Source organism: Pavona decussata, unplaced genomic scaffold (assembly GCF_977016875.1).
Source record: "Pavona decussata unplaced genomic scaffold, jaPavDecu1.1 SCAFFOLD_71, whole genome shotgun sequence".
Taxonomy (NCBI): Eukaryota; Metazoa; Cnidaria; class Anthozoa; order Scleractinia; family Agariciidae; genus Pavona; species Pavona decussata.
The window spans coordinates 1,658-72,686 of NW_028145490.1; the positions used below are offsets into that span (position 1 = coordinate 1,658).

At 38.7% G+C, this 71,029-nt stretch overlaps 6 protein-coding genes across 6 annotated transcripts in view; 3 read left to right on the plus strand and 3 right to left on the minus strand.

Annotated features, from left to right (window-relative positions):
* The first annotated feature begins 542 nt into the window (after positions 1–542).
* LOC146477123 (uncharacterized) lies at positions 543–2,825 on the plus strand. The gene is made up of 2 exons (XM_085113551.1): positions 543–778; positions 2,164–2,825. The coding sequence occupies exons 1-2, from the start codon at positions 658–660 to the stop codon at positions 2,655–2,657; spliced, it is 615 nt and encodes a 204-aa protein (XP_084969677.1). The 5' UTR covers positions 543–657; the 3' UTR covers positions 2,658–2,825.
* A 495-nt stretch (positions 2,826–3,320) lies between these two features.
* On the minus strand, positions 3,321–19,332 carry LOC146477124 (type-1 angiotensin II receptor-associated protein-like). The gene is made up of 8 exons (XM_085113552.1): positions 19,030–19,332; positions 18,770–18,804; positions 15,788–15,899; positions 12,504–12,582; positions 11,435–11,468; positions 7,006–7,033; positions 6,175–6,244; positions 3,321–5,278 (listed from the first exon to the last, which is right to left on the minus strand). The coding sequence occupies exons 1-8, from the start codon at positions 19,072–19,074 to the stop codon at positions 5,193–5,195; spliced, it is 489 nt and encodes a 162-aa protein (XP_084969678.1). The 5' UTR covers positions 19,075–19,332; the 3' UTR covers positions 3,321–5,192.
* Positions 19,333–19,409: 77 nt separating this feature from the next.
* Positions 19,410–39,198, plus strand: LOC146477125 (tetratricopeptide repeat protein 36 homolog). Its single transcript, XM_085113554.1, has 3 exons — positions 19,410–19,704; positions 22,794–24,589; positions 38,046–39,198. Exons 1-2 carry the CDS (start codon positions 19,425–19,427, stop codon positions 23,057–23,059), a joined length of 546 nt encoding a protein of 181 aa, XP_084969680.1. The 5' UTR covers positions 19,410–19,424; the 3' UTR covers positions 23,060–24,589; positions 38,046–39,198.
* A 2,020-nt stretch (positions 39,199–41,218) lies between these two features.
* On the plus strand, positions 41,219–46,814 carry LOC146477126 (galactose-3-O-sulfotransferase 2-like). The gene is made up of 4 exons (XM_085113556.1): positions 41,219–41,525; positions 42,913–43,161; positions 43,758–44,202; positions 45,192–46,814. The coding sequence occupies exons 1-4, from the start codon at positions 41,362–41,364 to the stop codon at positions 45,930–45,932; spliced, it is 1,599 nt and encodes a 532-aa protein (XP_084969682.1). The 5' UTR covers positions 41,219–41,361; the 3' UTR covers positions 45,933–46,814.
* Positions 46,815–46,889: 75 nt separating this feature from the next.
* Positions 46,890–62,786, minus strand: LOC146477127 (uncharacterized). Its single transcript, XM_085113555.1, has 5 exons — positions 62,713–62,786; positions 60,216–60,271; positions 57,080–57,360; positions 52,245–52,485; positions 46,890–51,174 (listed from the first exon to the last, which is right to left on the minus strand). Exons 2-5 carry the CDS (start codon positions 60,259–60,261, stop codon positions 48,971–48,973), a joined length of 2,772 nt encoding a protein of 923 aa, XP_084969681.1. The 5' UTR covers positions 60,262–60,271; positions 62,713–62,786; the 3' UTR covers positions 46,890–48,970.
* Positions 62,787–64,030: 1,244 nt separating this feature from the next.
* The window catches only part of LOC146477128 (uncharacterized), an 8,261-nt gene continuing 1,262 nt past the window's right edge, over positions 64,031–71,029 (minus strand). Inside the window, exons 2-8 of the mRNA XM_085113490.1 lie at positions 69,959–70,266; positions 69,182–69,316; positions 67,990–68,112; positions 67,288–67,490; positions 66,797–66,925; positions 66,264–66,419; positions 64,031–64,851 (exon numbers count right to left, since the gene is read on the minus strand). Of these exons, the coding sequence (XP_084969616.1) occupies positions 64,669–64,851; positions 66,264–66,419; positions 66,797–66,925; positions 67,288–67,490; positions 67,990–68,112; positions 69,182–69,316; positions 69,959–70,266 (1,237 nt within the window). The 3' untranslated portion in view covers positions 64,031–64,668. The remainder of the gene's footprint in view (positions 64,852–66,263; positions 66,420–66,796; positions 66,926–67,287; positions 67,491–67,989; positions 68,113–69,181; positions 69,317–69,958; positions 70,267–71,029) is intronic.

Genomic DNA, 71,029 nt, shown 5'->3' on the forward strand with positions numbered 1-71,029 from the left:
CTCTGCCAAGTGCATTACCTACTGTACAAATTACTATCAACGACTCACTCTGGAAAGCTGGTTTACTAACTTAGAACAAACGCCACTCAACCGTTGCCTACAACTACCTGCACCATACAAACGACTTATTGACAACAACAACGAAACAAACAAACAATAGACATTTTACTAACAATAGACCCACGGACTTTTTGACTAACAAAAGACGGATCGAAACGCACCAATCACTTTTTACAGTCTTCACAGCCAATAACATCACGGCTTACTGACAAACGACCAATAACATCTGGACTTCGTTGACCAATCAGGTTAACAGCCAGAGACGTATATACCACCTACTGACGTTCCACAATTCACTTGACTCTGAAGATGACTTCCGCTCAGGTTGTCGAAACGTCAGTCAAAGTCACCACAAACAGTCCTTCTCAGGACTACACTCACCCGGATGATCATAATTTACGTACTTATGAAATAAAATGATGGGATTGAAACACATGGGGTGAAGTACATGAAATGTTGCATCCATGTTAGCATGCCGCGCCTCAGAGAAGAAGTCTGGGCACGACCGGCCGGTGCCGCGCCCTAAACACTGGTCGTGGAAACCTGAGTCCGAGTGATGTTTTCCAACATGGCGGCCTAGTCGACAAGTGGGACAGAATGTTTTATCAAAGGCAGTTTTTCTCGAAAATAGCAGCATGGCAACAACGGTTATTGCACAGTTGCAGCAGCAGAGTGACCTGCAAAGTTTCAGGGGAAGGTGCAGTGTCTTTTTACTCAGGTAGTACTTTGTTTTCGTTGTATAAATTCTATCATAAAACTGATGTTAATGGTTTGCCATGGCCATCCAACACGGTAGTATCGAAAACGAAGACCGAAGCACCCCAGAACTCGAAAACGAAACACCCAAGGTCGAAAACGAAACACTCTAGGTCGAAAACGAAGCACTCTAGGTCGAAAACGAAGCACCCTAAAACTCGAAAACGAAGCACTTAGTTCGAAAACGAAGCACTCAGTTTTTAAGGCCGAATTAGGATTTTGTTTTGTTTTTTTTCAGGGTCAAAATGTAGTCACGAATCAAGCACGATAACGGATAGAGTGGTTGGCAAAACTATTCAACTGCGAGGCGGTTGAAATGAATTTCCGCAGCCCTGACTGAATTAAAAGAAACACTTCAAAGTGGCATTTCCTGTTTTCCACGTGAACAAAGCATGTCACGCCTTACCTTTTGTTGATCTTTTTCTTCTGTAAAAGCTTCTCAGTTCTTTAACAACAATCTATCTATCTAATCAACATAAATTTGGTTTTTTGCCTCTGTTGAAATGATTGTTATTGATTGAAAATAGGGTGCTTCGTTTTCGACCTTGGGTGCTTCGTTTTCAAGTTTCGGGTTGCTTCGTGCTTTGGTCATCGTTTTCAAGAGCTTCATTTTCGATACCACCCATCCAGCATACTGCTAGGATTGGAATGTCAAACATGTGGTACATGAAATAAATGTGATGGTCCATGAACCTAGTTTAATAGCCTTAGCTCCCACGAGTCTCCTGTAGCTCAGTGGTAGAGCATCCAAACTAGTAATCGGAAGGTCTTAGGTTCGACTCCTGATAGGAGCACTTGGATTTCTTTTTTCCAAGTATGCCTGTGTCACTTTCTAGAATAATACATCATTCTCACCCAGAATATTATTGAACCTATTGTGATTAAACCGAAAAATTTCCCAAAAGAACACAATTCCCCTTAGTCTGAGTAAACTGTTTTCCATTCATTCTGTTGTCAGAGGTAGAATGAATGAAAAACCATTCTGTTCATTCTGTCAAAGGTATTGGTTCCAAGAGAACATGAATACTGTCTATACTGTGTATTCCTATTATGGAATTCTGTCCAGAATATTGTGACATAGCTATAGGATTGTTGTCTAAACACTACTTTGTTACCCCATGTTTCGGAAAGATTTCTATGCAGCTCCATACATGTACCACTGTCATACCAACCCTCATCCAGAAACGGCGAGTCACAAAATGTATACATAATTAATGTATACAGCTGTGCGGAAAATAAGAGATACCAGGAGCAGTTTCACATTTGAAGAAAGAGTCATCACATAGCTCTTGCATAAAACCTTTCATAAAATTGTGTTTTCACAACTTTTTATTCCTTTGTTTTCAGATCTAAGACTAGGAGTATCAGGTAAACTTGTGAACAGGACAGCAGCAAACCCCATCAGTCAATTTTTAACGCCCTTCACAAATCCCTTGCTTCAAAAATCCATTCCGCTCTTGCTTAGTAGAAGTGGTGTTTGTAGCACTTCAACACAATATGGCATTCCAAGAATCAAAGTAAGATTACCAGAAATTAGTATTCCTGAGCAGAGAATTCAAGAGTTGATTTTTCCATTTCACTTGCCAAGTAATGTCAACACCGTTATTGGCGGTCAAGACTTTCATGAACTGACAGTTGGCGATGATATGAGCGATACTCCAACTGTGGCATTCAGCAGCATCCTAAAGAAACGTCACAAAAAGATGAACAAACACAAGTACCAGAAGAGAAGAAAGCGGGACGTGTTCAAACGTAGACATTTAGAAAATCTCAAACTACGAAAGAAGAGAACCAAAGAAAGAAAGGAACAGATGAGACAGGAGAGAGAGGCTCATGGTTAATTAACACTTCAAGATGAGTCCAAAAAACATAACAAAATGGACAGGCAAAAACGTACAATTTGATTTTTCACTAGTGAGATTTCTTCCAGCCAGTACTGTGGTTTGTACATGTACTATGGCCACTTGGCAAACGTTTTAATTAAAAAAAATTAACGCCATTTTAAGGGACTGTCCAGTTTTTATGTGGTATGCTTGGTCAGTGGAATTTGGGAGGGGAGGTTCATGAAAAAAGAATCAATGCTTTGTTGAATTTGTTATTTTGCAATATTATTAATACTGTGATTGAAGGAAACTCCTTTTGCTTCCCTTTTTGTCTGTTTCCCATTTTTTTTTTCGCAAGCAGTCATCGGATATAAAAGAGGAGTTGAAGGGGTGTGCAGAAGAAGGCCCTAAGGGACTTTTGATGTAAGGTCAAATTCTCCTTTTATTTCACAAGCAAAAAAAAAATTTGGAAGGAGAATCCAGCAGTTTATCAGAAGTCACTTAGGGCTTTTTTCCAGGCACCCCTTCAGTTGGTGCTTTTGGGTAAGACGAGAATGGAAATTACTACCTCTCGCCAATATCTTTGAAGTTTGTAATGTATATATATATATGAACAAGTAAAGAGCTAATTCTTTGAATTTTAAAATTTTAATCTTTTGAGTAACAAAAAAAAAAAAATGATCACAATAAACAAAGGACTTTATTTCTCAAATGATATCTAGTCTGTGAGCCAAAATAGAGCTCATTTAGAGCAATTCAAAGGCCAATTAAATCATGTATTTACATCCCTCTTGCACTAAACCATTCCATTATGTATATTAGTGGATCCCTGAAAACCCAGAACTACAGGAAAATCCCTAAAAATCAACCAATCGCAACAGAGCTTGGTCGACTTCCCTTTCTGTGACTCTGTTTACCTTACACATCTACTAAAACAACAAATTGACGGATCACTCAAGCTTGCTGGAAATCCATGGGATGGACTCAATTAACTGACAACAAGAACTGAATGAGGTCTTGTTTGTAAAACAAGACTTTATTGTCCAAATGAGTCATTTGTAGTTACCACACTTGTTTTATTGCATTCTTGGAGAACCTTGGGGAGATACTTGGAGCAAGGTAAAAAGTCAAAATGGGTGGGAAATTTGGTGAAGAAAGGCTGGGAATTTATTTCCCACCCATTTCAACTTTTTTGTTGCCGTCACTACCTACCTGTGGATCTCCTGATGGCTTTATAATTTGATAGAATGGAATCCATACTTGTGTTTTTAGAATGAGTCTCAATTTGACAAACAAGGAAAACTAGACTTGTGTTGTTGAAAGGAGTGTTGCATTTCTAATTGCAGCTGTAGATACCAGTATCACAGCAAAATCTGATTTTCCATTTCAAAGTAGAACTAGTAATAATCTAAGAGTAGGGAGTGTGTTAGATGATCTCGATTCCAGGCTCTCTCTCCTTTGCCAAGTTGGCGATGTCACCTGCCCCTGCAAAATCTGTGGGGCATGCCAGATATGCGTCCCAAGATCCATTCATTCAATGTTGTCCCATACAATCTCGACTCCAATCTGTATTAGGGGTGCATTCTTTCTTCGTCGAATGCAATAAGTTTGCAATTGACGTTAACTGACCAATTTCACGACTCAAGTGGAAATTTTACTGATAATCTTTTGTTTATTACTAAATTATTTGAAAACAGATCAAATTAAAACAAGTCTTTGAAGACTTTTGGACCATGGTATTTGCATAGTACTGAAACAACTTGAAAGGCTATAGTAAGACAGAAACATTTGTCACAATTGATAAACTGGTTAACAAACTTATATAGCAACAGTGTTTTTATTTGTTGTATCAAAAAATTCTTACTAAAACGTGTACTTCTCAAACAATACTTGTTGCACTCAACACTACAAAGTTAAGGGGGCTTTGAAATTTATGACAGATGTATTAATTCTTGGAGACATCAAAACCAAACGATTAATTTACCATCACAATTTCTGATTTTTTCTTTGTCCTGAACACACTAAAATAATGTAACAGAAATAATCTTATAAAGTGGCACGTTTTAATTCTTCATTTGTGCATTAAAAAAAATATCACTAATGATCACAAGCTATAAATAACTTAATTTAATCCAGCCTTTTTTCAAAAATATTTGGAATATTTTCACATGTGCTACATATAGCTTGTGCATTTAAATCAGTGTACACTGAATTAAGAATACTACATCCTGTGAACCTTCCAGTTTGATCTGACCTATATAAGGCGTATAGACTGATATGTGCCGCAAGTTTAAGTCCTATATATGCTTCTATACTTAATAGATTCGACATTACAAAAAGCACAGTCCTTGAAAAGACAGCATGGTGATGCAGTCTTCGTATTCTTACACTGAATTACGAGGTATTGCCGGGAGTTCACCAGAATCAAATACTGGAGCAATCACAAATGGCTTGCCTATGTTTCTACAATTACTGTTATTAAAATATACTAAATTTCACATTTAAAAAGTTTCAGTTCTTTGTGAGAGTACACTGATGTGATCTTGTTCACTCTTATGACTGGCCAGGTGCCGGTTGTGGTGCATAACCTTGCGAAGGATGAGAGCTTGTCGTTCCTTCTATAGTCACATAAGGTGTACCTAGAATAGAACCTTATTTAAATTAAGCCTTGTTTTCTATATTTCAAAATAAGATTAAAAATTTGTAAATTTCTATAGAGCATAATTTTCATGACGAGATGATCAAAATATGTACTTTACCGTATCAGTCTGGTTACCTTGTTATAGGAAATTAAAACTTCATGAAATTAACAGAAATTTTAAAAGGTTGCATTAATTTTTGTAAACGTTAATATCTGCAACCATTATTTCCATTATTTTCGCCTCAAATTCTCGATATACTCCAGAAAGGAAAAAGCATTACTTCATCAGGGTAGAGATCCGCCGGTATCATGGACACTGTGAAGAAACCTCAAAGTGGACAGATTCGTTTGCTCATTTGTTTAGGGACAATTCTACAAACTTTGTTTGCATTTCGGATTGTTACCACTGCACCATGCATGCCACACTATCCCTGCTTCCCTATCATAATGTTAGCAACCTCTGAGTACGTTATATAGCCTCATCCACTGCTCACATTGGACAAATTTCTTGTTCAAAGTTACCTAAACAGTTGCAAATGATGGTGCCTCTGCGTGATTCACTTTCCATAATTACACCTCCAAATGCTATTTTTTTTTCACAGTCATAAATTTACGTTGGTGCTATAATATTTTTTACACATAAGTGAAACTTAATGGGCTGCATCCCCATTCTCAAATTTAAATGCTAAAGGGAAGAGCAATATTATTTAGAGTCAACAAATTATAACTATTAGTACCACTACAATATAACAATTTTGTAGACCTCAAATGCATCATTGGCTTGTATTAAGTCAGTCAGCAGCATAACCACTCATTGGTTTGCCAGCATTAAATAGAAGTCACATGTTCTTATTGTTGTAAGCATTGGCTATTTTGCAGGTGTCGGCTCATTACCTGTCCAGCTATAACCTTGTTCTCCTCCTCTGGTGCGATGATTTTGAAATATTAGCAGACATGACAGAGGCTGGAAAGGCAGTGAAAGCAAACGTATATCACTAATATGGTCTTGTTTTAAAGTAATGAACATTGCCGCTTGCCATGGTTAGCATTAGTTGTATGACAAATCAAGTGGACTTGTATTACATCTTTGAAATTTGGTATGAAATATGAGCTGATATCTGTATGCTAAATATATTAGGAATCACATATCAGTTGAGATTACTTAATTTTCAAGCTAAGAGTCTCATACCTCTAGAAAAATAAAGTAAATCTATTATATCTGAGCTATATTACTAGGACACAGCTACGTTGATTTGGGTGTGACAGGAGGGATGCCCGCATTGAAGCAGACATAACATTGTAAATTTTCACCTGTTGCACCTGAGTACATGGATCAGCCACATAGTGCCTAGGCCCAAAGTGGGCCTGAGTGTCTATGCGGGTGCAGAGGCTTCATGTAGAGCACACCCAGAAAATGTTTACAACTAAACCCTCAGAAGTGCACTTTCCTGCACTCTGCATGGAGCAAGGTTTATAAATAAATTTCAATTTGCTTAATTTAATTTGTTCCATGAGGATGCTTATTAAACTATCATAATTGTATGGACTAGCCATCACCACTATGGGTGTTGAAATTGACCACTAATGACAGCACTGGAAAAAAGGATTAAGTATGACTGCAACTGCATGGCTTAGTTGAAAAACATAAATTATACAAAACATGAGCAACTTACACAGAAAACTGGCAACATTTACAGGGTTTTTGACAATATTTATAAGACTTACCTTCAAAATCAAACTCAAAATAGCCATTCTGGTAGAATAAGTCAAATGTCAAGGAAATTAGCTCATATAATTATAATAAGGCCTATGGGAGCAGAGAACTTTTCTCTCTTGAAATGGTTAAATTTACATATTATTCAAACCCTTTGAATGGCCATGTTGTACACCCTTTATGTATGTACAAAAGTCCCTCATGTTGAATATTGATAGTTTTCATTTAAATTTGTTCTTGTGGTGCCTTGATGCAAAGATTTGTTGAATGGCAGGGTTAGTGAAGTTTGAGTCCCTTTCTTTCTTCTTCTACTCTATTTATTTTTTTTTCTCATAACTCTTCTTAATATCCTTTTGTGAAGCTATGCAAATTTTCTTTCCACCTATAGTCATAAACATTTCTGTTTCGGTTGATCAAGTTCTATTGTTGGGTTAACTTCTAATTTTCATATCTTTCCCCTCTTGAAATATCATCATCATCATCATATATCCTTTTCGTGCCTCGTGGCACATAGGGCCTTCACAGAGCTTCTCCACTCCTCTCTATTGGTTGCTGCGGTCCGCACCTCCTCCCACGATCTCCAACCTGCTTCTTGCCTTTCTTTCTCTACTGTCCGTCTCCAGGTGGTTTTTGGTCTTCCCCTTCTCCTTTTACCTTCTGGTGCCCAGCTCATGGCAACATTGCAATCATCATTGCGATCTTTCCTAAGAATATGGCCAATCATTTTCCATCTTCGAGACATCACTTCCACACTCAGTGGCTTCATGCTTGCTCTTTCCAGTAGCTCTTTGGTACTGACATGGTCTTGCCATCGGATTCAGAAGATCTTACGTAGGCATCTATTATGGAACACATTCACTGCTTTATCATCTCCTTTGTTCATCTTCCATGTCTCAGATCCATAGAGTAACACTGGCACTACCAGTGTTTTATACAGCCTCAGTTTTGTTTTCCTCGAGATGTTATTAGAGATCCAGATCTTCTTTAGTTTGTTAAAGGCACCTCTGGCTTTCGATAACCTGTTCTTCAAGTCCTTCATACCGCCTCCCTCTTTACAAACTTTCGCCCCCAAGTACACAAACTCTTCGACATCTTCAATATCCTGCCCATTTATTATGATGTTTTCTTGGTTCCTTGCATTGATCCTCATCGTTTTTGTCTTTTCTCCGTTGATTTTGAGTCCCACCCGTCTGGCCTCTTCGTCCAGCCTTGTCGTTTTATCCTGAATCTGCTGCTTGGTAGATGAAAGCAGAGCTATATCGTCCGCAAAGTCCAAGTCGTCCAGTTTTGAAGTAAACTTCCACCTAATACCGTTTTCACCACTGCCAACCGTTCTTCGCATTACCCAATCCATAACAATCAAGAACAAGAATCCCGACATATTGCATCCTTGTTTTACCCCAGTTTTTATGTCAAACCACTCACATGTTTCCCCCTGATCTTCTACAGCACACTTGAAGTCGTCATAAAATACTCTTACCATTTTCACGATCTTCTCCGGGATTCCATACTTAGCCATTATTACCCACAGGCTTTCTCGGGGGATAGAATCAAAAGCCTTCTCAAAGTCTACGAAGTTCAGGTACAGGGTTGCCTGCCATTCGCTGACCTGCTCAATAATGTTCCGCAGGATGAAGATCTGGTCTGTTGTACCCCTCCCCTTTCTATTACCTGCCTGTTCCTTTCTCAGCCTTCTATCCACTCCATTTCTCACTCGCTCTATGATGATTCTACCAAGTACCTTCCCCACAACGGACAGTAAGGTTATTCCTCTCGAATTTTTGCATTCTTTGAGATTCCCTTTCTTCGGCAACTTGATAATTAGCCCTTTCTTCCAGGGTTGGGGGATCTTCTCAAACGTCCATACTTTTCCCAACAACTGATGGATTTTTGTTGCTGAAAACTCTATGTTTGCTTTCAATAGTTCGGCCGTGATAGAGTCAGTTCCTGGCGCTTTCCCATTCTTCAATCTTTTTATAGCTTGTTTGACTTCACCTAAAGTTGGTTCACTGATTGAGATCTCTTCAATGACGTCATTTAGTTCTAATTCGTATACCTCATCACTTAAGACTGGGTTTTCTGGTTGGTCTCTATTGAGTACTTCTTTAAAGTGCTCCGTCCATCGTGCCTGTACTTCGCCTTTTTTATTGAGAAGGTTTCCATTTTTGTCAAACACTGCTGTGCTTTGCTTAGGTTTTTCATTGCATAATATCTTGGTGAGCCCGTATAGTGTCTTCATGTGTTGGTTTCCTGCAGCCTCCTCCGCCTCACAAGTGATCTTCTCCATCCATTTCTTTCTGTCTGTCTTTATGCTTCTCTTCACTTCCCTGTTCTTTTCTGCATACTTGGCCCTAAGCTGCTTCTTAACCCTTTCTGACCGTGTTCCCAGGATCTTCCTATTAATTTCCTCTCTTTGGTCTATGAGGCTCCATGACTCCTCACTTATCCACGGCTTCTTCTTCTTCCGAGGTCTACCTAAGACTGATTCCGCCACCTCTGTATATGCCTTCTTCATCACCTCAAAGTCTTGTTCCACTTCTTCGCTTTCTTCAACTGCTGTTTCCTCGTTCTCCAGGACTTGGTACCTATTTTGCAAGGCAACGTTAAACCGCCGTAACACCTCTTCATTCCTCAACCTTGCTGTATCGTACTTGACTCTACATCTTTTCTTCCCTGCTGTTTGTTTACTCAATCTCAACTTGACTACTGTACATACAAGATGGTGGTCGCTTCCGATATCTGCAGACCTGTATACTCTCGTATCTTTCACCGAATTCCTAAATCGCCTGCTGATTAGTACATGGTCTATCTGGTTCATGGTATTCCCATCGGGGGAAACCCACGTTACTTTGTGGATGGCCTTATGAGGAAACAATGTCCCTGTTATAACTAGTTCATTCATATCACACATATCGCAAAGCCTTTCTCCATTATCATTTCTTTGCCCCAGCCCATGTTTACCCATCACACTTTCATACGCCCAGTTGTCGTTTCCAACCTTAGCATTCATGTCCCCCGTGACAATTAACATATCATGCTCATTGACACTGTCTAGCACATCCTGTAGCCTCCCATAGAACTCATCTTTTATCTGCTCATCTGTATCTTCAGTGGGTGCATATACATGTATGATCGTAAGTTTTATGTATTTGGAATAAAATCTGGCTTGAATAACCCTTTCGCTGATCGGAGTCCATTCCATCAGAGATTGTGCTGCATGTTTTGACATCAGTATGCCGACTCCCTCTCTATGGTTGTCATCATCTCTTCCGGAGTAAATGATGGTTTCACCCTCTGCAAGTCGCATTGTTCCTTGTCCTGTCCAGTGTGTTTCACTGATGCCCATTACGTCTATACCTCTCTTTGTCATTTCTCTCGCCGCCTGTGCAATGTTGCCACTCCTGTAAAGCGTCCTTACGTTCCAGTTGCCTATCTTCATGGTGTATTTAGGGTGTATCAGTGGCTTGATCAGCCCGGAGGCGTCCTGCTGGCTTTGGCTCCCGTGCGTCATTAACTCTCTCCGATGAGGTACTGCCACAGTTCCCCTTTGAAATAGTGAATTCACTCTGCTTCTGGTTTCTGTAATAATTGTTTTTTTACGGAAGAGGGTTATCAGCCCTCTGCCCAACCCCCAACCTGGAGGGCCAGTGGGATCACTCTTTGTCTGGCCCCTACCCTTTGACCTGTTTGGCATGGGTGTCCCTGCCAGGAGTACGAGACTCCAGCCAACATAGCTCTAGGGGTCACTGGAGCACGCAAGCCGCCTCACCACGACAAGGTGGCGATCCCAATCAAGGCAGCCTCTTGAAATATAAGGGAGCATAATACTGGAAACTGGCACAGTAGATGTGACTGCACATGCCTTGCACCAGTATGATCCCTGGTTTGATTTCAAAACTTGAAATCTTATGTATTGACTGTTCCGTTTGTGTTTGGTTCTTGTCCTTACTTAAACTCCAAGTAGTTTTTCTCGAGTGACTCTTCTATTAACTCTCGGATATCTGGATAGTATTGCAATTGGCTAAGTCTCCTTTGTGGGGATGGGGAGCGTTGCGTCACTCCGGCCCGAGCAGCTGCGAAGGAGACAGCTAATTAGCACACCCGGCTAAACATACCAAATTTGACTCTTTGAAAATAAAAATAGAGCAAATGTGAATTATTTTGTGGTAATTAATGAATGTCTCTATCTTATAAACTACTGAGATTTATTTTTGTGTTTTCTGGCAGGAAGTGGAGGGAGGGTCCGGGCCAGTGGGGGTGGTTAGGGGAGGCCCCAGTATTGTACAAGGACTCCACTTAGACAGGCAACAAGAAAAATGATTAGAGCTAGATTATTTGGAGGAGCACCTCAGCAAAAAGGCATATCTATTAGGGCAAACAATAATTTTGAGCTAATCTTATCAAGGTTATGAAGGTTATAAATTATTTTGAAAAGGATACCCAGCACAAAACCTGTAGTGAGACTTTCCATAATCTTGGAAAAAGATAAAGAGATGAGACCATGATTAGGTGCATGATCGATGATCAAACAATCACTCGACTCTTCTTCTGAAGACATTTTCAACCATGTTTAAGCGGATGAGTATATATTAACAGTGACTGTCATTTATCCTTCTGTGAATGAAATCCAAAGATACACTGTAAGACTGCACGAGAAGTGCTTTCCATGACACAGTTAATGTGCAGGGTGGTTCTAACTTTTGAGTCTGTGGATGAAATCCTTATGTGTGACAATTCAAATGAAAGCTACTGAGCAGTACTTTCCTGTGGTGCTGTTTATTGTGCTGTACAAGATAATTCTAACTTTTGAGTCTGTGGATGAAATTCTAAAGTGTGACAATTCAAATGAAAGCTACTGAGCAGTACTTTCCTGTGGTGCTGTTTATTGTGCTGTACAAGATGGTTCTAACTTTTGAGTCTGTGGATGAAATTCTAAAGTGTGACAATTCAAGTGAAAGCTACTGAGCAGTACTTTCTAGTGGTGCTGTTTATTATGCTGTAAAAGGTGGTTCTAACTTTTGAGCCTGTACTACGTATGAAAAAAAAAATATCCTAAAGTGTGACCATTTAAATGAAAGCTACTGAGCAGTATTTCTAGTGGTGCTGTTTATTATGCTGTACAAGTTGGTTTTAACTTTTGAGTCTGTGGATGAAATCCTAAAGTGTGACCATTCAAGTGAAAGCCACTGAGCAGTACTTTCCTGTGGTGCTGTTTATCATGCTGTAAAAGGTGGTTCTAACTTTTGAGTCTGTGGATGAAATCCTAAAGTGTGACCATTCAAGTGAAAGCCACTGAGCAGTACTTTCCAATGGTGCTGTTTATTATGCTGTCCAATATGGTTCTAACTTTTGAGACTGTTAAAGTGCTGTCTGAGGTCAGCCAGCAAATTAAGCTTCAGTTACTGGTGATCTTTTCTTGGCTCATTCAAAACAACAATAATTATTATTAACAAATATAAACTGATTATATATTAAATGGTTAAGAAAAGCAGCAATCTTTCATACTTACGGCTTGCATTGTCAGGGTTATAATAGATGGCTATCACTATGATGTCATGAAGAATTGTAAACAGCATTCCAACTAAAAACTAAAAAAGACAAAACAAAAAGGTTAAATTTAATGATGGAGAACCCAGTTTTATAATTTGATATATGTTGTAAAATTAATGCAAGCTTTTTATGATCAATGAATAAATTAAATAATTTTAAAATGGATTTCTAAGTAATATATGACTATCTGATGAACAGAACACATTAGGATGATGCCTCATCATCCTTTTGCTACAGCGTAACTGTGCTTATGTTCTGCGTATCTTGGTGCACACTAAAACAAAATCATTTTTGTGCAGTTTATAACTATGCAGGAAAAGCAGATCTTGATTAATGTACAAAGGTGGCTGGTATCTAAAAAGAAAATTAGGGGTATAACGACACATTTTTCAGCTGAGATAATTAAGTTTCAATTTGGGAAAAAAGGCCATACATTGCTTTGTGAAGCTTTTAATAATTATTGCTGCTTATTATCTCTAAAAAATGCATGGTTACCCCTAATTTTCTTTTTGGATTCCAAGAGCCCTTGCTAAGATCTGCTTTAGCAGTATCATGGAAGATCGATGGGAGATATCATGATTTTTGGCCAAAATTCACTAAATTTAAACTTTCAACACTGTGTTATTATTAATTTCTCGATCGCTAATTTAAAGAAATATTAATAGTGATTCTAAGACGAAAGGTTGAACCAAAATATGGTACAACCGGCGATTTTTAGTGCGTTACGTGCCAGACGTTTTCAAATTTGAACCCCTCTCTATCTTGGTCATCTGCCGGCAAAAATATCCGTGGATAGTTTCTTTGCATTGTGATAGTCCTTTAATGAAATTTTGTTATATAATTATATCTTGGCTGCTATCAACCGAATAGCGTCTTTCCGATTTTCAATGTGTTACTAAAAATAGCGTGATACTGTCCCTTTAATTATAATTGCTGCATTGATATAGTCATAAGACAAATGTTCTGCACAAAAATACCCCAGTCTGTATAATGGGAGGCAAGTACTGTCCTCAAGTTAAAATTTTAGCCAAATATATATTTTTTATTAATTTCCACAACTTATTAAATTAATGGTCTATCAAATAACATATTTTATTTAATGGAGCTGCAAACTTACAAATTGTGCAGTTCCAGAAAAATAACCCACAATACCCACTCCATGGAAGGTCATTGGAAATTCCTAGGGGGAGGGGGATCTAAAAAGTCAAAATTTTAGAAACAAAATATGAAGCTAAACTGGAATTTCCCTGGGGGATGGGGGATGCAAAAGAAAAACCTTCCGTGGGGGAAGTATGGTTATTTTCTGGAACTGCACAATTTTGAATAAAGGTGCTCCGCTTATGCTGTTGAGTCACGAACAATCCATTCAATCCTGACGGACTCTGTGGGCCATGAAGTTTAAGACAGCTTATAAGCATCTGTTTGTGTTGACTATTGTTGGGTTCTTTAATGCCAATCTGGGAATTGTATGGTTTTACTTCTTGATATGTTTGACCGGAGGTGGAAGTCTGAGAGGACAAGGCCAACATTTGATCGATTATACTGCCTCACACTCTTGTGATTCAGCTTTAGAAAATGCTGGGAATCAAAGAAAAGATTACTGGATTTCTCTGCTTCTAGTTCATTTATTTATAATTTCAATTATTTTTTATATTTTTGCATTCACTTGGTGTTTTCCAATTCATGAATTGTCTAGCAGTTCGAATCCCTGCAGTGTTTTGGTATATCTTTTAATAGTGACTGTTAATAAAACAGTTGATTAGAAGCCATTGTGTGTAGTGTGATAGAAGAATTTGGCTAGCTTGTTTATACTTTGTGCTCGCTAATCTGTTGAGTCAATAAGTTCCAGAAATAAGTGTAGATCTTCAACCTAACTTTGGAAAGAACAAGTCAAATGTACTTGCACTTTAGTGTCATTTGCATAAAGGCACTGGAATATTTTCATTGTGAAAGAAGCAGTCCAAACTGAAATAGTGGCTAGTTCTATATTTATGCAAGGATCTTCTCATTAAGGTAGTTTTCTTTAGTTTTGAAATCACTTTTTTATTTCTTGCAATATTTATTCTGGTGCAAATATCTGGTGGTAATTAAGATCTTTGTTGTGTTTTAAAAACAAAATATGCCAGGAATCATGCTGTTTGTATATGTTTAACACCTCTGTGTTGGTCAAAAGGTAGCATGTTGTTCGCTTTCACTTTGTTACAGCCTTTGTTTAAAACCTAAAATGGTTATGAGAATTTTTTGTTTAGAAAAAAAAAAGCACCAAAATATTTTGGTGATTCAAAACAATCCTCTAGCTTTTGTACTTGATCATGATCATGTCGACTGCTCAAGCACTCTGTTTCACAAACAATAGAATTTTGACAAATTTCCTCGCACCTAATGCGCACGCTCATCGCCTATTTTCCTTAAATATATATACTTTACAGAGGGACCTGCAATGAGTATTTCATCATAATTAATATGTTGGAGTTTTGGGAACTAACCCACCTTACTGTTTTACAGTTCAACTAATAGTATATAGTTTTTACATGTGAAAACTACAAACTGAACACTAGAAATTATGTCTGGAATGTTCATTGTGGTGTGATAGAGAACCAATCAGATATGAGATAAACGATTAACCAGTCAAACTGTAACAACTAAATAATATCATTTTGACTTGTGGTTTGCGGTTTCTGCCTGCAATTGGATATTACATCTCATTAGCTTGTCACAGAGCAATAACTAAACATTTCAGAAATAATTCTTAGTTGCTCTTAACAGTAACTTGCACTGTGTAAAAAGGGTAAGGATATGGTCCCCAATCCTTTCAAATCTGTGTTAAATTTGCTGTTTTCTGCTTGTATTCCTTTCAAAATCCTGGAAGACTATAAACTATAAGGTAGACATGCAGTATATTTTTGTCACTATATATGGGTGTTTTCAAATCATTTTTGCTGCTCTTAGGTATAATTTCACAGTTGAACCCTTGTTTACCTACAGCTCTACTTTGAATCTCAACATGTCAAACTTTGACATGTGACATGACCTACACTTAAGATGAGCTAGGTCAATGCAGACATAATAATCATTTTAATGGGCTTATATATTAATTTTATTGTATTGGTTGTCTTGGAAACACCCACATTTAATTTTTTTTAAAATTTGAAACTGTCAATTTTTAATGTTCAGTAGTTCAAGATCTAAATACAATAATTTAGAAAAGGTTTGCCCCATTAAACTTGTAACTAATTTACATACCAGCTGTGATGCATCTTGATTTTCTGTTGATGCTATTGCCCAAACTCCAACAGCCAGTACCAATAAGTTACAGAAAAGATATGAATACGGCAGCCATTGTACCTGATCACCCCTTCAAATGAAAAGGGAGAACATTTTTGATTACAGGTTTCTTGATTAGGGTGTTTTATTTCTCTGCTGAAATTAGAAATCTGTAAATTAATAATAAATTTGTAAAGTGTCTTTTTTATACGATATTTGGATGATGCCATGCAGTACACCTCTTCAGATGATGGGTCTACTGTATCTGTTTTGCTATCTCCTGAGTTCTATCCCAATGACAATCTTTTGAAGATAGTCAACGATCTTTGAGATCTGCATAAGGAGAGGGTCCCTTAAGAATCTCCTTGAAAGATCTTACAGGATCCTGCAAAAAAGGATCTTGCATGCTCTTTTAATCCTATACAATTCTGGATAGTATCCTTTAAGAATCCTTACTATAAGATTTTACAGGACCCTACAAAATCATAAAAGGATCTTATAGGATTTTAAGAGAATTCTGTGCAGAATCTCACCAATGAATGAAATCAATAATTTGGCAAGCAATTTGAGTGACAGGGACCCCGTGCTTGCCAAATTTTTTTCAGCGGAACCCCTAAAGGTACCAAACTCTTCTTTTGTGTTCATGGCTCAAAGTCATTGCAACAAATTTAAAGTACCAGTAGTCATGTTTCCCTTTACTATACAGTTGAACCTCCCATCGGCAACCACCCAAAATATTAAGCATGTAAGTGGCTGCTTATGGAGGTGGTCGATCACTAGTTCTGAGAGGTATTCAGACCACAACGGGCTTATTTTTGACTCATTAGCCTATGTCAGTTTCAGGGACACAAACATGTATTAAATAATTGGAGGGATAATAACCCAAACTTCAATACAATATTGGTTTAGTAGTCACAAAAACATCTTTTCAACTTTTTAGTTGAGATGTCAAGGATCACGTAAACTGTCCGTATTACAAAGGTGCATGTACAGAGAGCGTCTTGGTTATGTGGTTTCATGTAAGCTACATATGTCTGATATCTAGCCGCTAGTGGCAAATAACAAGAACTGGTAAGATAGAAGAAAAGGTTCTCGCAGTTATATACAGTTATATTCAGTTATATTCAGTTATATTCAGTTATATTCAGGATGAATTTTTTTCAGGTTTTTCGCAACAGTCTGGTTGTGTATATAACTGCGAGAACCTTTTCTTCTAATCTTTCATCCGCAGCGCATATACATGTTACATATGTATTTCACATTTAAGAACTGGCAAGTTCTAAATTGATGGCCTTAAATCTTGGAACTCTTTAATGGTGGTAGTCGGTTCAAGCATTTTAAGCTGAATATCACCATACCAGCTAGAAAGCTACAGGAGCATTTAACAAACTAACTAAGATCTGGAGAAGTGGACAACTGAGCAAAAACACTAAGATCAGAATATTCAAATCGAATGTCGTAGCAGTGTTACTCTACGGATGTGAAACATGGAGAATGACAAAGAGGGACGAAAGAAAGCTGGACACATTCCTACACAAGTGCTTACGTAGACTACTTAAGATCTATTCGCCAATGAAGGTGACAAATGAAGAGGTTAGACGGCGAGCAAAAACCTGCTCCATCAGTGAGCAGATTAGGAGACGGAGGTGGCGGTGGCTAGGGCATGTCCTGCGCATGAGCAGCGATCAGAACCTGCGCATTGCCCTAACTTGGACACCGGAGGGGAAGAGGAAAAGAGGGCGGCCGAAAGAGACCTGGAGAAGGACCTTGGAAGGAGAGAGGCAGAAGATGGGTTTTGACACTTGGGGAGAGGCTGTCATCGCTGCGAGAGACAGGGTGGGATGGAGAAAACAAGTCAACGGCCCTATTCTCCCAGAGGAGATAAGGAACTAAGTCAAGTAAGTCATCACCATACCACAACGCAACATTCCAGTGCACTTGACACAGAGATTGAAGATGCCACTTGGGTTGTACTTTACTGGTACAAGTACAGTCATACATTCACAGATTAGGTTGTATGTTTTTGCATTAACTAACTGGCGCCCACTGTGAGATCAGAATCACAAGTCAAGTGGCCCCTTTTAGGGGGATAAAAACAATAAACACATTTCAAACCACCAGTCCAAAAAGTGGTTATTGTCGATTGGGGGAGGTGGCTGCCTATAAAAGTTCCAACTATAGTGATTTGACTGGTATAATTTTGGTATTTTGGGAAAGTGGTCGCTTACAAGAGGTGGTTGCACAGGGAAATTTGACTGTATTTCTTTTTAAGCTTATAAACCTTAAAAGGCACCAAAATAACCCTAGTGGAGGTCATTTCAAATTTAACTACACTTATTAGTACCAAATCAGAAATTTTAACCCCTAAAAAGTATGACAACAACCCTATCATTTTTATATTTAGGAGTATCCCGTAGCACTCCAACCTCAACCTCAACCTTCCCATCCATATGTAACAGTGCTTCCATGTTGTCTAGGTACACATAATTTGCACCCATCTATGTTAAGCTGCAGGGGAGGGAGGGGGGGGGGGGCAGGCATAGGTGGGGCATGTGAACTTACCTGAGATTTTCTGCTCAAATGCTCCTCTACAGGCCATTTTTGGATGGTAAAAAGAGTTATAAAATGTCATTCAAAATACGTTACAATTAGCCCTCTAAAACGTACAAGTAAAGTACCCATTACAGAGACAGAAAACTGTCACCAATTCCTCGCATATGCCCAGCCACCCACCAATACCCTCTTCCACCTCTGATAGGTGCATTCTTAACAACATTATAATAGCTCACGAGCTCCAGTGTCACCATTTCACGTTTGAACGGTGAACAGTGTTTCAAGTCATTTTCTCTGTGCATAAGAATTTATTTCAATTCGGGTGATGATATTACAAAGTCACATGATTATCACTTACGTGGGTGTAAGCTTACTAATGGCTTACTACACCAAAAATAATTTACTTACCAAATCGTGAGAACGAAATGGACAGATACCACAATCTAAAAGTCAGCAAAAGATAAAGTCTGATTAAAACCAGATCATTTATACATCAACGAATAGCTGATCTATTTGTAAAATACCAATTAATAACTTAAGTTCTTATGTACACGAAAAACGTGTTTTAATTAAGCTCGTTGCAGGATCGGGCGGAACAATAATCATAATCGATTGTGAGGCAAAAACTGAAAAAGAACGGAGAAATATCTAAAACAGCATAATACTACCTTAAGTGAAACAGCTGGTATACTGACTCTGATATTTCCTTCCATAGCAGCTATAAACAGCACAGATATTAATTTAATACGACCTCACGGACACAAAACTCTTCCACGATCAGCGAGCCTAGCTTACTTCATGAATACTATCCGGAAGTGACCCTCAAAATACTCTACGAGCGCTTGCGGGCGAGAGTTGTTTTTCGGTTTCTTTTTTGTTGCAGAGGGATAAAAAGGCTTACTGAATATGAAAAATTGCATTAAAAGATTTAATCAATGGTGCTGGAAGCTCAGTATCAAATCAGGCTTGTCTTGGCAAAGGAGGTTAAATATTAATTCGGGAAACGAGATCAAGGAGTCAGTGAAGTAGTTTCCAGTCCTTCCGGTTTGGCACGCTTAACAAAATGGCTGCCAGCGAGAAGGACCAGGCAGTGCTCGAGAGTATTTTCAATCCTTTGTTACCCCTGGGAGATATCCCTCAAAAACCAACTCAAACTGAAAATGATGTCAATGAAGAAAGTACGAAGGATTCTAAGAGAGCGAAAGATTTAGAGGCGTTGGGTGTTGAGAGGGCAGAACAGGGTGATCTAGATGGTGCGCTGGAGTGTTTTAATGAAGCTTGCGAAATATGTTCATCGCGTTCGTCGTGTTTTAATAACAGAGCTCAGCTGTGGAGATTGAAAGGTACTATTATTTGAACTTCTATGCTGAGTTTCTATTTTACTGATCACACTTTTGATTTAAAAGAAGACAACTATGCCTTTAGACCATTTTCAAGTTGAGGTCATTTTACTAATATCAGCAGTATCCGATACATCGTTCAGTTTTTCTTGTTTCTTCGCACAAATTAGGGCTGATGTTATTTAACCCTTTGACTTCTGGCTTTATATTGATTTTCTTTCATGTGTAGAATTGCCTCTAACAACTTCCGTTTGTGATATGAGTATCAATAGGTGGGTTCATACTAGCTTAGTAAGTAGACCTTAAGTAAACTTGAACCTTACTTCAGATGTGAACGGGTCTAATTTCAGCTCAAGTAGCCTACTTTGTGGCCATGGGAACGCATTTCCTTCAAAGGAGCCGAAGTACACTCTCAAGTCTAGTTCATCCATCCTTACGAGCTTACTTATGCACTATCATAACACATTCCGGTAACGGACGTCAATCAAACACGTACGGCGGGAAATTCAGAGCACACTAACACGCGAACTCGCAAATTTACCTCTACTTCGGCGGACCACGACTGAAAATGAATCCGATCTTCTTACCGAGGGATGGATGACGACAACTTTTTAGACAGAGACCTTATGTTAGTCTTCATGCTGTGTTTTTGTTTTAAATGTTCTTCAGGCCACAGACACAATTAACACACACGTGTCTTGTTTGACAGCAATACCTTAAACCAACGCTTTGCAAGAGTACCTTCTCCCGAGCAAGCGCAACCGACGTTTAATAGACATTCTTGGCCATTTCCTTCGAGCAGCACCTCCTTTTATCGGCCGTTCGAACTAAGAAGGGCGCAGTTCGACGAACAGCAACAAATAATTGTCGAGGATTCGCCACATAACTTGATTGACAACCCGATTACTTTGAAAACATACTTTGAATTCTAATGTGAACACTTATCACAGTAAGTAAACATGCATGATCTCAAGTATACTTGGGCTTAGGGTCTACTTACTCCGCTAGTATGAACCCACACAATAACTTATCACACATCTTCAAAAAGTAGACTTATCAAGTTTTTCTTTAAAAAAACATTAACTTAGAATTAATAATTAACCAATTAAATAATTAATAGAGCAATAAAGACTTGATCAGTCAGATTCAGTAAAGATTGAATCCATATTTAGGAACGTTGTGCATTCAAATAGTTTGGGCTAGGGTGTATTCTGTGTGCATCCCTCACCAAAGAACTACGCTAAGCAGCTGCCAAAGCACCTTACCAGGTTGTTTCGTTTCTGAACGGTGGAAGTTTTCAAAAGCCTAGGTAATTTTTTTGTTGTGCCATTATGCCTATGAGGTAATCCAAAGCCAGGCGCAGGCCAAAGACCATGACCGTGCGCCAGTATGTTGAGCGATTTGCAAACCCACCCTGAAGATCTTCAGCTTAACCTAAATAAAATGCAGCCTAGGTTTTGGGGCCTTTTTAAGTTATCAGGAAACAGTAAGTTATGACAAACAAGCCTCAGGTCTGAAAATGGGTAATGAAATTAAATTGGTCTGTATATAGGTAGGGTAAAGGCCCGTTTAAATGGTTTCAACATTTGCTTCAACATGTATTCAACACTTTGTTGAACCAAATGTCAGGGGCATTTGAACAGGTCATCAACATTGTTGAAAGTGTAAAAAATGTTCAAAGCTTGTAGTAAGCGGGTTGAATCAAATTTAAATTGGTTAAACTTCATTCAACATCAATTCAACATTTCCTCTGCTTTCGCAAATGTTGAATGTTGTTGAAAGCATTTGAACACTCCGTTCAAAATTTGTCCAACATTTACCCAACATCTGTTCAACTTTTGTTGAATGAATGTTGGTCAATTCAAATAGTGAAACCGTTTAAATGGGCCTTAAGAAACACTTACTTTGGTCTGAACACTGAGCAACATATGTTTGTCTCCCTATTAAGAGGCCATTTCAACCTGTGACATCAAAACAAAAACGCTTAGTCTCGTGGTTTCTCTATTCCTCAGTTGTGTCATTCTGAGTGTTCAACAATCCCATTCATATTTTCATCCACACAGTTCTCTTCCTAGAGCTGCGCGTGAAAAACAACTGAGGAATAGAGAAATTGAGAGACTAGCACCCCTATATTGACTTCACAGTCCTACTATCCCCAGTTTCCCGTCTTGCACCCCAACTGGAAGTGAAATTTGTCACTTTTATGTGCCTCAAACGCAGAGAACAAAAATTGAAAAATAATTTTGTTATTCAATTTTCATATTAGAACAACTTGCGTTTCCTTAGGTGAAATTTTCTAAAAACTGGCACAGAGGTTTCAAAATATTTGCTCTAATTAGGGCTCAATTTTGAAAGAAAAAAAATTATAAGACAAGTTTTTACACAGTGGCAAAAACCACAATTTGCAAAACGTTTGTAACCCCTAACCTTTTTGCTATTAAAAGATTTTCCTGGTGAGGTTCAATTTGCTGTGAAAATTTCAGAAGATTTCATCCAAGAAAATTATTTTAAGTGATATCTCTATGGAGCCTTCTTAAATGTGTTTGCCTTTGAGGGCCCCACCCCCCTCCCCTGGAATTTTCAATCCGTTTGTTGTGTGTTAAAACTAGGTATACCAGGGTAGATGTACCTTTTATTTTTTAGATTTTGTCATTTTGGTAAGAATTAGGTAAGTTCGGGCCTGGTGGTTTGTAAAAGGACTTTTTGAAGGAGTTTAAAGAAAATTGTCCTAATTTCTTCATTTGCCTCTCAATGGCCATCTTTTACAAAGTCACAGATTAGGTGTATTTTTATTGTCCTCACTTGTGTTAAATGGTCACTTCCTAAAAGGAGAAGAATGGTAATACTGGTAATCCAATGCTGTAATTTGTTTTTACAAATTACATGTATCAAGAGAGGTATGACTCTTTGTCAACCAGTTTATGTCGTTTAGATCTTCCTCTATGTGAGATTTGATTTTCGTTAAGTCATTTGTACGCGAATTAAATTGCGAACCAGTTAAAAGTAGCCAGTCATCTAGATTTAACCATTCCTCCGATGAACATTTTCAAATACAGGTTTTACTGTTGTTATTTCATCTTCTTTCTCATTAGGGGATGTAACTCGTGCTTTAGAAGACTTGAACAAAGCTATTGAGCTGAGTAGAGATCACGGTGCCGCGGCAGCACAGGCTTACACCCAGCGGGGATTAATCCACAGGTTGAACGGAGAGGAGGACAAAGCACGCGAAGACTTCACTAAGGCGGCTGCACTCGGCAGTGCGTTTGCCAAATCCATGCTTGTGCAAATGAATCCATACGCTGCTATGTGCAACAAGATGCTTGCTGAGGCGATTACTAAACTAAAAGGAGAGGCATAGTGAACTTTTGTTGACTGCATATAGTACATGTATGGGCAAGGATGATTTGAAGAGGCTTGGGGCTCTGCGCAGCGGTGTGTGCTCTCACAGGCTAGGCTCTTCAGGACTGTATTTTTATTTCAAATGCTGATCGTATTTGAGAAATAATGATACGTAATGATGAGGCGCTAATTTGAAAAAAAAAGTTACACAGGGGAATAATTTGTACTTATTTATGTATGTAACAGTAAACAAATTTTAGAAAGGGTGAATTTTTGTTGTTCATGATAATCAGGATTAAAATAGTTCAAATGGTTCACAAATACCATGACTGGTCTGGAGTACACGAATTTTACCCCGGAATATCTGCAACCAGTTTTCCTTTCACACTTTTCACAAACAAGAGATACGCGATGACCCCGAGCCAAACATTTCCCAGCCCATGCTTTCACTCAGTCGATGAGCACGTATCATTATACAACACCCTTGCTATTTAGCAATTATCTTGATGAAAGATTAGGAGATAAAGGTTATTGATCACGTATATTTTACAAATCAGGTACGCTTGGCGGTGGGGTGTGGTAGTATATCGCCGTCGTGTACAGTTGCGGTGAAGTTTGTTTACTTTACTTGTGGCATGCATCAGCTGAAGGCCAAAGGATGTCCGTTTACAATAATCCCGATATACATGATAGCAAACTGAGGTGTTTACAGGATGTGAAAAATGATCCTGGAAGTGTGGAAGAACGAGGAAAGCGGGCTGTAATCGAGTGTTTGTACAGCTGTCTCTAGATCCCACCTTTACTGATCCCATATATGGGAATGTAAACGAAGAATATGATGGCCACCTTGTTTGAGGAGGCTCACCCCGCTCATCGGTTCATGTATTTTCTTTCCAAAATTTGATTGTTGATGATTGATTATAACAAAAACTGAAAAACAAACAAAAAAGTCACGAGTGTACTAGTTTCCTAATTGAACTTTACTACGGAGAAATTGTCCGTTTCGAACTTAAGCAAATTGCCGCACTGTTGTTGAAACATAACCCCACAACTAGAGTCCAGCAAAGACTTAAAAACCGCAAGGAAACGGTATACAGACTCGGATCCATCTAAATGGTGGTGAAATCCTTTACTGTAATTTATAACTTCCGAAGGCTATATTCGCAAAGGGCATGTATTCGAGGGGGTGGGGATGAGGGGAGGGCTTTATAGAGAATCTTACATTTCAAAATTTGTTGGGCTAATTCTGCTCCAAACAGTTCATGAGCTTACTTTGTCACTAGTACTTTTGCATGAAAATCTGTTTCCTAAAGACTGAAGAAGAGACGAGGAAGAAGATGTTTCAAATAACTTTTCAATAACATAAGCTACTTGGCGGACGATGACATCATCCGCGTGACGCACCGTCGATACTTCCTCGCACGTAGAGTTACAAAATAAATCTATATGACCCAAACAGAAAACAAAATTTGTTTACAACTGATATAAAAGTCCGCGCCTAGAGGGAATGTGGAAAATAGCTTGCTGAAACTGAAAACGTACTTGAAAGGTGAGCAGTTGCATGTAGCAATGTGAATTCATAGATATATAATGTTTTGGGGGACCTCCCGAGGTCAAGACAAAAACACTACAAGTACAGCTTATTTGAACGCACCGATTTTTTTCCTGATGACAAATGTAAACAATTGTACCGATTCTAATGTTTATCTTAGCATTTTACTTGAAACTTGGTTTTGTCTTTCAAGTTCGGTAAATGAATTCAATACCGCTGAGGATTTCATACGCTCTTTTGGCTCGTCGCGCAATCTCTCCTGCCCAACGAGCAAATGAATTTCATGCTTGAAACACGCGGGCTTTGCAAGATTTAGCGAAACACTTAACAGCCACTTGCAGTGTACTTGTAAACACTGAAACATTCGATAGACCACGGGTGCTCCAGTGAATTGGAAGACAAAAAAGGACAAAAATTCTGCTGAAATAAAGTTGACCATTTTTCAATATTTAAGTTTAAGTTAAACCACCTAACAAGCGGTATCACTTTCAAAATTTTCTCGTTTGTTTGGCCAATTTATCTATTCTTTTTGTTCCTTGCACTCACATTGCTATATATTAATGCCTTCCTTTTCGCTTGAGTTTAATTTTATTGTCATTGGTTTTCGGCCCAGAGGATCGTGTTTACAAATAAGACATACAATTTGAACTGCACCAAAACAAGAAAATGTTCAAGTTAGACACTTGCATAATCTGATTTTCAAAGCTCAAATGGGCCGCCCGAGTCTTCAAATCCCGACCCTATTTCAGACCTAAACATGCCATTTTCCACACCCTTTTTCAGACCTCACCTCTAAAATTCATACCCATTTTCAGACCTGAGCTTGCAAAAATACACCCGTTTTCAGACATGGCTTTATAAAATCTATCACGAGGTTGTCACAAATAAAACGTTACAGTTACCGCATTTTCATAATGGCGGCTTTGTGTGTGGTATCCCGGTAGGTGATTAAGCAATAATTATGCATCATAGCCGAACGGAAGTTGACGCAAGGAGTAAAAGTAAGCTGGAATGACATAGTTTATCTATTTCTTTTTCTCGCTATCAGTTAGGGTTTCAGTTACGTACTGAGAAGAAAAATATGTTTATAAGCTTTCGTGAATGTTCCCGGCCCCAAAAACCCGACCCGATTCCAGACCGTAATTGTCAAAATCTATACCCGTTTTCAGACCAAAACGGCTGAAAAACCATACCCTTTGGGGCGGCACATACCTATATACCTTATATAGGGGAGTACCCCCCCGGCTTTTGTACTGAGGATTTTCGCGGCCCTTGCATGCATGCGAATTGATAAACTGAGCACAGTTCTTCCAAACAGTTGTAGACTAAGCAGTTTTTGCTGTGAACATGTATTTCACACGGGAGAGATCTCAAATTCCCCGGCCTCTGTTCGTTTGTAGTTCAAAGGTGACGTGGAGCATACGGATTAAAACAAGGCTTATAAGACTTCTAAGTCACACACGTCAGCAATGTCCTTACCACATTTTGACGTCATGAGGTGTTGGGAAGTAACAGCAGGCAGAAAACTTTACTTGCTTTATGCAACAGCTGGAGTACAGTAGGTGAGCTTGAATGACGGAATTGTCTGAGGCTCACTGATGTTTTCCTTGCTTTAAATCATTTGGTAGGATATTGACCAACTGTCGAAAGAAATCTAGAAACACTCGTCTATGACAATTATTTTCTCCGACTAGCTGTTAGCCTCCCACGCAGTCGTTTTTAGGGGACTCGTATTACCTCCTCCCCACAAACATTCCTTTCCCATTGTTTTACTTCGCAAGCACCCTAGCCAATCACCATCGAAGCATTGTTTAATGACATCAAATCAAATTGCTGGTTACAATGGTCGCTTCCGTTTCACGCGAGCCTAGCTGTTACAGTCTTGAGAGATGCGGGAGTTAAGTTGGAATATATATATTTTTTTCACTTCTGGAATGGCTGGTCATGGCTGAAACACCAAAGCAAATATCGAATGTGAATGCAAGCGCTTCTTGTGCGACGTTTTGACACTGCTGGGAGAGTCAAAAGCTTCGGGAAAGTGTAATCGATCTCCCCGCCTGATCGAGTTGACAATCGGTGAAGATATCGCCTCTTACGGGTGCGGAAACTCTGGAGCAGATTTGTTTGTTTGTACGAAGTGCTACGACAGACTAATTCGAGAAAGCAAAGAAGAATGTAGAAGGTATCAAGGGGAGATCTGCAGTATTTATCAGTTCATTAAAGACTATTAAACGGAAAGTTAAACGACAAAGAGCCGATCAACGTGTGGTGCTTGTAGAAAATGTCGCACATGCCCCCGAACAAATTACAACAACAAAGCGAGTTTCAACTGCAAAATTTTTAAAGTTTACCGAGATATCGGGTAATATTTCGGTTTCCTCCACACCGACCAGGTCGACAAGATTGACGGCAAAGCTTGATAAATATTAAAGCGACTATGCATAACCAGTCGGCGAATTGACGAAAATATCGCTATTTCCCGTCACGAATTTTTTATTGCAGTCAGTTGATAGGCATTTACACGAGAAATTTTGAACGTAGGGCACACGGTGCTAAAAGATCACGTAAGCTCGGTCAAGTTCTGTCTCCGTTGTGATGTTTTTCACTGTTCCCGCGGGAGGTGTTCTGAGGTCAAGGTCAACCTTCCAGATTTTAGAAGGTTCACTGTGATTGGCTTAGCGGCGGAAAGGAATGTGGCGCTTGGGTAAGCAGGCGTTTGTGGGGAGGAGGTAATACGAGTCCCCTAAAAACGACTGCGTGGGAGGCTAACTAGCTGTCTGATAAAATCGGTAGCAGATCACAATTTATGTTTGTGATTCCGTGATCCTCTAGTGTAAATATTCAGAATATTAGCGTTTTAATTTTTTTTAATAAAGCTGCCGGAGCAACAGTCTATCATTAAATAGAACAGTAACTTGACACGCGCATTAAAACCATGCTGTACTACTCTAAGTTTATAATAGCCTGACTGAAGCTTCTGATTTATTTGGTGTCTACGCGTAGAGACATTAAGCAATTCCAGTTCTTATCATTTATATAGAGGTTTTTATGTTTAGCCAGAAAAAACGATCGCTGGTGAAGAAAAAGCTAATTCAGTTTCAGAACGAGTGGGGTCTCTTGCACCGATCTTTGTCATAAACTTATAAAGGGCAGGTGATTATTTACGCTGGGGTTGGGGGAGGGGTTTGCGGGAGGTCGGTTGAATTTTGTTGTCTACGGTACCACTTGACCGGTGGTGGCCGGCTTTCGATTATCCTCTCCAGCCCTGTAGCCAGCACCAGTGGCCAGTGTTAATAAGCTGCTCATAGTCTTCACTAGACAGTTCATCTGTGAGCCTTTACTTTGTCAGGCTTCCAACCGACACGACAGTAGTCAAGATCATGAAGTCGATGACGTCACAGTTAGGGAAAGGGCCTCCACACAAAAACTCATAAACTCCCAGCCGTTTGCCAATGGCGAGCTAAACTATTTCAAGCAAGCCTTGATAATCTGACAATAATTCTAATAAGCCTGTCGAGAAAGTTTCCATCTTGCATGAATCCATGGGAAAAGCCAAGAGTAATCACGAATGAAAAAAATAAGGAGAAAAGAATGTAGCAGCGAGCACACATGCTTCCAGAAAAAGTTACCTCCGATCGAGAGGTAGTAGGCGAAGGGTTTTCAGTTTAGTTTTTACGTTCACTAGCCTATGTCGTGAGTGTTGTTATAACTTATACCAAGCCATTTAAACACATATTTGGCCCATCCTGCGGCCTTTCCAAATGCACATCCACTGATATTGCATACCGTGCTTAAATAAGAAGAAAAGCTATCGCATAAAAATAGCATATCTTTGGGAGCTTTCCAATTGTCAGAACAGGTAAAAAAACGGTTAGTTTGTAAACGGAAAGCGCCAGGTTCAACAAATTCTTGGAAATTACACACACACTCTGAAAATTGTATACGTCATTTCAGAAGAAACTGAAAGAACTCTCCGTCCTTCAAAATGATGCCATTCGTCCGTGAACTGATGGTCTGGCCAGCCAGTTTTGACAAATGAAAAGAGCCTTTTGTCAAACGGTGGAGAATACACCTTACAAATATACTTTCAACTGACGTTATTGCCTATATAATCTATGGCAATCCGCCCCCCTCCCTCATTAAATCTCAGCCTTTTGTTTTTCTTCTCGGTTATTTTTTTTTTTTTTAATGAAGAAGAACTTTATTTCACTACATAAATACTTATTACACTTTTCAAATAGTTAAAGAAAAGAAAAAAAAAATAATAATAATGCAACAACTACAATGCTACTATTATTACAAAGTTATGATAATATATTACCGTATTACAATTCTTAGTCTGCGAGCAAGCTCTCTAACTTGGGGGTGGGGGGCTTGCTCGCAGGCTATACTATTCTATATGACAGAAGTTTATTTTAAACGCAGATACTAAACACACGTACACACAAAATCAAAACTGCATAAGCCGTTACATTAGCGCGGCAGCTATTACTTAAGAAATTAGCTGAAGCTAATGTAGGTAAAAGAAGGAGCATATTGTTTTTCGACAGCAAAAATTAACTTTGAAATTTTTCAATGCGGTATTTAAATTTAATTTTTTTTATAAAGTCGGAGAGAAGCAATGCTTCTTCGTTAAGTTTCCTGGTGTATATATGTCGCTTGATGAATAAGAGTGTGTAATTAAATTTCTTTAATAATGGCATGGAGTTATTAAAGATTCCAAATAAGAGTTCTTCTTTGTTTGGAGTAAAGTTTGGGTTATTGTTATCATTAAACCAAGACAAACAAGTTCTAGTGAAGCGCTGAGTGAAGTGGCATTCAAGGAAAGTATGGTCAATAGAGTCTTGATCCCCGCAGTAAATACATTCATTATCTGTTTTAATTCCGAATTTGTGAAGTTCTTTCTTCGTAACGATAATTCTGTGTATAAACTTGAAGTGAAATTCTTTCATTTTATTTTCCTTGCTGATATCCCGAACGGAACTGAAAATGTCACTCCATTTTTCTTCATCTAAATTGAGAGTAGTGTCCCAACGTTGGGGACCAGAATGCTTGTCGTTATACGTTTTATTAATTATGAGCCAATAGAAATCTTTCGCCTTCGCTTCCATAAGGTTGATTCGTACCTCATTTCCAAGATGAAAAGAAGTTACATCGTTGATATGAGCCAAGGCGGAATATTGCATTGATATTGATTTTGAGATCAGGTGTTTTGGTATAGCGTTAACGACCTGATAGAATTGGAGAAAGTTAGTGTTAGTTAAGCCATATTTCCTTCGAAAGTCATTGAAAGATAAGAAACTACCATCGCTTCTCAGTAGGTCTTTGATTTCTCGTACTCCTTTCAAGAACCACTCTTTAATAAAAAAGGGTTCACCACCAATTAGGATATCCTTGTTGTTGAACAAAATTGTGTCATGAAAGTCCCTGGTAGAATAAAGAGTTCTTAGCTCCCTAAAAAACTCGAGCATTTCTCTGTAGAATCTTGGTAGATCGAGTAAATACTTGACATTGTAATTGCAGTTAAGAAGGAATCTCAGACCTCCTCTCTTTCTAAAACAATAGTCTGGTAACGTCTTCCAATTCTGATTTTGACAGTTTAAAAGCCTAGGCCAAGCTAAACGTAACGATTTTATCATTGTCTCAACATCAACCATACGTAGTCCACCTTTGTCATATTCCTGGTAAAGTCCAGCTCTTCTAATTTTGTCACGCTTATTTTTCCATAAGAACCAGAAAAGGCGTCTTTTAACATTATCTATGACATCGTTTGGAACGTCTATATTGGATATAGAGTAAACAAGAGACGAGATCCCTAGTGCTTTAATTATTAGAACCCTCCCAAACAGTGATAAGTCTCTGGATCTCCAAATATCAAGATTCGTTTGGAGTTTTTGGATTTTAATTTTAAAATTTAGTTCATCATTACCTTTAGAATCATACGATAAATATATTCCAAGGAATCTGGTCGGGCAATGAACCCACTTAAGACTTAATGGTTTATTACGATTATTAGCCCACTTGCCTAACCACATAGCCTTTGTTTTTTCAATGTTTAAACGTAAGCCAGATATTTTCCCAAATTATCCTAAAATAATCAATGCCTCCTCAACCGAACCCACGTCTGCACAGAAAAGATTAGTGTCGTCTGCAAACTGGCTCAATTTAACTTCGTGATTACAGAGGTTGATGCCTTTCACATTGTCAGACTGTCTAATTTTGTTGGACATTAATTCTGCCGTCAGAATAAAGAGAAAAGGAGATAAAGGGCAGCCTTGCCTCACACCCACGGATGGTTTAATCCAGTTAGTAGCGAAACCATTGTTTAGGATTGCGCTTTCAATGTCTTTGTAGAAGACCTCTACCCACCTCCTTAAGTTTGTCCCAAAGTTATAAATCCTGAGAGCATGTTGTATCAGTGACCATTCTAAAGTATCAAAGGCTTTGCGAAAGTCTAATGAAAGAAGAATCCCTGTAGTTTGATCCCTTTTTGTTTGTTCCATTAAATCACTAATAAGTCTTATATTCTCTCCGATGTATCGACCTTTTACAAACCCTGTTTGGTCCGAGTGTATCAACTTAGGTAATAAAGGTTCAATTCTCTTAGCTATAGCCTTTGCTGCTACTTTATAATCCACATTTAAGAGGGTGATTGGTCTCCAATTTTGATGATTTGCCAAGGATTCCTCCTCTTTTGGAATTAAAATTATCACACCTCTACGCTGGGAAATGGATAATTGACCTTTCTCATGAGCAGTGTTCAAAGAATCCACCAGATCGTTTCCTAGGATATCAAAAAAGCATCTGTAAAATTCGACTGTAAATCCATCTTCACCAGGCGATTTTCCGTTGCTAAAGGACTTTAATGTATCTTTACATTCTTCAAATGTTAAGATTCCTTCTAGTTCATCTCGTTCATCATTCAGTAATTGGGGTGTCGTTAAATTTTGAGTGAAGTGATCGAACTCAGACTGCGCTCCCGATATCTTTGATGTGTAAAGGTCTCTGTAGAAATCTTCTATTGCCGACAAAATCTCTTTCTCGTTGTATATAAATTCTCCGTTTTCCAATTCAAGCTCGGAGATTGTCTTCTTGTTATAATTTGTTTTCTCCAGATTGAAGAAATAAGAAGTCGGACGTTCTCCTTTTTCTAACCACCGGCATTTGGACCGAAACATTGCCGCTTTACCTTTGTCTTCGTATATCGTTTGGAGTTCCTTTTTTAAGTCCTCATATATTTTTAATTCACTATCTATGTTTTGTAGGTCATTGCTTTGGCAAATTTTCACGTCTAAATCATCTAATAGTTTCGTTACTTCAGATTCTCGCTTATTTATTAATTTACACTTTCCTTTTGTGAACGCAATGGTGACCGATCTGATCTCCATTTTTAACAGTTCCCAGAATAACCGTTTGTCTTCCACGTTTTTAAGTTTCTCTCGTAACTTCGGGTATATCTTCCGTATGTTTTCAACATATTCCTTGTCGTCCAGCAGTGTGTTATTAAATTTCCAAAACCCCGGCCCCCTCGAGGTGTTTTTTGGCAGATCTAGTGACAAGTCGACTGTTTTGTGATCTGGAGCGATTGAAGCCTGGATATCTACTGTTTTAACATACTTTTTCAGCTCTTTCGATACTAAAAAGAAATCAATCCTTGATTTTACATTCAAAGCTTTTGATGTATAAGAAAATTTGTTTGTGTTGGGATATCGTTCCCTTTGAATATCAATGAGATCAAACATATCCATTGTTATTAAAATTGGATTTCTAAAGTTCGTAGCTTTCCATGCCAATCCACCTTTTTTGTCTTTTTTTGTCAAGGTACAGTTCCAGTCTCCCCCTATAATTAGCGTTGTAAGTTCTAATTTGTCGATCAAACAATTATTAAGCTCTTGTATAAATTGCAATTGCTCGTTTGGATTGTTTGGGGCATAAATGTTACACAATGACAGCCTAAAACATGTGAAGCTCACTATAATTAAGGCTATTCTACCATGGGTGTCAGAAAAAGAAAACTCTATTTTTGTATTCACTGATGGGTTAATCAAAATGCACACTCCTTTGCAATGATGGCTCCCATGAGAAAAAACAATTTGCCCTCCCCATTCATTTCCCCAAACAGATTCATCGTTAACCTCTGAATAGGTTTCTTGTAAAAAATTGAAAGAGGCTCCCTGATCTTTTAAATAAGAGAATATGCTCCTTCTCTCAGTTGGGTCCCTAAGACCACGAACATTGAGCGACAAACATTTGCATTTTTTCATGCTCAATCGGATTCATAAATACTCGGATTCATGTTGATGCCTCTTCCTCTCCTCTGAAAAACAGAGGAAACGTGACCCTACGTTAACCCTCCAACCCCCCACTCCCCTCCTTCCAGGCGATGAATAATGACGGGTCCCTAATATGCTTACGTTTTAATATTGCTTGTTATATAATATTGTAATTGTGCCATTTGGACCATTTGTAATTTCGTAGCATCACAAACCTGAAGAAGGCTGGTCTGGCCAGCCGAATGTTGTTTTAGAATACATTTACCCGTTGTATCAGCTTTACAGTAGTCCTTGGACTTCTCATATTTTATGTTAATCACGTTTAGCCGCTTAGATGTCTCGTTAAGTCCTAATAGGGATTCATGACATATTCAGTACGATTGAGTTTTCGAAACAGGAACCTGTTTCAAGTTTTAGACGACAACAACAGTTTCTTCTGTCTCGGCGGAGGGTAAGGGGGGGGGGGGGGGGGTGGTCTAGATGATTTTAGCCTACAGGCGTCTTACACGTACACGCAAGATTACATCATGTATTTACAGACAGGAAGACAGATAGACCGCCTTTCAGGTTTTAACGCTATGACTGAAGGTAAAGTTGTGCAACTCGTGGAATCGTGTCAGTATAACTAAACTATAAGAATTAAAAGCGCTATGCTATATGCCAGGTCATCTTTGTTGACAAAGAATCTCAAAGCCTAAATGATAAGCCGCTGAGGCTGAAGTGTATTTTGATCTTGTATTATAATCTCTTTGCATTGTTTTGTCTGCCTAGAAAGGACCCGTCATCTGTACTGAAACGCAAATCAAAGGTTCTGTTATCTGTACTATATGACGTCTTTGTTCAGACTAGAGAATTGACGTAATTGTGGAACTGCACTGAACTCTACGCTTCATTTAATACACCCACACTTAATGTGCAAACTCAAAGATGCGAATCATTCAACTGATCAGTCAGTGATAAAATAATAACAATAATAATAATAATAATAAAAAAATGATAGATAGAGAAAGATGGTAAATATAAACCCCGATCGTGTAATAACTGTAATAAGCCTCGATTTCGTCACCAGTTTAACTGTTGAACATCCGATCTGTGGTCGTCTAACGGTCGTCTTAATCGAATACTTGTTTATAAAGTTCTGAGAGTTTAAAGCTTAAATATCGCCACGGCATGATTGAAAGAAAACTCAAGTTGCGCCAAACAATGCATCATCGATATCATAAATGAAATAACTATGGAAAATCAAGAATAATCCACACAAACCTATGAGAAAATAAGATAATGGTCTCGTTTTTATTGATTTTCATTGATTTCATATTTTTTGGTTCTTGTGAGAGTGAAATGTTCAATTTCCTGTTTATTTTAATATTATATTTCTATTTTTGTACATGTATGTATTTCGTTCCTTTTTATTTCGTCTGTTTTTATTGTTTCGTCTTTATGTTTCTCGTCGCCGTGGTAAACTGACCGTGAGGCAGCTGGGCGTTCTTAGATCCACAAATGAGTTGCCGAGACTATTTTCACCTGTTGATTCGCAGCGCTGAGGATTTAAAATAAAACCTGATTCTTGTCAGTTCACAGAAACGTTAACCATACGACCAGGTTTTCGAATATTCTCGCCTAGCGCCGCAATGTTGAACACCTTCCGCTGATATAAAAACACTTTAATTTGAATACGCATGTTCGTTTTCCTAGGGATAACTAAAATCGACTACCCTTTGGCCTGAAGGTTGAGTACCCTGCTAGCAGAGGTTTCTTTCTGGCATGTAAGAAGTCGTTCGCGTCTCCGAGTATTTCGCGTAGTTGCAAGTAAACAAGCCGACTACGACTTCAACGGAAGTCGACGTTTGGCAGATCCATCTTCCTGTTTGACATTTATGGACCTCTGAACAAAATGAAAATGTCTTATAGAGCCTCATAGGAACAAGCCTGCGGCAAACATTTGTTATTTTCTTCTTCCCTTTTTCGGACGAAACTGAAGGAATTAGGAAGCGTCTTTATTTGCCCAGGCTACAGGGAAAACCCCTCTACTACGTCATTAGCGTCATACAGTTGGGTATTCTAATAAAGGCCGTATTCCCCGCTGATTGTTTAGATATGACTATATTGAGTAATTTTACAGCGCAGATTGGCTAAATCACTGGACGAGACATTGACGTAACTTAATTACTGACAACAAAACATGCTGATACGCCGAAAATTATACGAGTTGAAAACGGCTTTGGTAGACGGTTTGTTCCATTGCTGAGGCACTGCCGGGTTTCGAATTGATCTTGCAACCGGAGTGATCAGAAATTAGATTTTCAAGCGGAAAAAATCTACTGAAATTAAGGTATTGTAATTTTGTATTTTGACTTGCAGTCAGTTCTTCCGATCAGAGCGAACGATCAATTATGCGACCGCCTTGCACCATTATTTGCATTTCCTCAGATTAGTAGGAATATTTGTAAGAACTGTACTTAATTTTGTGCCTGTACATTTTTCGCTATGCTGTTGACTTTCGGTGGTACGTAAATAGTAAGCGAAATTTCTTGCTTCGCGTAGCGAAATGAAAACATGACGAATAATTTGTCACTAAACATGAATGGGCATGAATGTTCCCACACTAGCTTGTAATTCTTCAAAGCGACTGTATCTTTAAGTGGTCGATACAAACATGTTTCCAAAACAAAAGATTGATGAAGTTCCGGATAACGATCGAATTCGCACCTTTTTTCCTTTATCAATTCCTGTCGATGGTTTAAATGTGATTCATGTCGGTCCTCTTTATTTTTCTTCAGTTGGCAGTACGGGGACTGTGTCCCAAGACTTAATTCCGCCGCTCAAGACTTAACGAAAGTCTACGTTTGGCAAATCTATCTTCCTATTGGGCATTTCTGGTTTCTGAAAGAAATTAAAATGATTCTCAGAGAAAATAGCCTGCAATAGACCAGGAACAGACAGTTCCATTTCACCGTCTCTTTCATTTGACGTAGCTACAGGGAAAACCCCTGCTACTTCATGCCTTATTACCGCGATCAAAACTAAATAAATAAACAAATAAATAAATTAAATAATAATAATAAAAACGCAAAGGTCCGTTAAAGATATAAGGTTTTACTTCTGAAAGCTCAAAGATGATAAGTTTTTGGTGAGTCTGTTAGTTTACTAAATAGCTCTAAATCTTTTCACGATTTACTTAACAGAACTTTCAGGAACCTTAAACTACGGTGTATTTGTCACGCAATCTAACATGAACAAATCAGCGTAAAATGATTTAGTTAACTTACAGAATCACAAAAAAACTTTTCATCTTTGAGCTCTTAAAGTAAAAGCTTTATCTTTTGACGGACTTTAATCAATTAATGTTTTTTTTTTTCACGTTTGGCCGCGGTTAAACGGCTTGAGGGAGCTCTTGACATCTTGATGGTCGTCGATTCCCGTTCGATTGTATGTAGATTATTGAACAAGTAACAGCGCATATTGGCTAGGTCACTGGACGTAAATATTGACGTAACTCGCACAAGCCAAAACGCTGACACGATAATTGTACGATATGAAAGGCAGCTTTGGTAGACGGTTTGGGCACACTTTAGGTTAATCGTGCAATTGGACAGAAATTGGATTTCCAACAGGAAACAGTTTATTTAAATTGAGGTGATTTTATATTTAATTCACAGTTTTCTTGGAAGCATAACTTGCCATCAATTATGCGGTATCCTTGCACTCTATCATTTGTATTATCTCCAGTTAGCTAGAGTGTTCGAGAGAACCTTCCTCACTGTAAACACGCTCATACAATTTTTGCTACGTATTCCATTTCCGGAGACTTGTGGTGAAATAACAGGGAACATTACTGTTTTACGCCGGTGACAGAAATGAAATTTGGGTGAATAACTTCAGTCATGTCGCCGTTCATAAATCGACTCGAATCAGATGACTTTCCTCACATGAACTTGCTTACTTCTACAAAACTGAGTTCATCCATTTGTGGTCGATGCAAATGTGTTTCGGCTTAGTTGTCTTACAAACCAAAGCTTACGTAAAAATCTCAGATCGGAAATATTTCCTTCCTCTGTAATTTTCGCTTTCTGCACAGCAGACAGAAGATTTCAGCCCTCTGAACAATAGTGATGCAAGATAAGGAAGTGTAATTTTCCAAAAAAAAAAAAAGGTATCATCGTGATTTACATGAGGCCAAAGCATGTTAGTTTTTGGAGTTAACCTTGAGGTTTCATTTTATTTCTTGAATTTCTCGGGGCTTTTCCTTTATATATAAATTTCAGAAATGCTTATTTTAGTGTTTTTTATGCCGAGTGTTTTGTGGTCATTCGCGATATGGGGCAAACACTTCAAGGCGGCATTTCTTAAAATCAACACGAAATGATAGAAGTTTGCTTCACAGAATTAAGAAAAAGTATTTTAGATTACGGTAAAAAACAATGCATGTTTACTTTTGCTTTTGACATTTTCCAAAACCCTTAAAGAAAAGAAACGAGTGTTTTAACAGTGTTAAAATTTAATCATATGCCTTAGCAGTTGGCTTATTTACATACCGAGTAATGCCATGCACGCATAAATAATAAAGTGCCCTGTGGACATAAAATTACCGACGTTATGAGGCAATTTAGTCCTTTTAAAATAAAACATTTGCCAAAACAGAAACTCGACTAGATATAGTTTTTTTTTCTGTAAGAATATTTGAACTGAATACTAATGCAAAGCTGTTCAGAGGCAAGTCAGTTTTTGAGTTGTTTCCGTGTAGCGCGGTTGATTCCCCTTCAGAGATGACGTCGTGTTGCTTTGTAAACGTTGTCGTGCTTAATGAGAAGCGAAAGTTGCCATAGTTCCTTTTTGTAATTATATAAGCTGCTACTGATTGTACTGACAGATATTAAAAATTTGAGCTCCCACTGACACTAAATTAAGACAAACAGTAAATTGTATTATCGTTGTCCAACAATTCTCATAAGTTCTGACTAAAGTTCAACAAATCGCGGTCAGATGGTGAACTCACCAAGCTCGTCACGAGTTTCCCTACAGTCCACTGGTTACAACATTGACTCAGTATGCGGAAACTCGTGGGCTCCATTCCCGTCAGTAAATTTTTCTGTTTTGTTCTATACTTATGTCGAGGCTTAATTTTTACGATCTTCATCCAGTTATGTGTTCTTTCATCAGTTTCGTTTTCTTGACTACAGATAATTTGAGAATATTGACAATGGGGTGGAAAAGCAGCTCGCGGCTACCAGAAACTTCGCAGCGCGGACATGAAAACGACGAACGGCGGCGGCGTCTATCGCGACAGGATGATTCACTCAGGTTACCGGAAACACACAGAAGGAAAAGAAGAAATGCTTTGACATTGTGCATGATGGAGGACCTTTTGCAGTCCGAGAACTTTCAAAGTCTTCTAAATATTCACTCAACAAGGAGAAATTCAAGATCTGCTGGAGCCGAGTAGCTATAGTTATTGCAAGGCCACCGAGTTCCTGTGTCATAACAGCGAGTAAAGAATGGCCGATCGATTCAACATCTACATTGGCTCTTGGTGCACTATATTGCGGAAGAAGACGTATATTTATTTCCACAGAATCGGCATGACTTACTTGAACGCATAGCAAGTGGTGTAACATCATGTACTAAAATTTATGTAAAGAAGGACAGTGTTTCGAGAGAGAATAACGAAATCTACTTTCTACGGAACACTTTTGATACAAAATTTAATAGTCAGTAAAATGAACTCCCCAGTGACAATTGAAGGGGCTTCCTTATCGGAATTTTTACGTGCCTGCTCTGGGTCAAAACCGTGGTAAAATTAAAGTTAACTTGCATTTCTTTTACACCACTGATGCCCCGAAATATTAACATAACGTAAACAAAAAAATCATGTGATTTTCTCAAAACGAGACTAGCCATGATTTAAGCAATTTTTCTTAGATACCGCAAGGACCCACAAGGGACGAACACGAGAAAGCTGAGCCGTAGTTCGCGTCCATATTCAGGCCATTCCTGGCCAATGAAACACATTTTTTGGTTTAGAAATTTCGTAGAGCATTTTTAAACAAAACTAAACCATTATTTTTAAGTTTTCCCCCGATTACAAGATGTTTCTAAACTTTTGAAATCAAAACTAAAACGAGGTCACATTGAGATAGCGGTTCCAACGTTAGTGCAGTTTTGTCATTTTTATCTTTCTTAGGATAACACATTATGAGGTGGGCTATTTGATTCAATATATATCAACTTATCACGAACTCCCGGCACTATAGCTTAGGAAGCTTTATTGGACTGAGACCACTATTTTTTACAAGTATATATGATCTTTTTCTAATAAATTTTGTTGTTGTTGTTGTTGTCGTTGTGATTGTTAAATGCCGTTGTTTTTCTTGTTCCAACTTTTCGTTCTGAACATGACCATTTAGCTCAGTTCTCTTGACCTGCTGGCTTTGTCTCATGGTCATTATATTTTTATCTCTTATAATGTGACACTTAATCGATGATTCTGAGAACTAAAGAAATCTTACTTCTAGAAATGGAAACCAAGGATCCATTTTGGTTCCAAGAACTAACGTGTTTGTTCTGAGGACGCAGAGAAAAATAAATAGAACTCCTTGGACAAAAACAAACAAACAAACAAACAAACAAACAACAACAACAAAAACACACACATATCGACATACACATACAACAAAATGAATACTGGCCGGTTCGCATGACTGAAGAGGAGGAAAGATGTGATGGGTTGACATGGGTTACTATTCTCGTCGTGTGATTGGGTACTGCCTAACCCTCTTGGGATTCTTAAAAATGGGAGGCAAACTAAAAACAACACGAGGCAACTTTTAATTTCATTGCAATAGAGCTTGTCTGGCGCGGTTGATTCGAAAGTAATTAGTATAAAAAAAAAACATGAATTACTTTAAAAAAGAAAGGTTTGTATAGCAGGAAAAAAGTAGCTACTTTGATAAATTAGACAAGTCCAAGTCGAATCTTGCCGAGACTCCTGTTCTCCAGATTGTTTTATAAACATAGATTCTGCCTCGACCACATTCAAACTTATAAACTCAAGGAGGTGATGCACATTAGCTGGACAAAACCCAACATAAACCAACTGGTCAAATATGATATTAATTTAAAACTTTCACTTCAACCCTATTGTATATTTTCATTCCCTCTTTATTTAGCATTTGCTTTCTTACTTAATTATACATAACTATATATTTTGTTGAAGTATATTTTAACGGGTTTTCATAATCTCTCTACAACCGACGACGCGGTGTGAGCCACATCGAAACATGTATTGTTTCAAAAAGTCGTTTTAGTCATAAAAGGTTTGTACAAAAAAATCTAACTCTAGCCTCGTTTTCACTAGCAACTAGGTAACTTAGCAACAAAATTGTTAAACGAACAGTACTTGCTTGTGGCCTGTGTTACCGGGCGCACCCGACAAGAATATATTTAAGAAATATACTTCAAACGTCGTTTTCTGTTTTCAAAGATCGGTATCTTATTTCACTCTCTTAGCGACATTTTTCATCCCTCCGAAACCTAAAGGAAATGATTTTCCCATAACGTTTTAGGTGTCAAAACCGCAAAAAAAACGTTAATTTTCTTTCACAATTTAATCCGAATTTCTGACGTGCCTTAGGCCATCAGGACAGATATTCACCGAAACGAACCGGTTTTTTTTTTTGGTATTTTAATAGTTTTTATTCCATTTTATTTAATTACCAAACACAAATATCAATATGATAAGGTACAAAGACTGCAGATATTTGTATCCTTCACGCAGCCCATGCGATTTGGTACTACTTGAACTTGTGAATATGCAAAAATAAAGGCTACCGCAATTTGAATAAAGTGATGTATATCTATATTTTTTCTTTATAGCCAAATGGTCAGAAACTGCAACCGATTAGGTATTAGCTTGATAAATTAAATTAAAGGAAGCCTTTAAAGGAGCAGCAAAACGCCCTTCAATGTACAATTTGTTCGGCTCTTTCCTACTGAAATAAGCTGATTTACCCTCTTCCCTTGCTTTCTTAAGGCGTGGACATTGTTTCTTCCGTTTCGCTGTCGGTGGAACTGCTAATTCCTCTTTCTTTACGTTTAAGTTTACTTAAAAATTCGGCCATATAAGAGCTCTCAAAAACAAATTTTGCGGGAGCGATTTTAGAAGCGTCCTCACTCCGCCATAGCAGCTCCAGTCCGAACGAACCGTTTTAATCCATAAGTACACGGAAGGAAAGAAACAAAGATAGCCTGGGTACGAGAAAAGAAACAGTGCCTTACAAATAACGGGCGGGTACCAGGCAGGGAGTACTGTGTGACGTCAAACATTACCCGTCAATACCTGGCGGCTATCAAACACGTGCCTATGAGCAGTGACCGGGACACGAGATCCTTACGGAAAATGTTCGTGGATTACAAAGTCCTGTTTTGACAATTTGAATCTTTTCATGGCATTGCAAGTGCAATGCGGCTTTTTTCAATACCCTGCCTTAACTGCTTGTGATGGGATTACTTGCCCGTCGAATCGCCCGATTTAGGGTTCGTCGCGTCCATCTTGTTTTCTGTGGAATTCTTTTCTGTGCTATATATATCGTCTTGTATCAGGACATTGGAATAACATTGCCTGCTCTGGAACATGATGACGACAAAGCCGAGGTTCCACTAAGGTACGTTAAACTTTAATAACAAAACGAGAACTAAAATTTGTTTAGATATGAGTTGTTTTTAAGGTAAGTATTTTGTTAGGGACTGAATCCGTTCGTTGGTATAAACTGTCGGCAACCATAATTGATGCTTTATGCCGTCAGTTATCCAAATAACAATATAAAAAGCAAAATCCTGTTATATCTAAAAGCTAGCTGATCAATAATAAGTCCAATGCTAGGTAAATAAGATATCAAAGCATAACCTGCATTACCTAGACCAAAAACAAATAAAACCAATAGACCGTTCAAACATGTCAGGTAACCAAAACTACATATGGAGCGCTGATCAAAAAAATCAATCTTGAAAGTCACTGTTTGAGTTGGCATTAAAAGCGACATTTTTCGCCAAAAACGCATCATACTAAAGTCAAGAAACAAATTACGCTTCTGAATTAGTTACCTGACCCCAGCTGTTCAAAGTGCGGATAACTCTTTCCAGTAGCTAAGTCGCTATCCAGGGCACAAAATGTATTAGTTGGAGTACAGTTTATTCGCTGGATAACGATTTATCAACTGAATAGAGCTATCCGCTCTTTGAACAACCGGGCCTGATGTTGGTATAGGATGGCCACTCCATTCTCCGTTGAAAACAAATTATGATTAAATCTTACTGCAGATGAAAAGCTCTCTTTTTCTTCTAGATATGATTTTGAGCCTGAGAGCCACAAGTTTATTGGTATTTGTTATACTAGTCACTGCCAAGTTATTTTTTTTACGAGTTTACTTTTTAAAGTAACGTTGAGTAAATTATAATTTGAAGAATACCGGTCGAGTTCACACCCATGGCACCTTCCAAGGTGCCATGGGTAATGTAACAATATTGTACTCTTGATGTACTCTGAAATTCCCAGCCCTAGCCCGAACAGGAATGCATATACACAATTTAGGAGGGTAAATCCTTTTAGCCAAAGATGAAGTCTTGAAAGTGTTTGCGTAATTTATGCAAGTTTAGAAAACACGTTAACTTTCAGGATCCAAAAAAACGTTTAAGCGTACAATCTTTCGACTCCTTCGCGAAATCTTTGTCTAGTAGTGAGATGTTGAATTTTTTTGTCACGTGCCTCAAGGCGGAGAGTCGTCCAAAAAGACCACTGGTAACCGCTGTCTCGATCGAGAGTGGGGCCCTGGCTCTGTAGCTCGATGGCCCCTCTGTCTGATCCTCCTCGTTCTCAGGATGTCAGTTTCCCTCGCCATAATTGCTGTAGAAAACATGTCCATGGAGTGTCCTGAGTTCGTCAGGTGTTCCCCCCACGGCATGAACTACCAGCCAGCGGTCTTTTTGGACATTTTGATTTTGTCATGTGATTCACACCAATGAATAATAATACATTGCTATATTTTCGTTTAGGTTCCGCGTGTCTGAGGGATGGGCCTGGAAGGATGATATTGACTATAGCAGAACAGAGAAATCGAGCAGCACTATCGTGCTAGACAAACCAGAGTCCAATCAGACAGGCGAAGACCTTCCTCCATCCGTAGCACAAGACACTGGACTGGACTACGGGCAAGGACGGTATCTTGAGTTGGAGGGCGTGGAGGATTATGTGTTGTGGCACGAGGGATATCCAGAGCCCACGAGAAAACAAGTCAACAGAAAGTGAGAATGATTTTTATCTTTAAACACGGCCTTAAAGCATTCGACATCACCTCTTCGAAGCTCAACCTCAGTTGTTTGAGAAGAAGGGAAAGCTTTAATTGAGACCAGCGTTGAAGTACCGTAAGGTGTGAACTGAGGCCGAAGCTGAGTACAACGGAAAATTAATGCTGCTCAAACTAGAGTTTGAACTGAAGCAGTTGCAAAGAAAGTGCCTTTCTACAACAGAAATAAAAATTAAAGGCGAGTTAGAAGCCGTCATTTGCATTGCAACGAACAATTTCTCAGGTTGTATGTAACATAGACTAAGCATTGCAACACATGGTTCAATATTTATTGCTTGGCCCCGGGCGCGAACCTAGTACCCTTTATTGTTCCCACTCAGTCAAACTTACGGCTTATAACAAAAAAGGTCTGTAAAGAGTCCACAGGCCAAAAACAACCTGCTTAAATTAGGTTCAAACGATCAAACTTGATAACTTAGCTTAAAAATTGGCCTTCACAATCATGTTATTTGTTAACAATGGACTAGCAAGAGAAAAGTGGGATATAAATTCAGTATGAACGGTTAATGGCAATTTTTTTGTCTTATTTGTTAGAATTCGAAGCTGTCGGAAACCAATCAACAACGTTCTTTTTCTCAAGACACACTTCACTGGAAGTGACGTCATTACTAACATCCTCAATCGATTCGCCGATCTCCGGAACCTTCGGGTCGCTGTTCCCGGCGGGGGCCTATCGACGTTTTACTGGCCTTCAAGATTCCACTGGAAATATCTCGACATCATGCTGCTTGATGGAACCCTTCCCAACATCCTTTGCAATCACGCACGCTTCAACAGTGACGTCATGGATGAGATTATGCAGCCTCGCACTGCCTTCATTACTATACTTCGTAATCCTGTGACGCAATTCGAGGCGACATTTCGGAACTTGGATTTCGCGGGAGTTTTGGAAATGGAAGACGTTCCACAACCGTATTTGACATTTCTGGAAAATCCACGCAAGTACATTGGCAGAGCCATTCAACATAAGAGGTTTAAGGTGAATCGAAGAATGAGTGAAGGGATCAGTGATTGTGTGAGTGAGTGAGTGAGTGAGTGAATGAGTCACCCTCGAGTGACGGAATGAGAGATAGAGTGAGTGAGTGAGTGCGTGAATGAATGAATGATAAATTGATACTGATTAATGGCGGCCCCATTCAGATGGAGTTCGTTAAAGCAAACCCATGTGCTCTAGGGATAATTTGTATACAATTACACATCATTGTCAGTCTCTGCTAATTAGAGTCAATTCACGGCAAAGTCCGATACAACTCTCACTAATATCCCATTTTATAGTTGTGTGCTTTGTGATCAAGCATTTGAGTGGAAGCTAGGCTGGAGTTGACCTTATTTTGATGCTCAGTGCTTTGATATGAAAACTAGTTAGCATAAGAACAACATGATTACCATATGAAAGCAGTGAGGTTTATTGTTAGGAGGTGGAATTTTGTTATTTAGTAATTTAGAGAGTTGAGTTATTTTAGTTGTATGACTTAAAAACTTGTAAAAAAAAAAAAAAAACTTGTAAAGCGCGCTCAGGATCTTGGAAACTATCAACAAGAAATGCATCTACATGTATCACTTAATCAGATTAGACCACATATAATCCACACTAAATAAGGTGATGTTTTATTGGGGACGACCACGTCAACTTCAACAAGTTTTCGTCATCTTTGTTAACAGTGCCCAATATAACACTCTTCCACCAATTTCCCGGTTGAAACGTCCGAGACCTTTTGAACAATATGTTAAGTGTTCAGCTATTTCGACCGAAATCAGAGCTTGCTATAATTGCTCATCTACTAAACAAAACGATTAAGGCTTTTTTCCCTGTTACATAGCGGTCGGAGAATTGCCACCTGAACAACTTGCTTCTCGCCAGCCCTAGTCAAAGAGATAAAAAAAAAATCCCAGCTTCTGAACCCAAAAGGTTAGATGGTACTACAAACGATTTTTAATCAGTTTTATGTTATCTTACTCACGTTTCAGGATTCCCTCAATCTTATAAAAAATGGAATGTTCTTTGACCTCGGCCTTCGTACCACAGATTACCACAAGCCTGAAGTGGTTAAAGACGCTATACTAGACATTGATGACAAATTCACACTCGTGCTAATTTACGAGTACTTGGATGAATCTCTTGTGTTGCTGAAGAGGAGGCTATGTTGGGACCTTGATGACATGTTATATCTGAAGTTTCATTATGAACTTCATGGTAAACACACGCAGCAATCCAAGTTAAATAGTACTGTAATGGAACAACTGCTTCGCTGGAATAAAGCTGACGTGATGTTATATCAGTATTTCAACCAAACACTTTGGAGTGAGATAAAATCAGAAGGGAAGGATTTTATCAAAGAACTTCGTGAGTTTAGAGTGAAACATGAAACGATGGAACAAGAGTGTCTTGGGCCTTCCGTAAATTTGGAGAAAATAGCGCTTAATCCTCGCGTTTCATCGTTTAATCGATATTTGTGTGAAAAGATGTTATTTAAAGAGATTGAGTATTTGCACTATTTCCGGCGGAAGATGGAAAACCATAAACGACGGACGTTTGTAAATAGTTCTACAGAGGGGAATTATGGGAATATGATGTTTTCGGGACATGCGCAGGACAGAAATGAAGCTTCGGTACAAAGAAATGACACGGAAACAAGTGCGGCTTCAACACGTTCACAAAAAAAGTCAGAGAAACGTTTGGTCATGTTGAATCAGACGAAAATGAGTTGACGACAAATGAGGGACTTGATGCAGTAGTGCGTGCTTCATTTTTAATTTCTCCATGCGTCCACCGAGTGGTAAGTGGTATCAAGAGTGCGCGCTCACTCCATGTTGCCCCGTAGTTAAGCCTGGTCTCCACTTGTGAGATTATTACAAGCACAAAAGCGTTCGTACAATACTGTAAGCATAAGCGTGAGGCGACATACACTAACGCATTTCTGCTGAGTTCTTGTTCTGAAAAGTAAGCTCATATAAGAGAAAGGAAAAAGCTTTTTCCTGGGCTTTTTACCAGGCCTTATTCTACCAAGCAGCGCTCTTTTTACTCTTTTTTATGTCCCTTACCAAATTTCACCAAACAGTGCTGGACAAAAGGATGGCTCACCGGACAATGTCCGCAAAAATGTCTCACTAAGGCAAACACTTTACAATCTGATCAGAAATGATGTCTGTGTACGAAAATTACTGGGAATATTTGTCTTCAAGATCTGGCCGACTGTAAAAAAATGCAAATAAGACATGATTCATATTGCTATTTCTCTACCTTTTTTCCTACAGAAAAAGGCTGTCTTGACTTTAGTAAAGATGAAAATGGCTGTGCGATTTGAAATAGTCCCAAAAAGATTACAAAAGCCGTTCGGTTTGTCATGTATAATGATAGATTGTGTCTTTACTAAAATAATCCAAGATGGCGGATACCCCACCCATTTTGCAATACGTTCGAACAGAAGTAAATTTCGGAACGAAACATTTTCTGCTGAGAAAGAAAACTTAATTCCAGTATTGCTAAGCGAAACGAAAGTAATGCCAGGGGTAGATAATAGCGACGGGATAATAGATTTTAGGGGCGAAATCCATTGAAAACTTTCGCTCGCAGCGATTTAGCCCATAAAATGTACTTCTTATAAGTACCTACTTCTACCTGCAGTACAGAAAATAGTTTGACGTCCTTTTAAAATCACACAAAGACAAGGACACGCCTTTTATTTAACAATTCAAATCATATTACAGCCTGAATATATTCAATGGTTCATGTCTGTGTGAAGCCTGGGCCGAGGGCGTATTCTATGATGATGTCAACGATCAAGCTTGATTCCAGCCAGATACAGCTGTTTCGACAAAGGTTGTCCAAAAAAGCGTACGCGACAATGCCGAAAGGTAGTCTGGGAAATACCTGATAAATTTCAATTTAAGTTCAGAATCCATAATGCATCGAGCGTACAGCGAGGACGTGAGATGGCGGGCAATATGGATTCTGTGCTTTTATTGAAATTTATTGGGTATTTCCCAGACTACGTATCTTTCGGCATTGTCGCGTACGCTTTTTTTGGGCAAGCTTGGTCGAAACAGCTGTATACGAAGCTCTCCAAAGTTAAATGCATCCTAACGGAAGAAGTTTCTTGACAATACACAATTGTTTCGGAACAATACTTAAGATACACGTAAAGGTATAAAGGCTTCGTTAATTTCGCGTCACGTTTACGGGAGTAAAACTTGCGATTAGGGTGGTCGTCTCACTCTTATCGACGTTTTTGCGCTAAAATTCGCCATTTTAGAAGTGTGACAATTCGACGCAAAATCACGCGTTTGTCCGGGAAAAAGCACCAATCGGACGTTAAAGAATTTCTGAAGAAATTGTGAAGTGGAGACGGTGCCAGGAAAGCGATCATCCTCTTGAAATCTGAGGGATATACCTTAGCTAGACGACGTGCAATTGCGTTCTGATTTTCCATACATTTGCCTGTAAAGCTCTGTCAATGTCCGCGAGAAAAATGGAAAAAAACAGATGCAGTAAAAAAGGGGTTAGCTTCTAAAGAAACTTTGTTGCTGTATCGGTGGACGAGTGAAACACGCAAATTTGGTTTTATCAACTGTGATACTGCAATAAGGTGAATTAAGCACAGCGAAGCGATTCCAAAACTCCCGTTTTGAGTCTAGTCCTTATTCGTCAGCGCGAAGCAAGCGGAATTTGAGGGAAATTGAAAACATTATTGCTGCTTGGGAATCCTAAGTGAACCGTCAATTCAAATTTTTCTCAGACAAAAGATTTTTCCCGAAATTATTTGACATTCAGTGTTTTTTTTTAAACAAAAACTGTGCTCCTTGCCATATGCATGCCACTTGGTCACACCTCCAGTGGCAGATTTTTACCGCTAAAGGGTCAACGCTAACACGGTCATGTGTTAAGCTTTAAGTCAGGAGACTACGTGAAGTAGTTTTCTCTCCAGTTGTGTGCTTAGGCTAGACAGTTTTTGACACAAATAAAGGAAAATAAACACATCTGGGTGAAACAACGATTGAAACTATAACCACAGAGAGAGGAGGGGTTGAAAATGGAACCAGATGGCTTTAACCCCTGAAGGATCAAAGCGTTGGTTTAAACTCAGTGAGTTTGGGGATTACAGCTGTTTCACTGGCCACGAAACCACAGGTGTTAACACCTGACCTGCGTCACCGATCACTTAAGTTTGGTACCAGATTGGCGCTACTCTACTTTCAAGCTACTGAATCTTCAGCTATAAAATCCTCCTATGGAAAGATTGGTTTGTTACAGCACTTCAAGTGTCCGTTCGCCGGTTTTGCTAAGCAACATGGTCCTGCCCGCTGTTTTGAGCAAGCTCAAACGGAAAACGCTCGGAGTCATTATTGACTGGCCAGAAGGCCTACTCTGAGCCTTAAGTCGCCTTAAATCGCTTGGAAAAGGTCCAAGCACGTTCAAATTGCCCGAAAGGGATAAGCCTTCCTCTTTACTATATATGCATTTATTTTCCAGAAATGTACTACTTGGGCCAGTAAGTTCTCTCAGTGGCTCAGCTGGTAGTCAAAACATTATAGAGTCCCGTCTACAGTCAAATATGAGAACTAAAAAGCTGGCCTGTTGGAGTATCCTGTATAAAAGTAACAAACGGGTGCTAACAATTTCAACACAAACCCTACATGGTAGGGCGTGGCTCCAATTCTCTTGCACCCCAAGAAGGTACTGATTCTCACAAAATATTACACATACTCTAATGCTAAAGTCGCATTAAACTGCCTTGAGTCGCTCAAAGTTAAGGCGACTTAAGGTCCCAGAGTTGGCCTCCCAGGGGTAGGTGAGCAGACACTATGTCAAATTGTTCATCAGTACAGCTCAATTGCAGTTGTGTCGGAGCAATAGTTGTTAGTTCTGTTCCGTCCCTTAATGTTATCTCTTGCGTTGTTACTCCATGTACTGCGTTATCCAAGTGTAAGTGTTCGTTTACTCGAGCGGTAGCTAACTGCAAAAGGTCTGCTCCTTCGCTTTGAGGAATCCCTGAAGTCGTCACATCACCTGTATTATGTGTGCTCTCTAGCTGCACATTGACAGCTTCTGTCTCTTCTGTTCTTCCAATTTCCTGAGCTTCATATTGAACTCCTACTTCACTGCGCAATGCGGTTGTTCCGTTACTTTGAGCAATGACCGCAGATGACTGTTCGGAGCCATTGCTAATGGCACTATCTTCCGCCATCTCAGTTACCTCAGCTTCTTCACCAGTCTGCATTGCAGCATCTTTAGGCCTCTTCTGTTGCTGATGCTCGTGTCTATTTTCCTTGGTGCCTTCAAGCAGCGCCTGTTTTCTAGCATGGACTTTCAAGTGCGCTTTGACCGAGTTTGGCTGAGTAAACCCCTTGCCACACAAATCACACTTAAATGGCTTTTTTCCAGTATGTATCAATTCATGTCGATTGCGATGCGAAATCATCGTGAAGGCCTTGTCGCAGTAAGAGCATTTATACGGCCTCTCTCCAGTGTGGCTCCGAAGATGGCTGACAACATCTGAACTTCGCCTAAACGCTTTACCACACTGAGGACAAGGGTAAGGCTTTTCACCCGTATGGACTCGCATGTGGGTCCGCAGATTCGCGCTCAGGGTAAAACCTCTGTCACAAACGCTACACTTATATTTTCTCTCTGGTTCCTCGCCGGCGTGCTTTCGCTGGTGAAGTACCAGCTTTCCTTTCTCCACAAACCTCTTGCCGCACTCCAGGCATTCGTGAGGCCTCTCACCTCTGTGAACGCGCAAGTGCCGTCTCAGGGATGATAACTGCGACAGACCTTTGTTACAAAACTCGCATGTGAATTCCTTCACAGACACGTGACTTCGCATGTGATATTGCAGCTGTGATTTCCATCTGAAGTTCCTTGAACATATCTCGCAGGTGATCACGGGCTTTTCTTGACGCACTTTATCAGTTGTTTTGCCATTGGCTACGGCACAAGTTTCTTCGGCTAGTTCCTTGGCTGAAGCAGAGGTATCTTTTGGTGGTTCGAGAGGTTCTCCTTCGCTCTCTGTGGCTTTGGTTTTCTTTGCTTTGCACGGGACCTTCTTGGCTGATTGATCCTCAGCAATTTCATGTTCATCGTCGGTTCCTTCTTTGTCCTGACTGGTTCTTTTTCTTGACGCCGATGAGCCTGTTTTACCTGACAGACATTTAGCCTCCTGACTCTTCACTTTCCTCGTTGCCTTGGTCGTTGCCTTACCCACAGATTGTTCTTGTATACCGTCGTCTTTGGCAGCTTTCTTCTTACTTTTCTTACTACCGTTAGAGATCTTACGAGGAGGTGACGTTGACTTACCAGAGGCAACACTTCCAGTTTGTACGTTTCTTCCCTTCTTTAACTTTTCAACGCTTTCTTCACGAGAATCTGAAGGTTTAGACGCACTAGAAATCGAAGACGTTTTACGTTTAACACCAGTAAGAGTCCTTTCAGAAGACGAAGGCTTCTCGGCAGAAGCATTTTGAGCTTTCGTAACCTTTGACGGAGACGTTCTGGCTTTTGTTACAAGCGTTTTACTAACGACCTCTTTGACTTTTCTCACGCTGTCTGTAGAACGCTGGTGAGCATTTGAAAGTTGGAACTTTTTGCTCGAGCTGGCTTTTGCCGTTTCAACCAAATTTCGCTTAGCGCGCTTTGCATTTTGTACCTTGTCCGAGCTGGGCGCAGGTTGCACATGCACAACAACATAAGGCGAATCTGCGTCGGCTTCAACAATTGTACTGTTTTCGGAAGTAGGACCTATATGGACCACAACATACGATGACTCTGTTTCCGCCTCCGCAGCGGAAGACATTGTGGAGTCCTTCTCAGTAGATGTCCCTTTATCCAATGATGGCGGATCGCCTGCAGGGTTAGATGTTTTCGATATTCCAGGACAGCGAACTGACTTGTGCCTCAGGAGGAAGGTTGGCCCAGCAAATGCCAGTCCACAAACCTCACAGACAAAATCATGACCTGGGTATTTTAGCCAAAAAGAGAAAAACAAAAGCGTCACAAAAATACGACAAAGCCTTGGTAAAAAGGCTGCGGAAGGACAACTTTTTTTCCAGGTACGCGCCCCTCATATTTGAGGATTATTGGTCGTTAAGATTACACTGAGAGACAATAACTAGCAAAAAAAGTGTTTTTTACCGACAGAGACAATGAAATGTCACGGTGGGCTAACAATGTACATGTACATGTATGTTGTAAAAGTAGAGTAGAGTAGAGTAGAGTAGGGTAGGGTAGGGTAGGGTAGGGTAGGGTAGGGTAGAGTAGAGTAGAGTAGAGTAGAGTAGAGTAGGGTAGGGTAGGGTAGGGTAGGGTAGGGTAGGGTAGGGTAGGGTAGAGTAGAGTAGAGTAGGGTAGGGTAGGGTAGGGTAGGGTAGGGTAGGGTAGGGTAGAGTAGAGTAGAGTAGAGTAGGGTAGGGTAGGGTAGGGTAGGGTAGGGTAGAGTAGAGTAGAGTAGAGTAGAGTAGAGTAGAGTAGAGTAGAGTAGAGTAGAGTAGAGTAGAGTAGAGTAGAGCAGAGTAAATTTATTTATACCCGGTTATATTTAAAGCTAGAAGCTTGTGGGGCCGTGTAATCAAACAAATATTTTAAACAGAACAGAAACTCTTTAAAAATCCCAACCGGTAGATAGGCTTACCAGTTGTCTATTTACAAAGCGTGGCCGAAGATTTAAACAGGGTACTACCGTGAAACAAATCCAAGCTAGTGGACAGAGTAGCCCCCCCACCCCCTACTGTGGTGTCTTTATCTCTCTTGCACAAGTGAATCAAGACTTCACAAATCATGGAGAACAGAGTAATACCGATAATGCTTTCATTTGAATGGTTAGACTTTGGGATTTCATCCACAGACTCAAAAGTTAGAACCACCTTGTACAGGATAATATAGAACCCCACAGGAAAGTACTGCTCAGTAGCTTTAATTTGAATGGTCGCACTTAAGGATTTCATCCGCAGACTCAAAACCTTGTACAGCATAATAAACAGCACCACAGGAAAGTAGAAATGACAGAGTGCTTTTATTAATAAACTCACCATGTCGTTCCTTCTGAGTTAAGCTGTCAATTGTCTTCTCACAACTGTCTTGATACCACACCAACAACTCACTGCCTTCAACTACTGGGGCACAAGTCTTGAAGTAAATCTTATCGTGGAACTGGATTGCCACAAGGTTCTGTTCTTTGTTATCACGTGCACAGTTTACAAACCTCATCCAGTTACTGCGCTGTTCATCTGTGCCATCAACAAAGTGGTTTACTTTTCCATCTTCCAAAACCTAAAGCCAAACGAAAGAGATCAGATCCTCTGGAAGTGATGTATTGAATTACACCACTACAAAAAAAAATCTTTAGCAGGATTGAAACTTATGGTTATGGAGTCTCGTTGAAAACAGGCACCTTACATGTATATTTTCACATCTTATTGAAATTCTTACAAACAGCTTCACTGGACTAGTGAACAACCATAACTTTTTTTGTTTACGGTCATGTTTTATGATGTATTTCAAATTACAAAAATTACCTCAATAGACAAAATTATACATTGCATTAGAAAGTATGACTGAAACTGAAAAGTTAACACACCCCCTATGGTGTTCTCAATCCAAACCTTCCATAAGTAATGCTACTTTTCTGGGGGAGTCCAACAAGGTCCCCCCCCCCCCCCCCCAACCTTGTTTAAGTCAGCCTCCCCCAATCCAACCACAGTTGGTCAGCAAATAAAAAAATCTGCCAATTTAAATTTCAAACAGCGTGCAAGGAAAAGTGGTGTTCATCTGCAGACAAATTATTATGTTGAAGGTAAAAGTGACACTGTATTTGTGCTAAAAAACAACTTGTTTAATGTTTGTGATATAATTTTGTAAAATGGATGGCAACAAGTGACAACCTATTTAGCAGCCACCCCTTATTAAGCAGCCAGTAATCAAAGTCCCAAAACTATTGTTACTTTTATAACACTGTAAATAAAACTCCTGTTAAATGGCCACCTCTATTAAGTGGCCCTGGCCACCTTTTGGCTGTCCCAATGAGGGTTCACCTTTTATTTTACCCCTATTAAGCAACCACCAGGAATTCAATACGGGCAGTTTGTCCTTGTGTTGAAAGAGCTGATGGCAGACTTTTTATAGTACAAACATGCATATCAACTTACTTTATAATGGTTCTTGTTGTAGTTGAGACTTTATTTTAGGATTTTCTTGAGAGGAATTGTGCGATTTTTATAAAGAAAGTAGAATTTTTGCGACAATTATAAGTGATACTTTGAATTTGTGAATTAATAGGCTGTATTATGTGCAACACTTGTCACAAGCCTTCAAGTGTGTTTGTATTCAAATAAATTGATGTTTGTACCAAGCCTTTTGCTAATTTATGACAAAACCCTATTAAATTGGGTATCTTATCTAGCCTCATTCACACCAACAAAACATGTTTAATTAAACCGCGTTCAACAAAATGAAAATTGGTAACAGAAGGCTGAAACATTGGCTTTGACATAGGATTCAAGTAAATGTTAACTTATGCTTTCATTTGTGCTAAATCTGCAGTCTACAAAAGTCCGAAAGCAGCTTTTATGAAGGAAACAATTTTAAACAGCTTTTAAATGTGTTTAAGCCTTGGTGTGAATGGGGTATTAGACATTTTCCAGGTTAATTCATTTCAAATAGCCAAATTTATGTTTTATTATCAAAACATTACCTCCAATGTTTCTGAATTTGTTTTTAATACAATTTTAATTGATATCATATATATCGATTTTAGCTTAAATTTTTTATATTTTAATTGAATCATATAATATACATCTAGTAATAGGACCTCTATGTAAACCACTCTTGTGATGGAGCATCCTATTAAAAGATTGTTATTATTATTATTATTAACAAGTAGCCAAGTGCATAATTATGGCACCAAAACAGCCTACCACTATTGATCGCATTCTTGTCGCACAAAATTTAATCTTAAGCAATTTACAGTCCTTTACCAAGGTCCCAAAATCTGGAACTCTCTCCCAATATCAATTACTTCTTCATCTAGTTTTTTTCACCTTTAAGGAAAAAATGATGCAGTTTTTATCTGTAAAATCATGAATTGACCAAGCCGCACTTACACAGCACTATATTTTCTATTTATTAATGACGGCAGAGGTGGCCTCTCTTATAAGCCTGGTGGTTTCTTGAGGTCTCCTCACCATTACATTGTGTTGTTAATAATATACATACAAAAATTTCTGCAATCTGATTGGTGGAGAGCGGCTCAATTTATCCTAAATGTAGTGCAGAAATGTGAAACTGAGTGCAGAAGGTTGAAATTAGTGCAACAAAGGTGAAATTAAAATGATTGACAGGTACACAAATTTGCAAATCGGCTGTCTCGAAACAAAATGGCGAACAGGTTTGAAGAGAGTAACAGCATTTTAATTCGAATTTTAAAGGAAAATGCAAAGAAACTCAACAAAGCACAAACAACAAGCTAAACGTTTGGAGGTCTTGGACAGCACAAAAGAGCTACGACCAAAATATTGAAAACTATGAACCGGAGGCAGTCAACAAAATTCTCGAGGATTTCCACGCAACAGTGCGTAAAGAAGACGGGAAAGACTATACGAGCATGACAGTCTTCGCACTGCAATTGAACGTTACCTAAGAAGGTAAGGATACAAATACTCCACAATTAGAAACCAAGAGTAAAAAGGTTCGAAGCAAGTTTTTGAAGGTAATTAAAGCTCGACTACTGCGACAACAAGGTTAGCTTAAAGTCAAGCGGCCGAACAAGTCCGGTGAGGGTAAAAGGCGGAATGAGTTTGCGGAATGGTATGTGGAATGGCGTGCGGAATGGCATAATTATGTGAAATACGATTTATGCGGGGAATAAATTAACTGAAGAGCGCATTCTGTTTTCACGCCAATTTTATAAGAGCAGCAGCTTTTTTGATGCTGCGGACTCTTGCTAACTATTAACAACAATTCGAGGATTTGATCGTCTGATTGTTGGTTTGGAAGAATTAGAAGTGAGGGTAAAGAAAGCGATGAAAACTGTTTATAGTTTTCGCATTCAAGGAACTATGAGTAAATCCGTAGTAAATTAAATTTCATGTTCACTTTACTCCATGCGACTTCGGTTGACAAAAATAACGTGGCAGCGTGAAGTCTTCTCAGGACAAAGATTGATCCTTTACCGAGAGCAAGTAATAAACATTTTTTTCTTTTTTTTTTTAAATCCTCGGTAAAAGATCAATTCTCATACCCTGTATGCTCGATGATTCATTTATCATGAGCGGGAAAATGAACAACAATTTGACCAAAATGCATTTGTGATAAGAATAGTTTCACAACCTTTCACACAACCGAGTGTCGATAATTAGACACCATACTTGTCATCTGCTTTTTCTCCAGGGCTTTTTCGCTTTTAAATCTCATTTTAGGTTGGGGCGTCTGGGACTGAAAGACCTTAATTAAAGACGGATATGTTTAGTTCGATAACGCGTAACTGAATTATAGCTACCTGAATCGCCGTATTGAATAGCTAGGTAGCTAGTTCAGCAGCTCAACAGTGACTTGCGTACTCGTCGCTCGACGAAAATGTAAGGTGAGAAAAAGTAGAACATAATTATTTTTCCCATGAGTTGTACAAACTGTAACCGTCAAAGAGTCTGATAAAATGACCGAGTTTAAATTTAAAATTTCTCACATAATAGTTTTGGCGTTGGACTGATGTTATTTCTCCAGTCTGGTGTTATTTTTTGTCTAGGCTACTCGCTGCCACGTTCTTTTGTCAACTAGAAATTTAATTTATTCTTAGTTCCTTAAATGCGAAACTTCATCGATTTCTCACGCTCACCTCCTAACCAGCGATCAGACATGTTCTATCCCAGGCGTATATTTTCTGATCCTCGATCTGTTGTTTGGTTAGTTAATAGTCCGCAACATCGAAAAAACAGCTGCTCTTATAAAATTGGCGCGAAAACAGGATGCGCTCTTTAGTTAATTTATTCCCCGCGTAAATCGTATTTCGCATAATTATGCCATTCCGCACGCCATTCCACATACCATTCCGCAAACTCTTTCCGCGTTTTACCCTCACCGGAACAAGTCTTGGAAGTCTGACAAACACTGAATTAAATGAGCTTTGGAAAAGCAAAACGCTTTGAAGCACAAGTCCTGGTACAAACGATTTGGTAGCTCCTGACTCAATATTTTGGCATAGAGCATCATGTTGAAGATTTCCATGTCGGCTTGGATGAAAACAAACGTTGAATTCATTGAGAACCAGACTAAAACACCCCAGTCTGGACTGTCTGCAAAGCCCCGGCTCCTGAAATCCAGTCAGTTCGGAAAGATGCCGAGGACGGTGATTGATTTCAGACTTCTTTTAACATTGACTTAAAATTATGCTTTGTGATTTGAAAACTTGCTCTTTTTAGAGTGATGGTATTTTTAGCATGTTTTCCGTACGTATCAACATGTATGTCAATCAAGCTTGTCATTTTTGAAACCAATCAAAGACATGTAGGCGGAGCATTAGCTGACAGACAAGAAATAAACAAAAGCTCATTTGAAATTTTGTATGTACCGGTATATTATTAACAAGTAATCACATGATTTCTCTCGTGCAATTCGGAATAAATAAGCACTTGTAAAATTTTAAAAGACCATAAATTGCACTCGCCCTGCGGGCTCGTGCAATTTTGTTAGCCTTTTAAAATTTTACTCGACGTGCTTATTTATTCCAAATTGTACTCGGAATCATGTGATTACCTATACAAATTGATTAATTTTTTTTTTAGTAAGGCAAATAAAATGACGACGATGATGATGATGAAGTGGCCAATTGACATTTCTCCAAGGGGTTAGATTATGCAAATCAGACACTTACATCCCACATGTGCATGAAGTTCTGGTCATCTCCAAATTTCATCCCCTCTGCAGGGATCTTTTCTCCTTTAAAAGGTCCAAACATCACTCTTTTTTCAATCCTCTCTCTCGCAAACACACCCATTTGACCCTGTCCCACACCTGACGGCATGAGGTACAGATTACTGGGCAGGCTGTCTCTGGCTTGGGTCTCTGGTTCTGCTTGGCAATCAGGAATCCATTCTAATGGCCCATTTTCGGGACAATCACCAAAGATACAAGGGTTTCCACACTCATCACAGTCTGAAAGTGGAGTCAACAATAATTTTAATTCCCACTGTTTAAGTTTTGGAGAAATCCATAAAGTCAGATTCGAGGTTTCTAGTTGGGAGAATGTGATTAAAAATCAATTTTATTGCTGATCATTTAAATATTCTTAATGTTCTTGACCTGTATATTAAATTTTGATAACAAAAAAAAGTGATATTGTAAGGATGAATTAGACTCTGGTCTCTACTGGGTCATTTTATCCTATGGGTGTTGAGTGTCAAGTGGAACAGAAGCTCTGTACCCTTTTTTCACCTAATCCTTGTTTCATCAAAACAACAACAACAAAAAATTAATTGTCATTTTAATTTGTGTTTATTATATGGTGAATTCATTAAACTAAAGGTACTGTTGCAACCAACACAATCTACAGTTTATTTTACTGTGTCTTTAACTGATATGGATGCCATAGCAAGAGTAAAAGATATCGAGAGTTATCGTTTCAATCTGTAAATGTGGCCTAGTGCTCGCCATGGAAACCAAAGTTTTTACCGGAACTCTGTTTGATGAGTAGCACCAGGACTTAGGCACTAAGATGGTCAACTTTTCAGCACCTATGGGACACGTTCAATTGCAAAATGTGCAGTTCCAGAAAATATCCATACTCCCCCCACGGAAGGTTTTTTGTTTTGCATCCCCATCCCCCAGGAAATTCCAGTTTAGCTTCATATATTGCTTCTAAAATTTTGACTTTTAAGACCTCCCTCCCCCTAGGAATTTCCAATGACCTTCCTTGGGATGGGTATGGATTTTTTCTGGAACTGTTCAATGGGGAAAAATTGAAAGAAACATTGTTGACCTACACTGTAATATTCAAAGCATTTTACGATGGATTCTTTCCTCATGATGATAAAACACGCTACGAACACGGAATTTTCTTTATTATCTTTTTTTATAAACCACTTTCAAGTGTAAGTTTTCCTGGCCCGCCTGACAATTGAAACTGTAATTGCATGTTCATAAGCAGACATTGATTGATGCGATATTCATTGTTGTCCATTTAGTGTATTTACAGACACAAATGTTTCTGTTTTATTTTAGCAAACTGATAAACTGCCTTGGCATTCACAACGCCACAGAAAATGGCAGTCTAATCTGTATTCCCCTAATTTGTGACTGAAAGCAGCCGAGATATTTGATGATTTAACTGTTTTTAATTTCCAGAATTAATGTGAATATATTTATTTTTCTAGTTTTTTATTTGAAAGTCGTGTTTGTGACGGATCAAAATGACCGCCAAACTGAAATTTTGTCCGGACAGATTGTCATCTTGACCGGCCATTATTTTGAGCCCTCATTGGTCTTCGGTGAATTTTGCTTCTAACATTTGGAACAGACTAGCCACTTCCTTAAGGGAAGCGGAAAACATGACTGTTTTTAAGTGTGGCCTGTCTACTGTCTGTATTATGATCTTCACAACTGCCACTAATAATAATAATTATTAATTAATTTATCTATAATATTTAATGTTTTTGTTCTATTTTGTACTTCTTAGCTAGTCTTAGTTTTAGCTCAGTTTTTTTATTTGAGGACCCTTCTGTAAACAACTTTGTAATGTTGGTATCCTCAATAAAGATTATTATTATTATTATTATTATTATTATTATTGAACAGTGTATTGGACACCTTAGAAAGTAAACATGGTTACCTCATTACCTCATTGGTGTCAAAAGGGTACCTTCATAAGCTTTGATTGGCAGATTTCAATCCTAATTTTCGTTTCTGTGATTTTATGGTATGTAAGTTGTCTTTGCAATAAAAATTATTGTCAATTATAATAATTATTATTGTGATTGACAGCAACCTAAAATGAGTTTGCAAGTTTCTCAAAGGGGCAGTCTTAACTTCATTGCTTGCCTTTTTGTTTAAATTTTGTATGTCAAATCGTCAGATCTGGATTTTGCAAAGACAATGTTAAGTATTAATGAGTATAACTCAGTTAACTGTTTAACATTACATGTAAACACAAAACAGTCATTGATAAAATGATTTATTTATTATTATGCTCCTAGAAGTTTCCATGTGTGTGCTCCTTGGGCGGCAATCTACCCACTTACATGATTGTACAATGTAATACATTCCAATGTTCTAGAGTTTCGACCAGCCCCAATACAATGGAAATGTATCATCCAGTCTCAAAGATGGGACACAGAATCTCCCTCACGGCTGATAAAATGTAAAGGTGAATTTGGTATTTTGACTACAAAAACATGTTCCCATAAAACCGTTTATTCCACAAATTCAAGATTTTTGTCTCTCTTGATTGAAAATGAAGAAAATACAATTTGTGAATTGTGAACTTGTAACAAAAAATAGATGCCTTGATCATGGATTGATACTACAGGGACGGAGAGGAAAATGGATAGGATGATGTCAGTTAGAAACAAATATTTACAAAATGCAGGGATTGGCATCTCTGCTGATCATATCACAAGCTTTGTCAGTGGTTTAGCAAAATTTGTTTGTGCCATTCTACTTTTGTTCCTAGTGCAAGTGGCATTAACTTACATGTAAATGTACTGTACAAATTCAAAACACATAAAGTCAACTCTCTATTATATTGGACTTTCACATTTTGTATTGTCCTGCAACCAATAAGATCAAATATAGCAGATCAAACTACATAATATTATACAGGCCACAAGGATAATAATTATTCTTGTGGCTTATTACTGTGATGCCGTGCAGTTGATCCACCCAGCATCACCACACAATAACAACTCAGAAAGAAATCTTGTGTTTTGCTTTGGGACAGGTCAGATAACAAACATGCATGAAAAACCTATTTCATAAAAATTATCTTAATGCAGTAGATTTGTATCTAAACTCACCAATGTAATCATCATTATTTGCTACTTCCATATCATCTGATGCCATGCTGTAGTACCTAAGTTATGGAAACACAGAATCACTAAGCATATACAAAATAATTATATGCAATAGTTTGAGTTATGGCCCCTTTAAACGGTTTCAACATTTGCTTCAACATGTGTTCAACACAGTTGTTGAACCATTGAAATGTCAGTGGCATATAAACAGGTCGTTCGACATTGTTGAAAGCGTAAAAACATGTTGAAAGCTTGTTAAAAGTGTGTTGAATCTAAAATGGTTTAAACTCTCATTCAACGTCACTTCAACATTTTTTGTTACTGAAAATGTAGAATGGTGTTGAAATTGTTTGAACACATTGTTCAACATTTTTCCAACATTTGCCCAACATCCGTTCAACTTCTGTTGAATGAATGTTGGGCAGATGTTGAAACCGTTGAAATGGACCTTTAGCAGTACTCCACTGAACAACAAGGATAGAAAGAATGTGCAGCAAACTTTCTTTAGGAAGCAACCTGACAATGCAGAGACCAACCACTGTCTGATCTTCTGATCCAAACTCTGACACAAGGATCAGCAGTCCATTTCCCTGGCTATACTAAGTTGTAATGGACTGGTGACAGAGTAATTAAATTGTATCAACGTCCTTTTACCCCTGAACCAATAATCCTCAAGTATGAGGGGCAGGTTGTACTGGAAAGCAAATAAAAAAATGGTTGCCCCTGTGTTACTTTGTTTTGTTTCCATCTTTCTTTTGCCTTCCAAGGAATCGGTTTTACCATCCATATCTTATTACTTTACTGTAAGTATTTTCCGACCAACATCTGCAAAATATCTGACACTTGTCAACCCTTCCCTGTAACTGGTCTTGCTGATCCCCAGTTACAGTGAAAACACTCTAGCGTTATTGTACACCATTTCAATGTTTTTTCAACAATGTTAGAACATTTAGCATCCCATGTTTGACTAACATTTTTAGTTTGATGAACTTTGGTGTAAATTATGTTAGAAAATGTTTAGTCATGTTGGAAACTCACAAGGGAGTTGAAATCTGTTAACATGAACTCACAGTGTTTTTGCTAAGTATATGCGCCATAATTTTATTTGAAAAACCCACCATTTTCAGGTTTAATTAAAAAAGCATCAAGGTTTGCACGGAAACTGCATCACAGTAATAAAGTGATTTGATTGGTTTATTACACTGTTTTTCATTTTCCCAATATGGTACAAATGAGACTGAATATTCACACACTTTTCAATAGAGAAAAAACATGGGAGTCACACATTTCAACTTCTGGTCATGATGTACATGTATCCAACAGCATTATACCAAAAAATGTTACACAACAATGTTGGAACATTTAGGTGGGGTTTTAGAATTTTTAATTCTCATTGCCCATCTTCAAACCTTGGCACCCTGAGTCTGGACTACATTTGAACATGTTGGGATATTCAATAATTAGACATTTTTTTCTCCATAGATTAAGCCTCAAGCTCAGAGCCTTTGATTACAGTATCTGTTGGTAGCCTGTGCCAAGTTTACATGAAATAGCCAGACAGCCATCACGGAATCCATAATAACCTAATTACCCTCAACTTACTCCAGTCTGGCTTCATAGATTAGCCAGTAGAGTATCGGTCATCAAAATCTCGAAGTTGTGGGTTCGAATCACACAGAGATTTTTAACATAGGCTCGTTTTAATATATTAACATTTAGTTTGACAATGAGGCCAAGACGACACAAACAAAGGAAACTGAATAATCATGTTTATTCATTTCTGTTATCTGTGTCCTCTGGACTCGATAGCAAGTTGAATTTTAATATTTTGAAGGAGCCTATTGTATCTTGTGTGGATGGGTTGAACCACATAATTATCCTAACTAGGGCAAATGCTTGCTAGGAAATAAAGTGGTTTCCTTCCAGCAGTTAACTTTACACTGCTTAGTTACTGGCAATTCTCTGCTTTCTCAGGTGTGACAAGTTTAGTCAGCTGTCTGTCCATGTATCGATACCATGAGGTGATGAAACTGAAATTTAATTTCAGTTTCATCATGGTGTTAATACATGGATTGCACTATAGATGCCCCAAGATCAGGATATCACATTCCTATACAAAACTTTATAATTCAATGTCCTGCAACACAACAGCTCTACGTGCTCACAACGAAAAGTAATTTTTTTGAGCTTGGGTAGCCTGTGATCACGCTGGATCACACATAGTGATCGCACGATCCCACAACCAGTGAACTAAAATGATCATGTTAATGGAAAACACAACAATACGATAAACCATTTCTCACTGAACAGAAATAAATAATTTCCTTGTATATCCACTGTAAAAATTTACTCGAGCAAAGCCATTAACCACCAACACCAACGTGTCGAATCAATCCAAATTATTCAAGGTGATGTCAACATTGCATTGAATCCTTCGCGACAAACGTGATTCGGCTTAAAATCACAAATTTAAGACGCAAAAAACAAACACGGAACTTACTTTAGGGCGATCGCGTCTGAGAAAGCTGGAAAAAGAGCGAAAGGACCCACTGTTTCAATCGACACTCTCTCGCCAAACTTGCCTTGCATGCGAATGAGGTTGGCTGCGTGGGGACTGACACTAGTCGGAGTTGGCCAGGGAAGGGAGGGTAGAATTTCTGCATACACCAAAAGAAAACGGATAAATCGAAGGATTCCGATCCGAGTCAGTTATCTTTGTGGAAATCTGGGAAAATATGTCTAAAGTGTGTCAACAGTCCCTTACTGGAAGGATGAACTGATATGAACTGTGAATAGTGATGGATATTTACGGAGCCGTGTAGTACCACACAAGCTAAATAACTAGTGGACCAAAAAGTTATTTTACTTCTGACAATACACCGACAAATGGTATGAAATTTTAAAATCTCGCGCGCCACGCGGTAAGCGATTTCTTATTGTAGAAAGTTCCGTCTCGCTTTCTTGCAGACAAATAAAACTTTTGGAGACAGTTGTTTACTACGGTGTCATGTCTTCAATTATTCTGTGATAGTCGTCTTGTTGTTGAATCCATGCTGAAATATGTTAGATGTTTCATTGTTTTTATTGTAATTTTAGCGCTCGGCAGTTTTCGTAAACAAGGGATTGTATTTTCATTTTTCGCCTTCGCCTTCAAACCAAACTTTGTTGCCATTTATGTACTTTTTTTAACAGCCGCCTCGTATATCGAAATAATTTTCTCTTAAGTAACCGTGGCGAAACGGAGGTGAATAGTACTTGGCTAATGACCTCCGAGCTAGCCAATCAGCGCGCGCGAAAAGTACTACTCACTTGTGTGGTATATACTAAAATGTCATATATGATGTGTATCCAACTTTTTTTCGTCTCAGTTTGCTGCCGTAACTATCCAGTCTTGTCGTCTATAATTTATTATCTCAAGCATTTTACTGATCTAGGTCTCTCAAAGATCCGCATCTCACAAGGTCTTCCAGTTTGTGGCTGTGGTTTTTTGTCAAATTTAGAGTTTTGAACTTATTGCGATAGAGCATCTCCATAAGGTGTAGATCCATCCATCCTAAAGGTGGCTCACAGCGAAAATTTAAGGGGGCTCTGAACCCCTTCCTATAAATTTTGTAAACTTTGCAGAGGGTCTTATAGACAGGGTATACTGTTGCTATGGTAACTGATTATTTAAAAGACAACTGAGCATTAATCATTTCTTTGAAACCAGTAAAAGTAAGTACATAACATAACATAACATTTTATTCAGGAGGCTTTAACACAAATACAAAAATATGAATATGTAAAATGATAAAGAGTAGAAACAGTGATCCCTTAAATTAAAAGTGCTGGAAACGATATCAACGATGATCGCCGGCCGAATGGAAGACCTTTCGACAGGGTACTTGTCAAAAATAGGTTCAGGCAGGACAGTGCTGAGATCTTCAATCGACAAATCGACTAAACGCGTACGGGTCGAAACGAATCACGATTCGGAAAGCTGCACAAATATAAATTTTGCGTTGGCAGCTCTCATTTACGGCTCGTACATGGTGAATTGACCCATTCCTTTCCATTGTCGTTGCTTCAGTGCTTTCCAGGATACGGCTTCCAAAATGATATTTTTAATTGGCGTTCGATATAATTATTGAGGAGTGTGTGTGGCGGAGGGTGGCGACTATTTGGCAAATCAGAGAAAAGACAATAAAACATAAAGGAAAACGAGAAGAGTAGTACACCATGTAATGCTTTTGCAGAAAAAAAAAAAACAATAATGTACAGCGCAACATGAGTACAAAGCAAAACAAAACAAATCAAAGCAAAAAATAAGCCGACAAAAACAAACAAACAAACAACAACAAAAAAGACATCTTGTGACGTATTGAAATAAATTCACACAAAGACGGTTGTTCACGGAAAAAAGAAAAATACGGGTGGGAAAAAATCCCGTCAAAAAGTTTTGAAATTGCCTTCTACATCACTGTGATGATGAAAAATATCTCTCCAAAAGATCTATGACCGGATTAAACACTTCATCTTTGTAGTGGATTCCGTCCTTTGTTCCTGGTGGATACGAGTCACTGATGGGATACACATCCAACACACTGATGTTGTTTTTACACATTGCTGAGTTGGCAAAAGCATTGAACAGTTGAATTCGCTGAAATTTTGATAATAACAAAGAACACGTTAATGCAGAATCCAGCTTACTTCCTTGTTCTAACTGAGTAACTAAAACACTTTTCATGACAACTGGATGATTGTAGCTGTGGCAGCTCAACTGAACTATGATCGGTGCAATCTAAGTAAGGAAGTATCACATGTTACAAGAAAGCATACATTTGTTACACAAAATAAACGTACAGTGCTTTGCCCTACTGATGATCTTAGCCTTGTTGTGGAAATAAATTATTCCGTGTTTTCTGCACGGAGTATTTGGAATAAATACCTCCAATAAGTTTCGATAGAATCGTTCCAAATATCAATGAAATCATAAATCTGTTCAACTTTTCTTTTGTGGCGTACGCCTTCCAAAAAATACCGGCAATCATTATAGTTGCATCGTTAGTATTCATTAGGGATCTCTAAGCAAGGCCATAAATGTGCTAGAATAGCAAAAGCAGCGTAAGCTGACTGTGAGTTCGTACATCTACAACTCGATTTTATTTTATTTTATTGACAAATCCTATACCATGGGCCAAAGAAACTTTTCTCACTTTCTTTTTGGGGTAACTTCTCTATTTGTAGGATGTGGGCAAGAGAGGATTCATCCTCTCTTGATATGGGCTATCAGTATACCTCAGTGACTGACTATCGCGTAACGCGCAATCTGATTGGCTACACAGGTGCCGTCTATCGATCGATAGACGGCACCTGAAGCAATCTCGTACCCAGAGTCCTCAGGCTCTTTGGCCACCGGGTGGGCGCCAGGAAAGACTCTGGGGAACTGGAGAGTTAAAAAGTGTTGACGGACCAACGCGACTCCTCCCTGACTCCTGCAGTTCGCAAATAGATTTGTAACTGAAAGGCTTCAACGGTACCTTAGCTCTGCTTTATAATGTTTATCTTGATCATGAAGGAAAAACTAAAAAATACACTGAATTGAGGTTTTCTTAATGATCATTCTGAGCCGTTAGAAGAAGTTTTGACGGTCAAAGGGGACATACAAACTCAAAACAGCATGATCTGCTCTGGCTGCTCTCAGAACTTTCAGTGGCAACTGACAAGATTCATTTAGAATCGAAACTGCCGTCTTGCCTGAGAAACAACACTAAAAACTTGTCAGAAGAAATCGCTGAAGCATCCTAGAGACCCGCATGACAGTTACCGAAAACAGGAAACTCATTTGTAATAAAAAACCGGAAAATCGTAATCGATTCAGGCCACAAAATTTTTGTTCATCGAATAGTCATCGATTACCCATTGATCATCGCCAACAGTCAATGACTAATCAGTTGATTACCCATTGATTACCCATCAATCACTCATTGATGTCATTGATGATCGATTTGTTACGTCTGGTATGATTCAACCAGCAATGCTGTAAGTGTGAGAGACTGGTACTGAACTCACGTGATTAGTAATGAATCTGCGGGAGGCACCCATAAAGTCAGCGGTTTGTCCATGTATAGCTGTTGTGGATTTCCATACGGGGGTCCCTTTGTACTGTGTCTTCATCTCGGATATCAATGCCCGGATGACAACTTGGTAGCTTTGGAAACTAGTTGACTAGATAACAAAAACAACAAAAATGTCGACTTTATCACGTTCGACTTGATGACATAAGTTGCTCACCAACGTGGCGGCAATTTAAACCACCTATTGGTTTGTAAAGTTTTGCGACACAGTGATGAATGGTTCTGGTATAAGTTTTTCTTTAGAGGGTTAACGGCACCAATAATGACGACACAACAACAACTAAAAAAAAAAACTATTTGAAGTTCGTGTATCGCATAGAATATAATTATTTCAGTTAGTCTGAACTGTATTAAAGCTAATATTAAACAACAACAACAACAACAACACACAATTTAATATTGTCAAATGGCCTTTAATTTAACTGTGATGATAAACATAGGGAAAAAAATCATGCCCCAGTACATCACCTTGACATAGTGCGCCCCAGCATTCAGCAAAAGTGCGCTGTCATTGTCCATATCTTTCCTGAGAATAACTTGACGAAAATAGGCCAAGACTCTGGGAACATGTAGGTTCATCTCAGTGCATGTTTCTGTCTATAAAACACGACAGAGTTTTAGTGCGTTGTTTCTGTGTTAATCTATTTGTAAAGCATGTTCTGAATATAAATATTTCAAAACCTCATTAAATGAGGGAGGCATATTCTTAGTAACCGATTTCAAAGCCTCATTAAATGAGGAAGGCATATTCTTAGTAACCGATGGTATGTCGTATGACTATCCTTTATCTTCCGTACTCTTGTTGGATGCTGTAAGGTAGGTAGGTAGAGCACGCTTGAGTAATAATAATTATTTCAAACCAACTAACAGTTTAGCTGTGAATTCTAATCCAGTTTTCGTGCCTGCAGATTAGCGTGACATCGCCGTTACGACAAAGCAGATTATTTTGCAGCACCTACCTGTTCCTGTTCATAGAGTGTCTTAGGATATATCCAGTTGTATGTCGAATTACACTCCTTGAACACAGTAGAGCACAGCAGCCTGCTGGGATTGTTTATTGACTGGAAGAAGTAATTGTTTATCGAATCCCCGTATACCCACAATACACCTCTACCTGTCGAATGATTATGTTGTATTTGCTGGTTTCGTAAGCACGTGTAATCTATGAGAATGATAAAGGATTTTATTAACAATAGCACTAGCATAGGAATAGCACTTCCCGTGTTATTGACCTGAAATAAATTAGTTTACTTTTACTTGACTGATTTAGGGAAGGGAACAATGAAAATGAATTTATTTTTCAAGCTAATATACTTACATTTCTGGTCTATCTTATCTTTTAAGGATATTTATTTTTGAATTAGCGATAAGGTATTAATTAAGCACTAATTGATCGTGAGAATTATTAATTCATAACCCTTATTCCGAAACAAAAGTTGAGCAGTATATTGGCAAAATCAACAGCGTATTAGCTTAAGGGGAACGAGGTCAAGTACTCAAAGGCCCAACCTGACGAGGGCCGCAACTCATGCCTTCAACCGAGCTAACCAACAGCACTCTAAAGGTCGAATAGCTGTTAAACAACGCTATTACATTCCACACCTAATACTAATGTGCAAAAAACGAAAAAGTTTGCTTACTGTTTTTGATTTTTTACATACCTTTCGTCAAATTCATATAAGGCCTCCACTCGTACGCCGACAGGTATCTACCGAAGCCGTCCCAAAGAAGGTTACACTGGATATCACAATTATTGTCCGCTTCTCGTATGTTGTTTCGGATTTCTAGATGGGAAAATATTACTGACTAGATTTAAACTAAGCTTACTTCGCCAGCAAGAGATTTCGCCTATGTATTCGACCCCTTCCTTAATTAAGCTTAGCAGCCATATGAAACGCTAGGAAACCGAAAGAAGCCTAGGAGAGTTGGACGCTTCAAAAAGGGGACAGATGTCTTTTGAAAGGAAAACAACGCCGCAAAAAAAGAAGCTGTTAAGCGATAAAAATCCTAAAATATGGAGTATAGCAGAACTAATTGAGGAAAAAAGTACTCGACCCAAATCTAACAAATGAGATGAAACAAGAGATCAGACTCGTACTTAAAATAGATCCGAAAGCATTGTGATAAAGAACAAGCTTGGTTTCTCTTGAGTAATGGTCTCTTTGTAATGATTGAAAACTGGATCATTGTATAATAGGGATATCGAATGATCCCATTTAATTTAAAAGTGCTCGCAATATTTGGCCTTTGCTCGAATTGCTCGCAAAAATTACACGGGTGCTCGCTTGCTCGTGCTCGCAAAATTTTTGCAACTGCTCGCATGTTCGCATTCTGGTTAACATGTGCTCGATTGCTCGAAATTTCGTTAATCCTCCTTTGTAGTTATTTTTTATACATATATAAACGATAAATCAGTTATGATAGGGTTAAAACAAAAAGGTTTAAACATAAACTCTGGCTTCAGTCTTTCTTCAACAGTTCAGCCTGTAACTGTTGTTCTGTTTTGGAGGTGTCAGCCAGATTATTAGCTATTACTTGGCGTAAAACAACGTGCCCTATTAATAAAAGAGAGATTTCGGCTAGCGGAAAATTTACAAAGTACTCGAAGAACTCGCCGCTCGCCATCTGTATTTTTCTAAAGTGCTCTCTGCTCGCAAGAAAAATTTGACAACTGCTCGTGCTCGCAAAAATAAACACGCTGCTCGCATGCTCGCAAATGCTCGCAAAGGCCTTATAATGCAATTCCAGGGATTTGATTGGCTTAGCGGCCTCTATCATGCATCTCATATCCAAAGCGAGCTCGTGGAATAATTGTTAGCTGAATATAGTATGATTTGTTGGCCATTTTCTCACCTATTTTACTAAGTCGTTGGGTTGGGATAGTAAGAGTTCTCCTCTTAGCAGCTAATAGAGGTTTGTGAACGTAACCTGTCATCTCCGAGAAGAGTTTGTTACTAAAGTTCGTGTCTTTCTTCCTTGGACAATGAGCTGGAAAACATAAATAAAATTACTGAACTAACTGATCAAAGTTGGTAAAGGGGGAACACAAAACGAAATTGCGCTCATTGAAACTCATTCCTCGAAAAAAAGTGGGGAAGACGGTGAATCCGGATCGTTAGAGGAGGCCCCAGGTTCGAGTCTCTGTCCACTAGCTTGGATTTGTTTCATGGTAGTCCCCTGTTCAAATTCTCGGCCGCCACGCTTTGTAAATAGACAACTGGTAAGCCTCCCTACCACTTGGGGTTTTCAAGAAGTTTTTGCTCAAATTGTTTAAAATAATTTGGTTTATGTGGATGGCTCCACAAGCTGCTAGCTTTAAATCTAACCGTGTATAAATGAATTTGCTTTACATTACTTTTTACCCATGATGCTTGGCGCGCAAACAAAGTGTAGCCGCAAAAGTATTGAAACGTCGTTAACAAAAAAGCTTACTTAGTATCTTTATGAGTTCAACCCTAAAGTGTGACCCTTCGAATCACAGGTATTAAGGAATTTTTCTCTTACTCCAGATTTGTATTCGTTGGTGTTTGGCAGAACAAAATTCTTTTAGGACAGCATGCGTAGTTCAGAAAGAAAAGGTAAATCGCAAGTCAAAACCAACATAGCCAACTGTCTTTCCTTTAAACTTACCATTTATAAACCAGCAGTCATTTGGGGGATCAACCAGTCCACCGCACAAAGTATAATCCAGAATCATTTCGATTTTATAAACGCCAGGCTCCATAATAAGAAACAGAACCTCGTATACTCCATTGTCATGATCAAAAACTGTTCCAGCCAGATACGAAGGTCCATCCAGGTACACTCTCCAAGAGTCCCCTCCAATCGTCTTTTTCTGGGCATTATGGGTACGGGACTGTACAAAAAATCGACTGTACTCCCCCGCGGGGCGAATTTCAACACCGAATATTTCACTTGTTTCCGGCGATGTTGCCATCCTGAAAGCAAAACAATCATCCAGGGCAGTTCGAACGTCTCATTACGTCATGTAATAACTGGGCATCGGTTCGGACTGAATGAAAGTCGATCCATGACATAAAAAAAAAACGGTGCTACCCACGTCTCTCTTAAACTATTCGCTCCCAAGGTGTCACTAATCTGGCCTCTAAACAGTACCAAATGAAAGGAGAGCTAGGGACCTTTCATCTGAATGGTCATTTTAGAATTTTATCCCAAGTTTATATGCCTGATGATCATGATATACGACAGGGAATAGAAATATACTCAATAGCTCTGCTCTGAATGTTTACATTCAAGGGTTTCATCTAGACTTCTGCAAGGTCCTTCGCTTCTCATTTCTGCGTGACTCGACTTGTGTTTCATCTACAGATTTCATGTACCGCGATCTTTATACCACAGGAAAACATTCATCAACAGCTTTCATCTGAATGGAAACACTTAAGTATTCTGCCCACAGACTAGAAAATTGCAAAAAGCATTGGTTGGATGATTCTGTGTCCTGGATTTCTGGGAGAGAGAACACTCAGACTGATTTTCACCAAAGAGGAGGAAATACTCTGTGAAAGGTTTGGGCCACTGGGACTCTGAAACCCATACCCTTTACCACTCATGTTGATTTGGCAAACCTTATAAGTTTCTAGACTGACACAACAGAAATTTCTAACTTATCCCACACTCGCCTCGGACTCAAATCTTATTCTAAACTAAATCTTGACACCACTGATCAGTTTACCATTAGAT

Coding starts and splice junctions, on each gene's coding strand:
- LOC146477125 (XM_085113554.1), top strand. CDS start 19,425: ATGGCTGCCAGCGAGAAGGACCAGGCAGTGCTCGAGAGTATTTTCAAT. Junction 19,705..22,793: donor TCAGCTGTGGAGATTGAAAG/GTACTATTATTT, acceptor CTTTCTCATTAG/GGGATGTAACTCGTGCTTTA.
- LOC146477126 (XM_085113556.1), top strand. CDS start 41,362: ATGGGATTACTTGCCCGTCGAATCGCCCGATTTAGGGTTCGTCGCGTC. Junction 41,526..42,912: donor AAAGCCGAGGTTCCACTAAG/GTACGTTAAACT, acceptor ATTTTCGTTTAG/GTTCCGCGTGTCTGAGGGAT. Junction 44,203..45,191: donor TTCAACATAAGAGGTTTAAG/GTGAATCGAAGA, acceptor CTCACGTTTCAG/GATTCCCTCAATCTTATAAA.
- LOC146477123 (XM_085113551.1), top strand. CDS start 658: ATGTTTTATCAAAGGCAGTTTTTCTCGAAAATAGCAGCATGGCAACAA. Junction 779..2,163: donor TGCAGTGTCTTTTTACTCAG/GTAGTACTTTGT, acceptor CTTTGTTTTCAG/ATCTAAGACTAGGAGTATCA.
- LOC146477127 (XM_085113555.1), bottom strand. CDS start 60,261: ATGGCATCAGATGATATGGAAGTAGCAAATAATGATGATTACATTG. Junction 57,361..60,215: donor AAATAATGATGATTACATTG/GTGAGTTTAGAT, acceptor CTCCACTTTCAG/ACTGTGATGAGTGTGGAAAC. Junction 51,175..52,244: donor AACTCAGAAGGAACGACATG/GTGAGTTTATTA, acceptor TAAAATACCCAG/GTCATGATTTTGTCTGTGAG.
- LOC146477124 (XM_085113552.1), bottom strand. CDS start 19,074: ATGGAAGGAAATATCAGAGTCAGTATACCAGCTGTTTCACTTAAG. Junction 7,034..11,434: donor CACTACAGGTTTTGTGCTGG/GTATCCTTTTCA, acceptor TTATTCTACCAG/AATGGCTATTTTGAGTTTGA. Junction 5,279..6,174: donor ACAAGGTTATAGCTGGACAG/GTAATGAGCCGA, acceptor GTTCTATTCTAG/GTACACCTTATGTGACTATA.